We start from the raw sequence: 72,089 nt of genomic DNA, 5'->3' as shown, positions 1-72,089 counted from the left end.
GGCCCCATTTACACTTGGGCAGTTTTCAGTGCTAGAAAAATAGCTTCTGCCAAGGGCCTTAAAACCACCTCTCATTCATTCCAGTGTGACTTTTCACACTGGGGCAGTGCGCTTGCGGGACAGGAACAAAAAAAAGTCTTGCAAGCAACATCTGTGGGGTGGGTTGGGAGCTCTTTATACAGCACGCTCAAACACCCCTGCCCATTGGGACGAACAGGCAGCACCGCAAAACAGGATTTTATAACCCCTCCCTTTGGGGGTTAAAAAAGCCCCTGCTAGCGGCCGAAAAGTGCAAACATCGCTAACGTGCCGATAAAAGGAGCAGCGCTTTGGCGCTAAAGCTGCCGCAGTGTGAAAGGGGTCTTAAAGTGATTGTAAACAATTACCTTGAACCAACACATTCAGTTTAAAATTGAAATGAAAAAAACAGTTTTTCCCCCCTTTTTTTTTTTTAAGTTAACACATTCTCTCTGTTCTCATCGGCATAAGAGCTGGGGGTGGAGAAGCCACAGCACACTGAGCTTCTCAGTGAATGGCTGTGCAGCAGGGAGGGCATGTCGGTATGCTCTCCTCCAATGATCAGAATTGTCCTGAGTTCCCAGTATATCTAGAGAACTGACTCCTGCTTAGTGTGGTCAGTATTTAATAGGAAAGCAAGGGGACTGGCAGGAACTCCAGGGATTTCACATTAAGGAAGCAATACAAAGGGAACAAGATACTTTCACATACAGGAATATGAAGTGGTAGGTAACAAATGCTTTCATTTTTGAGTCCTCAAGCGGAGTCACATCAGAGACTGCAATGGCTCTGGACCTGGAGAACACGCTGCAACTAATACAATATACAGATGTCTGAAAATCACTACTATGCAGAGCCCAATGTCTGAAGGTCATATTGCAGGTTAGCTTTACGTGTCTTCAGAGCTCTGGACCGGGAGCACACTCTGCAGCTAACAGAGGTCTAAACAGTTATACAATGCACATTCCCAGTGCTTGAAGGCACATTCAGGCTAACCCTGTCATTTCGGTCCAATAAAGGTAGACTACAAAGCTGTTGCTGATGAGTTGCCAAACCTGGAAGCTGGTGTGTACAGCCTAGTTCACACAGCTTTTTTTGTTCTCAATTTGCGCCAAAATAAAAAATCTGGAGCATTCCAGGAGGTTAAAACATTGCACAGTGTTGTAACAAGTTTTTGATAGAAAAAAGAAGCAAGCTGCAGAATGCATACCGTTAGTGATATCATACACAAATTGTTTTACATTGCTTAAAGCAGGGGTTTTCAAACTACGGCCCTCCAGTTGTTCAGGAACTACAATTCCCATCATGCCTAGTCATGTCTGTGAATGTCAGTGTGTTACAAAGCCTCATGGGATGTATAGTTCTACAACAGCTGGAGGGCCGTAGTTTGAGGATCCCTGGCTTAAAGGATAAGGTTATTCAAGGCCAAAATAAATTTTAAAAACATAAAAGTGAGCTGAAAACACTAGAAATCTAAGTTAATCTAGAATCCCCCTCCCCATCTGAAAGGCATTGGAAAGTAGGGATTTGAGGGCCTTTTCATTATGCAATGCCCACTCCCGACACACAGACCCCCTAACAGACCTAATACCCCTTGTGACTTCCACTACAAATTTGGGACAACTACCTTACCAAAAAGGTATATTGTCCTCGAGACCCAGCCCCTTGACTCCATTATTTGATATCAACTCTTTCCCTCTGACTTGTGCTAAAGCTAAATTTAAATCAAAGGCTCCTCTGTTGAGGCATACGCTCCGTGCTGGAAAACAGATTCCCCTATCTGACATGCTCTCTTCCTGCCACAACCCTTCTATGGTTTGGTTTGAACACAATTAACACATTTTATGAACAAAATGAACATTGACGATTGGACTAGACCAGGGATATGCAATTAGCGGACCTCCAGCTGTTGCCAAACTACAAGTCCCATGAGGCATAGCGAGACTGACAGCATCAAGCATGACACCCAGAGGCAGAGGCATGATGGGACATGTAGTTTGGCAACATCTGGAGGTCCGCTAATTGCTTATCCCTGGACTAGACCATGGGTGCTCAACCTGTGGCTCTCCAGCTGTTGCGGAACTACAATTCCCATGAGGCATTGCAAGCCGCTGACAGGTACAAGCATGTCTCCCAAAGGCTGAGGCATTATGGGAATTGTAGTTTTGCAACAGCTGGAGAGCCACAGGTTGAGCACCCATGGACTAGACCATTTACAACCTTTGAGTCATTGTTATCCCAGTCGGACAGACAAGAGCATCCCTAATATATCAATTACTAATTCAGGTCTCCTATCCAAACTCACCACCATTCCTTTCAAAATGGGAAATTATATATCTCCAGAGGATATAGAATGGAGGGAAAACAATGGGACTCTTAAAATGGTCTCATGCCAAAGTACACAATTACCGTATTTTCTCTAGGTGGTACCATTGCTCCACTATTCTACACAAGATTAAGCCTAATGTTTCGGACGTATGTTGGAGATGCTTGCAGGCCCCAGGTAACATGACACACATTTGGGGTATGTGCCCACGTGTTACCCCCCTTTTGGGACAAGATTCTCCAGCTATATGACAAACTTGTAGGGGACAAATATCCCAATGAACCCCGCTTAACGGTCCTACAAAATCAAGAAAAGCTTACATTCGCCAACGGCTGCATGTTCAGTTATTACTAGATCTTAGCGTCGAGTGGTCCCCTCTCTAGCCGATTGGGCCTGTGAAATGGACATGATTGAATATTATGAAAGGATGTTCGCGTTCTGCTGATAAGAGTGGGGCCCACACTATTATTTGGACCGTTTGACTACACTTTAGGTTGTCTGCTGATTTTGACTTTTTGACAGTGTCAGTTCAGTGAGGGAGTAGGACGCTTCCCGACGAGTCTGCTCTCTCCAGGGACCAGACAGATAGCCAGCTAGCCATACTCCTCAGCTACAGTGACACCCTTCTTCTCCCCCCCCCCCATTCCAAGCAGTACTTGATCCAGGGTTTCGTCCAATCGCCTTTCAGGGATCAGGAAGGAATTTTTTTCCCTGCGGCAGCACATTGGCTTAGCACTGCCAGGGTTTTTTTGCCTTCCTCTGGACCAAGGCCAAGCGAGAGAATTCAGCGAATCTTCCCTCTATTGCAATTAATCCCCCCCGGTGACTGGCAACAATGGTTAAACTGCGATACTCTGCAGAAACAATTTGGGGTCTGAGACAATTCGCAACAGTATTACCAGCCATCACCAAAAAGGCCTTAAAAATAGACCAACTTTTGAGATTCGATCGACCATCAAAAATTTCAACCATTTAACCCAGCTCAAGCACATATCATGTGCTTTGATCAACACAAGATCGGCAGTAAAACATCAATCAGAAATCCACGATTTCTTACTACAAAATGATCTAGACTGCCTCTTTATCACAGAAAGCTGGCTTTCAGACGACTGCAACACCATTCTTGGAGAATTGGTGCCAGAAAATTTATCACATTATAACGGAAAACAGAATAGGGCAAAGAGGAGGAGGCCTGGCGGTGATCCATAAGTTTCATATTCCAATCACTAAGCCGGTCCTTCAAAATCCTCTTCCATTTATGGAAACCCTTACTCTTCAACTTCAAACTAACCCCCAGGAGACTGTTCACATTCTCCTCTGCTATAGGCCACCTGGGCCAAAATCGCAGCTTCTACCATCATTAACGGAGTTCATATCCACTTATACCCTTAACAGCAAACATCTTTTGCTGCTCGGGGACTTCAATCTGTGGGCCAACTCCTCACAGGATCCCATTGCGGATGCCTGCATCGATCACCTGGAAGGATTAGGACTACAGCAACTTATATGCGGACCCACGCATGCTTCAGGTCACACACTCGACCTAATTTTCAGACAAAATCTGAAAAAACATTTTGGGAAATGAACATTTGCCATGGACAGACCACCATGCAATTAGTTTCATAATTTCCAAAATTCCACCAGTTATAAAAGCACCCAAGCCGGTGACAATACACTGGGCTAGATCTCAGAAGAAGCTCCATTCGGAACTCTTCAAATCTACCTTGGGAAACCGAATCGAAACTATTCATCCTCAGTTAACAGCCTCAGATACACTGGATGCCATAAATGCAGCTCTGCTACAGTCAGCCGACTTAGTAGCACCGAAACGCAAAGTCTGCATCCGGAAAAAAAAAGTCCGGCTGGTTCAATAACCAGCTGTCCCTACTGAAGCAAGAGCGCAGAAGGGCGGAAGCCGCCTGGAAAAGAAGCCCTTCAGAAGATCACCTCATCATCTACAAGGCAATAACAACACGATATCATAAAGAAATCTTCAAAGCCAAGAAACATAATTTTTCTATGACGATTAACAGCGCCATGAACCGCCCCCGAGAACTCTTCAAGATGGTCACCCAGACCATGAATCCGGGATGTCTTGAAGTCCCCAATTCAGACACCCAAGAGTTCTGTAATGAACTATCGGATTTCTTCATCGACAAAATCGAAAGAATCCGGGTAAGTATTCTGCAAAATAAAACCCCCCTCAGCCCCCTCTTCAATCAACTACAAAACACCAACAGAAACCTTCTACAATCAACTAAGTTCACTCTGGAACCCATCTCCATCGATACCACCAAAAATATCATTGGTGCGTTGTGGAACAGCACAGCACCCAATGACGACATTCCCACCAAGCTGCTGAAGGAATGCGCCGACATTCTGGCGCCTCCCATCACACAGCTTATAAATCAGTCATTTAAGGAAGGCATAGTGCCATCCCTGCTGAAAGAGGGCACAATCCAGCCCATCTTGAAAAAACCTAACTTGGATCCCAAGGACCCAACTCACCGCCGCCCCATAACAGGCCTAAATATTCTCTCCAAGATAATGGAGAAAATAGTGGTGCAACAGCATCTGGATACCCACAATCTACTCGATCCATTTCAATCAGGTTTCCGTCCCAGACACGGGACAGAAACGGCCTTACTCAAAATATGGGACGATGCCCTCGAGGCCGCAGACGAGGGAGAATCCTGTCTCCTGGTTCTGCTGGACCTAAGCGCAGCCTTTGACACAGTAGACCACAAAATGTTACTGATGCGACTGGCCGAGGTAGCCAGAATCGCAGAAGGTGATTTACCATGGTTTTCCTCCTTTCTTGAAAACCGATCAAACAGTGAAACTGGGATCTTTCATATCGGAAAAACGCACGGTGCCATGTGGAGTCCCCCAAGGATCCCCCCTGTCACCGGTACTGTTCAACATCTATCTTCGCCCTCTCTTTGATATCATCAGTAGCCAAGAACTACTTTATCACTCTTATGCAGACGATACGCAATTGTATTTTCGCATCTGCAACAAAAAGGATCATCATCTCAGTTTAGAGAAATGTCTCTCTTTGATAGAAAACTGGATGACTAAGAGTTATCTTAAACTCAACAGTTCCAAAACAGAACTTCTTATGTTTCACGCCAGCCGAAAGAGTCAACTGGCAACAACCTGGACACCGCCGCCCATTCTGGGCCAAAGCATCACCCCTAGCTCCAAAGTCAAAAGTCTAGGAGTCATTTTTGACACCTTCATGACAATGGACGCACAAATAGGGTCAGTAGTCAGCGGATCGCACCATTTGTTGCGCCTACTACGCAGACTTATTCCATTTATCCCCAAAGAAGACGTAGCAGTCGTGGTGGGAACAATCGTGAATTCCAGACTGGACTATGCAAATGCCCTTTACCTCGGGCTCCCAAAGTACCAAATCGCTCGTCTGCAAGTCGTACAGAATACGGCCGCCAGACTGGTGACTGGGAAAAGGACATGGGAATCAATCTCACCTTCGCTGAGAACCCTTCACTTGTTGCCAATAAAAGACAGAATTGTATTTAAAGCACTCTGCCTGACACATAAGTGCATCCATGGGAAGGCGCCGCAATATCTTTGCGACAAGATAGAACCTCACAATTCTAATCGCGTTCTGCGATCCACTGACCAAAATCTGGTCAAGGTTCCAAAAACCAAATACAAGTCCAAAGGAGAAAGAAGGTTTGCTTTTCAAGGTCCGAGACTATGGAACGCTTTACCAACCAGCGTTCGGTTGGAGGAAAACCACCTGACTTTCAGAAGACGGATTAAAACTCTGCTCTTTTGATGTCATGAGACATGAAACATCAAGCGCCCAGAGGCGATTCAGTTCGCATGTGCCGTGCTATATACGTTTTTCATTCATTCATTCATAATGGATACAGCTCCTGCCGTTTCCCCTGGGCTCTTCGAGTAGCACGATATACCTTTTCCCCCCACTTTCCCTTTCTCCTACCCTACACCCCCCACCCACCCCATTTCTCCTCCTCCCGTACCTTTATAAGATTATAATAATCTTACTGATATTCACCGCATTTTCAGGCCATATGTGTTGAGCCCTTTTTTTTCCCCCCGTTTACTACACCACTGTTCATAGTGGTCTACTGGTTAATTGATTTACAAGTACTTGGTTTCATCTCACGTGTCTCTACATTCCTTAATGATATCTACCCGACTATGCTTATGTGATACATGTTTTTAGTGTCCTTCCAATCCTATTGTATACTTGTACACTCGATGGAAATATGTCATTTCCTGCCTATGCTTATTTGAGGTTGTCAAAATGCTTGAAACTTAATAAAACAAATTCATTATGTAATGCCCAGCCACTGGTAATACTAGCCACAAAAAAAGTATCTAAAGCCTAATCCCTTTTCAATACCACGATTTTCAAACATTGTTTTTTTTGGTTATAAACTGCACATTACTGCTGGTCTTTAGTTACATATTCCTTTATGAGAGTGTGGATGGCACAATGGGTTATTTTACAACATTTTACCAAAGAAACCCAAAAGGTTAAAACCCCAATTTTTTTTTTTAAAGTACATTGAAACTTGGCAATATATAAATTTGTGAAAAAAATGAATAATTACAAGTATTAGAATTGTGGGTAAATGGGGCAGTCACAAAACCTTTAGCAATTTTTCAGTAAACTGACTTTTTTTTTTAATATCTAAACTTGGTATTCTTTATAAGAATCCCCTAGCCCAGCAAGAAGTCTAAATTATAAACCATAAAGTGAGAAGAAAAAAAAGAAACAAGTCCTCTACTGCAATATTCTTGAAATTAGAAAATGCAGCACCAGTCTAAATACTTAACAGGGTAATGAGATCGAGTGTCAGATTTTTTTTTTTTATTGCTGTCCGATTCCGTGTTTCCAAGATCGCCCCATCGTGGGTTCTATAGCCCAGAATGGGAGGGAAAAATCTTTTTGGGCAGCAACGTATTAAAACCTGACAAATGTTACTACGAAAGGTGAGGGAAATTCAGAGTTCCACCCAGTAATATAACAAAAAAAGGAGAAGTCTTAATACCCAAATTCTGTCCAAGATTGGGCAGGCGGTTTCCACTGTCCTGTATTGAAAATGAAAAATTCAAACATGCGTTAAAAATAAAAATAAATAAAAATACAAGTATTAGTGACACTTTTTTTTATAAAACACATTGCATAACAGCACAAAATACAAAATCTACAAATACTCTGAAAGCACAAATTTGCTTTAATTTCCTAATTGCATCAATATTTCAGGCCAATTAGTTGTCAAGAGTTCGTGCTCGTTCACTCCAGACGTTGGGCTGTGTTGTTCCATGTAGGCTTAATGCAAAAATCAAGCTGAAATATATTTCCCAAATTGCTTAGTTTAGGTTAATGTGTTATGTTGCTGTGTGAAACTGGAGTTAAAGTGGTTGCAAACCTCAGACATGAACTATGAACAAAGCATATCCCTATGTAATGTGCTTGTCTCTATTAAGAGCATCAAGTGTCGTCATTTCCTCCAATCAGCTCTCTGCACTGATGCAACTTCAGCTTCCCACCCACTGCTTTTCAGAGCCAAGGGATCCTGTGTACATTCTGCACTTTAAATGGATGTAGGTTAAAGAAGGTTATAAACAGGTAAGAGGATTTGCCTGTCTATCACCTAAGGCCAGTAGCTTCACAGGGTATTTTCTTAAAGGGTTTACAACCACTTTAAAAATTTTACATAATTGCATGAATATTCAAATTCTTTTCAATTGTCACCTTTGTCAAGCGTTCGCATTAGTTCACACCACATGCAGTCCAATGCAGTTTTTTTTTCCTGCATCAAAAATGGATGGAGAGTAGGGTAAAAAAAAAGGAAGGCGGGGAAAACTGCACTCAAAAATGTGCATGCATAAGAGCATCTAGAACACATGCAGGACTGCATTTCTATGGTGTGAACCGGCCATTAATACATAATGTTAGTGGACAGTGGAATTTTTTTTTTTAAGCTGCCCTGTATTAAAAGGAGACGTGTCTAGATAAAAGTGCATGCAACCACACACCTATACATAAAAAAATAATAATAAAATGCACTTACATTCTGTGCACATAGCCCAAGCAAAAATATTACCTTATGCGGTTTGATCTTTTGCTTAATATAAAAGTAGGCATGTATGTGATCCCTGTAATATGGATGGACAGAATGGCACACAGATTGTGGGGGCAATTGAAGATTTCAGAAACATCAAGGCATTTGGTTTAAAGGTTTATGTAATCCAATGACATTCATTCAAATGTACACAGTTTTAGAGACTCCAGTTGTTCTTCTAGCTACCCCTACTACAGTGTGTGTTGTAGCTGTTCTGTGTTTGCATTTCTAAAACGGTGTTTAATTGTAGATGGTACAGGTCAGCTATAAATCATTGGTTAACTGGACCCAACAGACAGATTACAAGCACAGGACAAAAATTCAGTGCAAATAGATTCAAGCATGCTTAAAGCATTTGCCTGCAATTTTTTTGTAAAGGACAAGCTTTAACTGTACTTTGAAATAGAATAGTGGCTAGGAGGAAAAACACAATACAAATACCAATATTTAAACCCTTGGAAGCACATATTAGCCAAACCAGAAATACTTCAGGCTTTAGATATTAGAAAAGTACTGCTTTATGATAGTTTATTATCAATTTTATACATACACCACAATAAACATTCAGTATCCAACATTTGTAGTGTTTAAATATGCTGGGTTATGGTACAGACAGACAGGTACCTGGCAGAAAGAAGGAAGCAAAAAACAGGCTTTGTACCAACAGTTACATTAGAAAAAATAAAAGGGATTCTGCTGGAATTTCTGATATTGCGCAGGTATTTTGGGGCCTGGACCAATACCTTACTGAATTGTGTATGAGAAGAAGAAAAAAAATGCGAGACACGATTTTGGCAGGTGATTAAGAAATGCTGTATTTGGCCCACATTTATTAAAAGAATATTAAAATATTGGAATGTTTTAGACTAGGCTGTGCAGTATCAATACTAGCTTCCTCAAGTAAACATCCTCACAAAACAAAGAAGCTTTTTCAATAAGACTGTGCAAATAGTGAAAATATATATATATATATATATATATAGCAGCAACCTACAGCAGGCAGATTTCAGTTTTCTGCAATGCTTAGTGAAAAGGACTTGGATGCCATGGGTTACTGCACTTTACCTTATTGAACAAGCCTACATTTTTCTTACATCGGTACCTCGTATAAATTATAACAGGTCTGAAAGAAATCTAGAATATGTAACACTTGCTATAACACTTTAAAGGGTAAGGAAGCTACAATACCAAAAAGGGTGGACAGAAGTCTTCCATGATCTGATGAAGATGGTCAATCCTTGCTGTAAGCCCCTTGGCTCTTGTGCCTCATTTTAGGAGCAAAATTAACCTCTGCTATATACATTGGATGTTGAGAGGACTCTTCGAATGTGTTCAAAAAGTGCACTATGCTACAGTTTTTAATGGTCCTGTTGCTTGAATGACAACCACATTTTTCAGTGCAATATGAAAGTAAAAAAAAAAAAAGCTAAACAAACTTTAAAAGCATGACACATAATGTAAAACATGAAGACATTGCAAATGACAGGGAAGGGCAGAATAAAGTGGCTAATTGCTGAACACAACTATTCCTTAGTGGCACAAAGCATGTCAATGTTTGTGAGAATAAAATATTACATATTAAATGACAGTATATTTTACCCACACAGACAGAATTGTGGTCAGGCCGCAGTTTACAATGTATTTGGATAAAGCCAGTGATAAGCATGGTACACAATTTAGAGTGCAGCATACAACAGGTCATTCCTACAATTGAAGACATTACAATCTGCAGTAATTAAGTTGGGCTTTACTCCTATTATATAAACACCAGCAACCCATTGGAATGATAACAAATGAAGCTCTGTGAATCCTGGACTTGTGCAAGAAAGCAGTACATTGCCCCAACTGTCACTGGAGCCAAATTCGTCAGATTCAACAAAAAATAAAAAACAAACAAAATCTTACACACTAAAGGCAGGCCACCCATACTTTTTTCATTCATCCAGCTTAAAGCGGAGCTCCGTCGTACAACAATTAAAAGCCAGCAGCTACAAAATACTGCTGACTTTTAACATTAGGACACTTACCTTTCCTGGAGTCCAACGACGTCGGCAGCAGAAGACAAGCAATCGCTTGTCACTCTTCTGCCCCCACCGCCATCCTTGTTGAGGGAACCAGGAAGTGAAGCATTGCATCTTCACTGCCCGGTTCCCTACAGCGCATGGTGAATCATGCTGCGCTGTGCTGACTGGTTCCCGCTGTGTTCTGGGAGAAGAGTGTTTCCCAGAACACAACGAGGGGGACGGGATCCGACGTTCTGCCTGCAGTCTACCCGCAGACTGTGTGGCCAGAAGTGGGTGCAAATACCTGTCTTTAGACAGGCATCTGCACCCCCCTGAAAGGCGTCAAATGTGACACCGGAGGGGGGGGGGGGGGGTTCAGATGATCTTAATTCCACTTTAGGGTGGAGCTTCGCTTTAACGGGGGGGGGGGGGGGGGGAGTGCAGATTCCATTATTCACACACTCCAGGTGGACGTAGGGAAATAAAAAATAAAAATCACTCCTGCTGTGCCATGGTGTTCCAAGGCAGGAAGCATTCTCCGCAGGCAAAACAGGGTTTCCAGCTATAGTCTGCAGCATTACTTGCCCAGAAAAAAAAACCCAGACAGGGTTGTTATACAAAAGTCAATCAATAGACCGGGATACAACCAGAGTGCGCATCCATGAATTGAAATTCTGCTGGACCCTGCTGAACCAGTTGAATTTTAATCCAGGTATGGTCAGCTTGAGGTAGCACTTAAGATGGGCATAGTGCAGAAACTCTTAGCAAACTGTCTTTCACTGATCATGAGTATGCTCTGTGTATTAGTATAAAAGGGTATTCCACAAACCTTAGACGTCAATTGCAATTTTGGACAGATATTGGTCACTAAGAAAGTGATCAGAATTTGTTTAGGTTAGAAACGTCATCCTGTAGACCACTCGGCAAAAAAAAAAAAAAAAAAACACAATGAAAAAAAAGGTACCAATGACCAACTAATGTGTGGGTACTTAATGTTTTGCAAAAAATCAGGCAAAAGTCACAAAATATGTACAATAGGAATGTGAATGCTAAGGAAATGCTATGTTTTGCACCTAAACAAAGTGCATCTCTAGAAAACATTTCCAATTTCTATAAAGGCAGAAGGCACTTTCTCTAACAGCAAGCCATGCAGATCACAGAGTGGCTACACATAAGGGAAAAACATCCAAGAACATGGTTACTGCAGTCACAGCAAGTCTCTTAGAGTCCAGCTCCTAATGAGGCAGGCATGAGGCTGCATAGGTCTGACTTTCATAAATTAGCACCATTTACAGAACAAGCAATCACTACCATCCGTCCAAAATGCGAACCGTTGTAGCAACTGAACCCTAGCTTCTATACCGAACATTTAAATAAAAGGAAAATCAACAACCAGCTTTATAAATAAAACATTACCAACCCTAAAGACGCTTTAGAAATATTTCATCAACTAGGACACAACCTACTTTTAGATCTGCAGTACATCTTTAAAGTTTTTCCTCATGGTGGTCTGAAAAGCACATGGATTGTTTTTTTCACAAGTGTCCAACAAAAAGGAATGTTTGGAATATTTGTAGCAATTCTCTGGAGCCACTTGACAAAATGAGCAGCAAGTAAAGGATCTACAAGCTGTCCAGTTGGATTATTTTAATTGTATTCTCAAAGCAGAAAACCACACTAATAAATCTGTGCCTGGTTAGGCATTGGCAAATATATATATATATATAAACAAACAAAGCTATGGAGGTGGACTCTGCTAGCTTCCTGAACATGGTTGTTGCCCAGTGGTTATACTGAACCATTGGCTTTAAATACTGCGTTATTGATTGTTGACCAGTATACACAACTGGAAAGGCCAAAAAGGTCAAAGATTCCTAACTGCATACTTCTTCCAGGTCAGTAATACAGTATTGAAGTCATAGGAGCAATACGAGATCCCAGTAGCTAACAGTTTCTAAGAAGAAGATGCAAGAAACCAAAGCACTCGTCTCAGTGGGTTTTCCTTCATGATCTTCTCACAACCAGCAGAAGTCTGACTGAATGGTTAGGTCATGTAAACCGCACAAAGTGTTTGCTAATCCAACAGTTTCAGGCACTAGGATTTGGAGGACATGCCATCTGGGTATTTTTCAACTGAACTTCCCCCACAAATCAGGATTGCCCTTTTATAGTCCAATAAGCATGGAACACAATGCTGCCAAGTGAACAGTAGCGACACTTAAGTATTCACGCTAAATTATTGGGACAAACGTGAAAAATTATTAACCCAGCCTGGATAAATTCTGACTACATATAGCCCAAAGACAGCAATTTTTTAGCTCTAACAACCGTAATTAAAGTATTTGTTTTTTCGGAAAAATCAAAAAAATACTGCAATATGACCACAAGGTAGAGCTGAGGATCATAGGAAATTGGTATACCAAACGGTCAGAATTCAGGTCACATTGAACAAAGCCCCATTCCCTTACTACCCAATGTGGCACATGTGTTAATCACAAGAGTCACTGAAAACATTTATAAAAATATATTTTGGCAGACATCCACATGCGTTTCCTCTGTGTTTAGCAGTTATCCCAATGTTCAGCATTTACAGCCTTATGCAATATTAATGTCTAGATTTCCTAAACCCAAGACTTTCAGGTCAAATTATGAGGATTAGCAGGTGATCTCTAAAATGTTACACATGACAAGAATAGGAAAAAATAATAATTGCTGCCACAATGAGCAGGTGCGGCCAGAAGCAAGAGACAGTTGAAAGCCAGCCGTAATTTCTATGATGGTGTGTGTGTACCAAGTGCAGTCACAGAGAAGAGAAAAGTCGCACAATATTCAATCATACATGAGAAAAATCTGCCAAGACCGTACTATTAAGTAAAACTTGTCATGGCAGTTTAGAGTCTCACAGCATGGCTTACAAAGTCAAAGCCTAGAGCAAGTTGCCCCTTTTCCATAAATAGCCCATTGAGTCAAGGGGTCCCATTAAGTTTAACGGTGCAGCTTCGTAAAAGGTTCACTCAGTTTATTCTTATACCTGTAGACAAGTTAAGCTCCACTGGAAGCCTGGCTTGATCATTTAGCAAGCTCCACATAGTGACTTTTACAAACAGTTGGTTCTCACTCATGCCATGATGGGGGCAAGTGTCAAACAGTTTTCTCACCCTAGCAACAAGGCAAGAAGTGGGGACTGCCAATCGCAGGGGGCCTATTAGTTTGACAATAAAGTTAATGAAAGTTTTAGTAGGCTGCGCAGTTTAATACCTACTGGGGCCCCATTAGTATTCCAAGATTAGGACCTGAGGCTGTTGATGTGATGCCTTGCTTCGATGCCAAAAAAAAAAAAAAAAATAATATGTAATTTGACGAGGAGCACAGTCTAAAATTTATGGAGGAACTGCGCCATGACTCAAACGTTCTTACACATGTCGCAGCTTTAATGCATCACAGCCTGTCAAACTTGCTTACTGAAGTCAAAGGTCTGCCAGAACACCTGGAAGACACCGCTCCAGCACTAGCTCCGCCATAACCCCCCCCCCCCATTTCATTAGCAGCATTGTGATTTGAGTGTGAAGTAAATGAGGTGACTCCCAACAAGCTATAAAACAGCAAAACCAAATAGCACAAGCCTGACTGTTTGGTACCGTGCTGATGCATCAGTCATGACTGCCATATGACCATGATCACAGTAGACGAAAACTGCACCATTTACACAGAATGCAACTCTTGTTCTGTAAATTAAAAACATTACCACCTAGCTCAGGATAATCCCTATTAACCATGCTCTTGGGTGCTATATTTTAAGCATACCCAGGCATACTCAGACACACACTACACAAGTATTGAACAAAAAGAATGTAAGATGCAGATGCAGCTGCACATCCACTTAAATAAAAAACTTCAAACGCACTCTGCATCCAAAAACGCAGCACTCACTAGTAAAATTAAACTGTATGGCAATACCCGCAGCTGCATCTGACAGAAGTCCATGGCACCGTGAGTAGGAGAATTGGTTTCACTTTTTCTCGCTGATCGGGGGTCCGCCGTGACCGCTTCTCACCATTTTGACGTTTGAAGGAGTTTCTTGATGTGATATTCTGCTGTTTTACAAGATTTTGTTTGTGAGTGCACTGTTTGAAGTTTTATTTTGGTGTGCTATTAAACCTTTGATGGTATCACACTATTTGCACTTCTTTTGTCTCTCTCTGACATATATGTGGAACTGATTGGATGTCATATTTGGATTACATCTTTATTGACGGGAACAACTACATCTGATAAGGTTTTTTGTGCCAAAACACGAGAGTGTGAGGCATACCTATCCGGTGAGTGTCCATTTGATGGGGGAGGAATCACTGAGCACTGTCGGGTGTGGTGGAAGTTTTTGAAAAAATTTGAAGATCGCAGGATCCTTATACACATGAACTTTGCTTTGTTTGGCCACGTTCTAAATTATTTTTAAAGACTGTCTCTTGCACTTTCAGTGCGTTCACTTCACGTTTAAGTCAATCACGGGTGTTTATTATTACAGTCACAGTTTAGTGTTTATTTCTTAAACTGGATATATTTTGTTTATTATCACTGTATATCATTACATATGGGTTGTAGTAATGTATTTTATATAGTCAAATATGCACAGTTATTTGATAGCGCTGTTTTAATTTGTTGACACTCCTTAGAGAGTTTCATCATCTTACATTCTTTTTGTTCACTTATTATCTTCTAAACAGCAGCTAGGCATCATCCACTCCTCCATAGGCGCAACGGTGGGCGACTTTTTAGGGCGCATTCTATAGATCACCCATTGTTACTACACAAGTATTACCACATTATGAACACACCGGGTTCAATCAGCTTTTCTCAAGTTTTCTGCACCATGCAGGTTAGTTAAAATTCTAACTAATAATGTAAACTGGCCATCCAATTAAAGTTCCGGGAACATTTTCATTAGTTTTAATGCTGGATGGTTAAATGTATCCTAAACATGGACGAGAAAAAAAAAAAAAAAAACACGTCGGCTTCCTTCAAACTCGCTTGTATATTCCCACTTTGCATGAAACCTTACATCGTCAGACTGCAGAAGGTGTCGATCAATTGTAATGAGACAGGACAGATACCTTGTAAAATTCAGATTGATCTGAAACTAGTGCAAGAATGATGTAGAGAGGGTATCCTTGTGGAACATTTCTCCAGCGTGGCAAAACCCATATGGCTGTGGTAATGACAAGCAAGTGAAAGGTTAAAAAGGTGTTCATTTGCTTTCTGCAAACATAAAATGGCTAGAGTATCCACAGAAGCATGGCAACAGAATATCCAGCCAATTAGCCACATAAATAAAAAATACACCCCCAAACATTACCCGCATTAGAGGTTTGACACTCAAACATACACTGACCAGAGGGAGGCACAAGAAGAAAATTTGCTGCAAAAAGACAATGTGCCATTCAAAACACCTTGTTAAGTACAGTTAAAGCTTGTCACAGATTCTTAAATGATCACGCCTTCATCCATGTCAATTACGAGGTGCAATAGCAAATACATATCCAGGGCCCTTTCAGTCAAAAAATAAAAAAAAAATTTGGTTAAGATTGTTCTTTATCTTGGAAACTGTCTTTCCCCCAACCAATAAAAAAAAAAAAAAAGTGTACTGCAAAATAAAACATTAAGGAAGCAGTGTCCTTCAGACATGAGTCAAAGTTCAAGAGGCCTCTTATTCTTGTTTATCCTGCAGCTGCTGTTTCCAGGCCTCATTCAAGTAAACTAGTCGTTTGTAGTTGATGATAAGGAGAATGAAGTTCAGCAAATAAGTGGCGACACAGATAACACAGAAGTCCTTCAGCACAAAGTACAGGATATATGCCAGGTAGAGGGACCCTGCCACTGATACTATAGAAGAGGACATTAGCACTAATGCTGCTACAGCACTTACTGTCATACCTGCAAAAAAAAAAAAAAAAAAAAAAAGATAATCAGTTCAAAACACAAAAAACAGCATTTTCAAATTAAAAGAATTTTCATTAAAATAGTCAAAAAGTATTAGAAGATCTAATTCTAGACAGAAAAGGTGGCAAATATAAGTATTCAAATTGCATGCAATATGACTGTGGGGGTAGAAGTATTTAAAAAGGTAGGTGGTGTTGGGCCCCTTTCAGACAGCCACACCAGCGGATCCATCATCAGGGAATCTGTTAGCTGATCCGCGCTGAGCAGGCAGGCGACAGGTCCGTATCTGCACAGCCGCTGTTCTTCATATGCATTTGGATGCGGACTACGGAATCCGATCCACCAGACTGATGGGAAACAAACCCTCCAAAAAATATTCTGATAAGTGTAAGATAATAGGTTTGTGTGAAAGTTAATGTCTATAAGCTTTTTTTTTTTTTTAATATATATATATATATATATATATATATATATATATATATATATATATATATATATATATATATATATATATATATATATATATATATATATATATATATATATATATGTTGTCCAAGGTATTTAGTAAGATGCATAGTGAGTTTTTTTGAAGTTGCAATTTTTTGCCCACAATTGTTTGGAGAATTAAAATAAAAAAAATTCTGTACAAAATTGTCGTATTAATAAGTTATTTCTCACACATGGTAACCTTGCAATTACACCCCAAAACATATTCTGCTACTCATGAGTATGGCGATCCCACACGCGAGACTTTTCCAAAGCTTGGCCACAACAAGCTTGGCCCAACAAGCAGGGAGCACCATCAGGTGTTCGAGGAGCATAAATTACACCTTTAGTTTCTTGACTACCCATCACATTGTTGAAGACCCTGGAGCACAATGACATGTCTTTTTACACAAGTTTATAGAAAGTGTGCAAAGAAAAGTTGTTAATTCATAAGATATTTCTAACACATAGCATGTACATAGCAAACATTATGCCCCAAAATACATTCTGCTACTCCTCCTGAGTATAGCAATACCACGTGAGACTTTTCCACAGCCTAGCCACATACAGAGTCCCCACATTCAAGTAGCACCGTCGGGCATTCTAAAAAAGGCATAACTAACATTTCCTGACTACCCATCACATTTTTGAAAAACTCCTGAGCCTCCGTTAGGATTCTGTCCTCAGTTTCCATTTCAGAGCCACCGATTTCTACTGGCTGATACCCGCTATCCGAGTCTGACAGAGAGAGTTCCCAGCTACTCTCGTCCAACATACTCTGGAGTATATGGAATCCAATCACTGTCAAAAGACTTCCTCCGTAAACAACTCTAAAAACTCAAAAATGTTCCCCTTTTAACTAATGAAATGTACCCAATGAAAAATGTAGTAAATGAAACCTACCCATTCACTCTTGTCCCCCATCTTAACTACTGCAACTCCCTTCTCCTAGGCCTACTTTTCTACACAGGCAATTCCCCACTTCAGTCTATTATAAAATGCTGCAACAAGGCTCATCTACCTTAGCAACCATTAAGTGTCTGCCACCCCCTCCACTGGTTTCTGACTGCCCATGAATTAAATTTAAAATACTAACTTACAACTTTAATTCCAAAAAAGTTGGGACGCGGTGTAAAATCTATATAAAAACAGAATGCAATGATTGGCAAATCTCATAAACCAATATTAAAGTTGGGACATGGCAATAAAAAAAGCTGGAAAAGTGGCACTAACAAGGAAGAGCCAATGTCCCTTTCACAGAGCAGACTCCACCAGTTTGCATGCTCAGCTAGGGATGTCGCCGTTGATTTTCACTGAGCAGGCGGATGACTGGTCTGTCCGCTCCACTTCTGCAGAGCAGACACAGACTGCTCTCTTCTATGGGCGATTGGATATAAATGGACCGCCTGTTTGCACCCAACAGCCACCCTACCTGATCTGCTAGATGAAAAGGGAACGAATCTCCATTAGTCTACTTTTAGCGGAACGGATTGGATGTAGGCGGGTGTAAACAGACTTGACTGTTTACATCTGCCGCTCCATAGAGGGTCCACCTAAAAACTGACAGACAGACCGGAGCGCTGGTGTGAACGGGGCCAAATAGGGTTAATTGGCAACAGGTCAGTAACACGACTGTGTATAAAGAGAGCATGTTAGAGAGTCAGTGTATCAGAAGTAAAGTTGGGTAGAGTTTGACCAATCTGAAAAACTGCAACTAAAAATTGTCAAACAAAATTCAGAATAGTGTTCAACACAAAATTGCAAAGAATTTAAATATATCACAGTACATACTATCAGATTCTGAGGATCAGGAAACATTTCTGTGCAAGGGACAAGTCTAAAAACACGAAATATTGGACGCCCGTGATCTTCAGACAGCACTGCGTTAAACACATGCATGTTTCCAGCTAAAGATAGTTTTCTATTTAAGATACATTAATAATTTAGTTTATTCAACATGAAATGGAGCTTAGTTATGAAGCATATATGAATTCTGCAATACAATTTTTTGGAAAACAAATTTAATGAATCCAAAGTCTGCAAGTTGCGATAACATGCACTGCATCGATACTGGTTTATTTCATAGTTACCGTGAAATTGTAACTATGAAATAAAACAAAGTTTAGAAATATTCCTTTATCCTATTGTTTTGCAAATCTATGTAAACTACAAACCGTATGATTGAATCGGTTCCTATAATCGCTGTTTTACTAACCTGACAGCTTATTCTACATAGAATCTTTAATATTTGCAAACAAAATGAAGTTTCCTAGCTACCAGCAAGAATAAGTTCTTACATTTAAAGAGCATCGGTCATTTCAGATCCATCATGGCAGCGCCGTTTAGCGAGCATCCACACACCTGCTGCCGCCACGTCCCTCACCTTGTTGGGTCACTACCGCATCACCAAAAGTAAAGTGAATGGGACTGTCCGTGCGTCAACAGCGGGTCAGAGGAGGAGCCACTGTGGGACAGATGACCGTTCCTCTTTAAAAATTATGATTTAAAATAGAGTCGATTTAAATCAAATCCACCCTGCCTAGGAAGAATTCCAAAAACTACTGTCTGTGAACACAGTTTGCCATGACATTCAAAAATGCAAGGTAAAGCTTTATCATGCTTTATCAAGAAGTCGTATCTGCATATGATCCAGAAACTGCACTCCATTTTCTGGGCCAAAAGCTCATTTAACCACTTTAAGTCCTGACACTTTCTACCCTTTCCAGTCTTGGCCATTTAGTGCTGTCACAATTTGAATGACAATTAGCCATGCAATACTGTACCCAAATGAATTTATTATAATTGACTAAGAACTTTCTTTTGGTGGCATTTAAAAACATCACTGGGTTTATTTTCTGCTATATGAAAGAAAAGACACAAATTGTGAAGGAAAACCCATGCTCTTAATTTCCAATAAATATTTTTTTTTTTCAGAAAGTTAGGCCAATATGTATTCTGCTACAATTCTTTGTCAAAAATAACCCAAATTAGTGTAAGTTTAGTATGTGTGAAAGTTAGTTTACAAACTATGGTATATCTGAAAATGTATCAATCCTGATGTACCGACAGGCTCCCTCACTTCCTGAGGCCCTTAAAATGGCAGCAAAGTACAAATGACCCCTTTGTGGAAAGTAGACACCCCAAGGTATGTAGTAAGAGGCATGGTGAGAGAGAATATATACATTATATTTTCAGGAGAAGAGTACAGCGTCATATGACTGGTGTGGGTGGCAGCGATGATACTGACTGACCTATGACAGCATTCCAAACATTTTTTTTTTTTAAGTGGTTTATATTTTTCAATTGTTTGAAACTTTTTTTGTGTTTTTTAAACCCATACAATGACTGCTTATAACAGTGACTATCACCGTTATAAACAAATCACTTATGAATGGCATACATTTATTCATAGCCATTGTGTAGCATCACATGCATTATGATTTTCTCGGTCTGTACCATGTGATCACTTACTAATCACGGAGATATAACAAATCAACACAATAGGACACAATTAATGGCTATGAATGAAAGCCTATTGTGTAAAACTGTCATGTGATCGATAAACATAAGGTACTGGGGCAGGCATGGTACAGTGCTGGGTCTTCTTCTGTATCTGGTGGACACAGTGGGCAACAGGTACTTCTGCACGTCCAGCGTGTGACAGGGGACGTCATGGCGTCCACCCAGTACGGCAGTGCACCCGTTTGGCCGTCATAAGTCTATAGGCCAGGTAGGAAGCAGTTAAAGTGGTTGTAGAGCGCAAGCATTAATAAAATATGAACAAAGTGTATCCCTCTATAGAGTGTACTTGTCTTAATCCAGAACATTGTCATTTCTGTCTGCAGACCCATTCTTCAGCCATCTACACGAGTCACTACAAGTTAGTTTTTCTGACACCAAGGACTACAACAAAGTGATCTCCAGCACACAGCCCATGATTGACAGCCTCAGCTCTGTTCCTGTGTGAAGGGGTTGTCACTTCCCTCCAATCTGCACTCAGAACACTCCTCACTGAGCTCTGCAGGGTGTAATTTCAGCATTATCAATTTTGGACTTTGAATGGATGTAGAGAAGACTGCAGATAACCTACAACCAAGGTAGGAGAAGTTTCAGCTCCATCACATGTGGCCAGTCAGTTATGCCCAACTCCCGGTTTCATTTCACTTTTTTAAAAAATAATTGGGGGTTAATCTGGCCCAAAAAACAAAACCACCATTTCTACTACTAAAAAAATATGCCCACTGTCAGCACTGTATAACTTGTATTCAGCATCAGCCCTTGAACCTTCCTGCCCCGTTCCAATACAAAATTGATTCAGGACAAGTGCTGCTCAGTCTTTAAAAAGGAAGCTTTGTAGGTTTATGAATATAAAGCGTCCTCTCGATTGGCTGAAATGAAATTCATGAGGTTAATTGCAAACTTCTCCATCTCAGCGGATCAAAGGAAGTCTACCCCACCTTCCCACACTGTAAGTGTTATATACTCTCTGTCTATGGGGTGAACAGATGAGAAAGGCCTGCCTTGCTTTCTGGCTCCAGCAGGCTTCCTCATTCAGCATGTTCAGCTTCCCCTAGTCTAAAATGAGCATTAAACCCTTGCAGGGTGGGGTCCTACTGCAAGGGTAGGTTGTCACCTTCCTGGAGTTAATCTTTTAAAGCCATAAATGTCTGCTCTTTGCCTGTAGACCCTCACATGCACCTAGTGGTCCCAAGCGATACACAGATGAAGCAAATCCTCATACATAAGAAGTTGTACCTGTGTATCTACAGCCATCTCTTCTGTACATCAATCTTTAGTTGTCGCAGCATGGGGCACAGTACAGAGAACAAACAGCTATGGATGAGTCACAGGCTGAGTGCTGCAGCTCCATCACCATTTTAACTCTCGGTGTCAGAAAAAGCTGCCAGAAGTGACTGCTGATAAAGTAACTAGGCAGCAGAGAGAAATGACTCAGCTTTGAAGCGAAACAAGTACACAGTATAGAAGGATGCGCTTTTTTTTAAAATTTCATGTCTGAAGTTTACAACCATTTTAATACTGACCGAATGGATGACCAACAATAGCAGACCGCTAGCCGTCATCTCTCTGTAAACCAACTGTAGCGCAAAACTTTTGTTTTCAATTACAATAACCATTGAGGGTAGCCTCGATACTTACACATGTATACTTTTTAGCTAGAACACCACATTTTACAAATACTCACCAAGCAGCATCTGTAGTAAATAAAATATAAATCCAAAGACACTGTTTGGCTGATTCATTATACTGTCCTTTCCAAAAATGGAACCCACAAGTCCAAATCCACGACCCCATCTGCAGGAAAGAAAACTCAACAAGTTAATATTGCAATTGCTATATGCCTTTAACAGATTGCCAATAAGGAATGAAGTACGCAGAGCACAAAGATTAAGACTCGCTACTTAAAAGACAAAACTCTTACTGTTAAAATAATCCGCCATAAAAGGATATAAATCTACTTTGTGTGCACAAAAATGCTTTTGCAAACAGTTGTTACCTTGTAAAATATCAGTGGATATCACTGTGCTGCAGACAGCCGCTATAGCCTCTGATGCAGCTGGCGTTCTGGCAAAACCGGTCAGGCGGACCTTTAACTGGCTACATCTTCCTTTGTGCCACATTAACACTGATTCATCAAGTGATGGAGTAGGACATAGAGGAGCCATGATTGCTGATCAATGACCTATTGGACTGAGAAGTATACTATTTTACTTTGATATTTTGGTTGCAACGGATAGCTGGGTCTATTCACAAATGTTGATCGTTCCAAGATGTACTATACTGACAGGCTACACTTCAGCTTTAAGCTTGTTCACAGCTGGGGCACAAATTGTGGCCCGATTGATGTAGCTGGAAAATGCTGCCATTTTCCTGGTGCAGACCAGTGTTGCCAACCGCCAGTATTTTTACTGGCAGCCAGTAAAAAATTGGCACTTCTCTCCAGCCAGTAAGAAAAAAAGGTTGCCAGTAAAAAATATGGCTGCGACGCTTGGCTTGGAACAGTGCATATGCAGCTCGGGTCTGGAGCCGGCCGATACCATCCAAGTGCCCGCTGCAGTGTGTTCAGTTGATGATGTGATGGTGCAAGGGAGCCAAGCGTAACAGCCGAAGCCTCGTGTGTGGGTCTGCAGCACGGGAATAAGGCAAGCCAGGAGCGGGACTGTCAGTGCTGTTTGGACTGAAGTGGACTAAAGGGACCACCTGGCATGGAGAGACACTGACTCAGGATGGGACGTGTCATCTGTGCTGCTGCACACTGCTGTCAGTATCACTCCAAGAGTCAATTTCATGAGTGCATCGCCCATTCTAGTGTATTGCGCTCCCGAGTCCTGTCCCTTAGCTACTTACTATATTGAAAAAAATAAAAATATGCTTTTTGCCTTAATATCTACCTCAAATCACATTGTATGTAGCAATGCGATTTGAGGCAGGTAGTAGCTAAGGGACAGGACACTAGAATGAGCGATGCACTCATGAAATTGACTCTCGGAGTGATACTTGCATATTGTACGTAGCCTAAAGACTGGAATTTGCACTTGAACTAATTTTTGTAACTTTTGGAACTACCAGTAAAAACTTGGCTGTGCCAGGAAATTTTGGGTGTTGTCAGTACATTTTTAATCTGGTAGGTTGGCAACACTGGTGAAGACCACGATCCATAATTAATAGCCACCATTCAGAAGCAGCTGGTCTCCTATGCCAAAGGCACTTGCATTGTATGCCTTAAATGGGTTGTAAAGGTAAAACAATTGTTCCCTAAATAGCTTCATTTACCTTAGTGCAGTCCTCTTTCACTTACCTCATCCTTCCATTTTGCTTTTAAATGTCCTTATTTCTGAGAAATCTTCACTTCCTGTTCTTCTGTCTGTAACTCCACACAGTAATGCGAGGCTTTCTCCCTGGTGTGGAGAAAGCCTTTTAAGGGGGGAGGGGGCGAGCAGGAGTGTCAGGACGCCCACTAACACACAGCTCCTTTCTCCATCTGCAAAGTAGAGAGTGTCCTGACACTCCTGCTCGCCCCCTCAAGAGGCTTTTTCCACACCAGGGAGAAAGCCTTGCATTTCTGTGTGGAGTTACAGACAGAAGAACAGGAAGTGAGGATTTCTCAGAAGAAAAAGGGACATTAAAAAGAAAAATTGAAGGATGAGGTAAGTGAAAGAGCACTGCACTAAGGTAAAGGAAACTTTTTTTTTTTTTTTTTTTAAATAAAGTACCTTTACAAGCCCTTTAAGTGAGGTACTGAATATACCGAGGATAAATAAATTTATCCTGTATGGCCAAAGTGAATGACTTGGAGGTTCACGATTACACTGAGCCACTTGTTTTAGGGCTTAGAAAACCCCTTTTACAGGCATTTGGCTTTTCAGCCTGTAAAAACATCTCCATGTAAGCCTGTGTCCATGCACACAGTGGATTTACAGGCGTATTAGAAGAGAAGTGTTTACAGGCTGAAGAGGAAAAAAAAAAAAAAAAAAAAAAAAAAACAACACACACCACTTAACGCTTCTAACCCCATCTAAAAATGTCTGAATGCACCCAATTGCAAGACAAATATTCTGGCCAATATAAACCATAAGGCTACTTTCACACTGGGGCGTCGCAGGCGGTAACGTGCCGCCATTTTTAGCGGCGCTTTACCAGGCGCTAGCGGGGTGATTTGAACTCCCGCTAGTGGCCGAAAGGGTTAAAACCACCCGCCCGCTCAGAGGCACTGCCCATTGATATCAATGAGCAGGGGCTCTTTGGGAGCGGTGTATACACCACTTCAAAGATGCGGCTAGCAGGACTGAGCGTCCCACCAGCGCACCGATCCAGTGTGAAAGCCCTCAGGCTTCCAAGAAGCAGCCAAGTATAAAGGTGATACACATTTAACCTGCCAAAGTATGTGTAATCCTGGTCTTTCCTTTATTCGGCTCTGGCCAGAGTGGATTGGATATAAACCAACTCGATTTAATCACTTGCCAACCAGCTGCCATCATACTGCGGTAGGCCGGCTTATTCCCGCAAATCACCATAGGTGTACGTCAACACCTTTAAAGGCGATAGAAGGGACGCATGCCCGTTGGCCACCTGTCATTGCAGGCAGGAGACCACACAAATCCCCGTTCTGACAGGAGCAGAGATAGATCATCTGTTCCTACTAATCAGGAACAGCGATTTGTCTCCTCCTCTAGTCAGTCCCATCCCCCCAGTTAGAAACTGGGAACACATTTAACCCCTTGACTTCCCCCTAGTGTTAACCCCTTTCCTACCAGTGACATTTACACAGTAATCAGTGCATTTTTATGTCAGTGTCGTCAGTCTTTTTTTTGTAAACGAAGGGGGCCATTACTAGTAACAAAATAAAAAAACAAAAATGACAAATCTATCCCCTATTTTGTAGATGCTATAACCAAACACTTATTGCGATTTTAACCAAAATATAAACAAATTATATATATATATATATATATATATATATATATATAACACACACACACACACACACACACACACGGAGGGTTTTACTTTTTTTGGGATATTTATTATAGCAAAAAGTACAAAATATTTTTTCAAAATTGTCGCTTTTGTTTATAGCGCAAAAATAAATAAAAACGCAGAGGTGATCAATTACCACCAAAAGAAAGCTCATTATGAGGGGGGATATCAATTTGTTTGGGTACAGTGTGGCACGACCACGCAATTGTCAGTTAAAATCAACACAGTGCTGGATCACAAAAAATAGCCTGTCATTAAGGGGGAAAATCTTCCAGGGCTAAAGTGGTTAAAATCATGATTTAAACCACTAGTAAAAAGGCTCGATTTAAAAATCAATTTTTAAAAGATCAACTGTCATCTCTGTCCTGCAGCAGCTACCCCTCACCGACAGTCCTATTCACTTTAATGGGATGGCTGGTGATGCAGCAGTGGCACAACAAGGTGAGGGACTGGGGCAGCAGGTGAGTGGATGCCCGCTAACAGGCACTGCCATGATGGCTTTGTTTTTTTATAAATTGGGATATTTACTAAAGAAAAAAAAATGTTTTTTTCAAAATGATGCTTTTTGGTTTAAAGTGCAAAAAAAAAAAAAAACGCAGAGGTGATCAAATACCACCAAAAGAAAACTCTTTTTGAAAAAAAAAAAAAATGCCAATTGTCAGTTAAAGCAACGCAGTGCCGCATCACAAAAAATGGCCGGTCATTAGGCAGCCAAAAAAACACACAAATCCCTGTTCTGTCAGGGGAGAGGAGACATGTTTGTTTCTACCAAGTAGGACCAACGATACGTCTCCTCCCCCAGTCAGTCCTTTCCACATACAGTTAGAACACACCTAGGGAACCAATTTAACCCCTTGATCACCCTGTAGTGTTAACCCCTTACCTACCAGTGACATCTATACAGTAATAGTGCTTTTATTTATAGCAGTGATGGCTGTATGTCAATGGTCTCAAAAATTTGTCAAGTGTCCATTGTAATACAAAAAAAAAAAGTCGCAGATTACTAGTATAAAAAAATAAATAAATCTTTCCCATAGTTTGTAGACGCTATAACTTTTGCGCAAACAAATCAATATACACTTATTGCAATTTTTTAACCAAAAATATGTAAAATAAATACTTATCGGCCTACACCAGGGCTTGACAGATTTGCTTGGAATCTAGGAGCCAGCTAAAAAAGTTAGGAGCCAGGAACATGCCCCGTCCCGCCCAGCTCACGCACAGAAGCAAACGCATATGTGAGTAGCGCCCCGCATATGAAATTTTATTCTGTAGGGTGTTATAATAAAAAATATATATAATGTTTGGGGGCTACAATTAGAGGGGAAGGAGATGGCAGTCAAAAAAGACAGGGAAAGCCCCATTAGCATTGCCGATAGTCTTGTCATACCAAGAGCCACCGCAAGATGGCGCCAGATCACAGAAAGAAGCATATGCCTGCAGAAAGCCACGACCTCAATTACCAGCCAGTCCGACACGATCGTGCAGCGGGGGCACACAGAGACACAGGATACCCCAGCAGTGCCGCCCCAGGCGCAAAGTTGCCAATTCCAGTCGCAATGGCAACCTAGCGCCCAGGATTTGTCGAACCCTGGCCTACACAGATTAATTTTTTTAAATTTGGGGATATTATAGAAAAAAAGTGACGCCTTTTTTTCGTTGATAGTGCAAAAAATTAAAACCGCACAGGTGATCAAATACCACCAAAATAAAGCTCTATTTGTGGGAAAAAATGTTTTGGGTACAGCGTTGCATGACCGCGCAATTGTCAGTTAAAACGATGCAGTAGCAAATTATAAAAAGAGCTCTGGTCAGGAAGAGGGTAAAATCTTCCGGGGCTGAAGTGGTTAATGTAGAACTATAGGCAAAATACTTCTCATTTTAGATAGAGGTTTTAACCCACGCTTACTCTTCGTTTTATTTGCCATCCATGACCCATTGGGGAGATTTACCTTCACTTCCTGTCCCATACCCAAAACAGGAAGAGGAAAGCCCTGTAAATTCAGGGAATACCTTAGGGCAGTGATGGCGAACCTTGGCACCCCAGATGTTTTGGAACTACATTTCCCATGACTCTCCACTATATTGTAGAGTGCACGAGCATCATGGGAAATGTAGTTCCAAAACATCTGGGGTGCCAAGGTTCGCCATCACTGCCTTAGGGCAGTGGTCTCCAAACTGAGGCCCTGGGGCCAGATGTGGCCCTTTGCTTGACTTAATCCGGCCCTTGGGGCATTCTTCCGTCCATCTGCAATGGGGCATAATTCTTGTTTCTGACACCAATGGGGCACTATTCCACTGACGCCATCAATTCATTCCATTGACACCAATGATGGGGCACAGTTATTTCCTTTGACACCAACAGTGAGGCACTAGTCCTCCCACTGACACCAAAGATATGGTATAGTTTACTCCCACTGGACACCTGGACATTTTCTACTCCCAATGGCCCTAGTCAGGCCCCCCTAAAGTCTGAAGTACCATAAACTGGCCCTTTGTTTAGAAAGTTTGGAGACCCCTGCCTTAGGGTCTCCCAGGTCACCAGAACAAGCTTCCCCATTGGAAGATCTCCCCTCTATTACTTTTCTGGGGCCAACCCAAAACTTGAGATTTTCTTTTACTTTCAATGACAATGGTAAACAGAGCAAATGGAGAGGGTGAACCGCTCTAATGGGTGGCACAGACCACAACAAAAATAGGTTTTCTAGAGGGTCTCCACTATCCAGAAATCAGAACAAATATTTTGCCTGAACTGCTTTAAAAAAAATACTCGCCAGGTAGACATGTGGGTAAACAAATCCCTGCTGGAGATTACCCCCCAAAAAAAAAAAAAAAAAAATTGCATAATTATCCACCAGGGCACATGTTATATAGTCAGTATAAAAAAAAAAAAAAAAAAAAACACAACACACACACAGACGTTGCATTTGAAAATACTTTTAAACGCTTTCCGACCACCGCATGACGATGTACGTCGGCACAATGGCACAGCTGCGCAAATGGGCGTACATGTACGTCCCCTTTAAATCGTGACATAGTGGGCCCGCCACGTACTCCGTGAGCGTGCCCACAGCCTCTATGTCCGTGGTCATGTCACAAAGAGGCAGAATGGGGAAATACCCATCTAAACAAGGCATTTCCCTGTTCTGCCTCACAATATGACAGATCTACTGCTCCCTGTCATCAGGAGCAGTGATCCATCATGTTCTAGTGAGACAATCCCCCTACAGTTAGAATCACTCCCTAGAACAAAATTAACCCCTTCCCTACCAGTGTCATTTACACAGTAACTGATCACTGTATATATGACAATGGTCCCAAAATAACGTCAAAAGTGTGATGTGTCCGCCATAATGTCGCAGTCACGAAAAAATAAAAAAAAATGTACGTGTCCTTGTCAGGCTATTGGGCAGTACTATGGTTATAACTTTATTGCTTAACCCGTTATGAGCTTGGAAACATATGACCCTATGGGTCCACTTTTGGGGAAAAGTGTGGGAAAATGTGTTCTGTCTGATAAAATCAAGGTTGAACTTTTTGGCCATAATTCCAAAAGATATGTTTGGCACAAAAACACTGCACATCACCAAAAGAACATCATACCCACAGTGAAGCATGGAGGTGGCATCATCATGCTTTAGGGCCGTTTTTCTTCAGTTTGAACAGAGGCCTTAATCAAGGTAGAGGGAATTATGAACAGTTCCAAATACCAGGGAATATTGGCACAAAATCTTCAGGCTTCTGCTAGAAAGCTGAACATAAAGAAGAACTTCATCTTGACAGCGACACAGAGCATGCATCCATTTCAAGAAATAGTTTTACCAGAAGATTAAAGTTTTGGAATGGCCCAGCCAGAGCCCAGACCTGAATCCCATTGAAAATCTGTGGGGTGAACTGAAGAGGGTTGTAAACAGGAGATGACCTCGCAATCTGACAGATTTGGAGTGTTTTTGCAACGAAGAATGGGCAAATATTGCCAAGTAAAGATGTGCCATGCCGACAGACGCATACCCAAAAAGACCGATGTAATAAAATCAAAAGGTGCTTCAAAGTATTAGTGTAAGGGTGTGTGCATTTATGCAACCATATTTAAAAAAAAAAAATATTTACTTTACTTCACATAAAAGATTTCAGTCTTTCAATTGAGTTGTACAGTTTATAGGTCACATTAAAAAGGTGAAAAAAGTTCTGAAATTATGTCTTATTTTACACCACAAAAACCTGACATTTTACCAGGGGTGTGTAGACTTTATATCCACTGTATATTATGCTCCTAGGTTTAGATCTTGCATTACAGTTAACCTCCCAGATATCAAACATGACATCAAGATGGTGTCTGAAGACAACAACCGTACATAAAGAATTAACCATCAACTCCAAAAACTGCAGCATCATCCATACGATTCTATGACATCCATAATACTCAAGAGTAGGGATGGGCTCAGGCGTTGTCGGATCCTAGACCCACCTGAGCAATCCCACTAGAAAGCAGTCACTGCACACCGCCATAGGCAGCGAGGCATTTCCCAGTCAGTTTACATATGCCGATTCATAGAGGAGAATAGAGGGTCTGATCAGGGCCTGCCTGAAAAACAGACAGGCGGACTGCTGGTGTGAAAGAGGCATAAAGGGGTAGGACAATTCACCTGCAGCTGCATTATAAATGGAAAATACCAGCCGGTTAATCCCACTCCAAATCACATACTCTATACGTCAATAAGTTCACATGTCTTGTAGCAGTCTGATGGGCTCCCCGTAATATCCCATGGAAAGTTAAAATGTGGACAGCCCTGGATTGCTCCTGCTTCTCTGCAATTTTTGCCATGCAGCATCACACCCATCGCTACCACCACTGCAATCTGATGTCAGTCATGACGACAAGAGCATCACCAACTGTACATTATCCTGAATCTCCGGCCACTACCCATAGTCAACAAAAAGGAATTTCTGCCTGGGGCGTGTTTTATTATAACCACCATCCACCCCTGCAAAGGCATTGAGCACCACCCAAACAGAGCTTTTTGGTAGTATGTAATCACAAAATGTTTAGCCTTTTTTTTTCTTTCACAAAATTAAGTAATTTTTCCTCTTAGCTGATGGGGCAGCAATGATAATTAGGGGACAGATAACTAGCAAGCCTGTCAGCACATTGCTTACACTGTTGAGGGCAGTTATCAGCTCTCCTTTCCATACAAAGGAAAGGACCGATAACTGGCAAGTCTTCTTACATGTAATCAGCTGTGATTGGACACAACTAATCATAAGGTAAAAAGCACCGCTAAGATTCGCCCTTATCCCTGATTTATGATCAGCTGTGTCCAAAGGAGTGTGCTCGATGCATGCCACGGGGGGCAGAGTTCTGGGAAGACATCATCCCAGAACAAGACTACTGTAGCCGTCTTGGCTATATCACAGTACTAAAGAGCTTAAACCGTGTATTAAGCAGTTTGCCCATGGTTGGCAAATCACATACTCCATTTTTCCGTCACAAGGTTGGCCTTCTGAAAACTATAGTTGCTTAGCTGTCATGGGGACCCTTTTTTTTTCTATATTTTCAATCACCGACCTGAAACAAGCAAGAAGGTATGAACTTCGCTTTTTAGAACTGCATACTTGTTTCGGATTAGCAACCTAAATAAATGAAGCAACCACATTTCAAACACAAGCAATTGTAATCAAAGGAAAAAAATGGATTACAAGAAAAGGCTGCAGTCCTGGAATTGCCATATGCACTGCTAAAAAAAAAAAAAATCCACATGATTTTTCTGACCGCTTTTTGGCTAAAATTAAGTAAAAGTGACAATTCTCTAAACCACTATAAATCACAAATTCATGTACACAACATTTATTTAAACATGAAAAGTAAAATAAGGCAATATATCAATTGTCTAACAGACCATCATGATGATTCACAAGCATGGAATCTGCTAATGACAGTCCAAATAGATATCCCAGCGATTCAGTGTGCAAAATCAGCAAACAAAAAGTGACAAGTCAGAGACAGGCCATCCCCACATCTACTCACGCCTCTTACCGGAGACTTTGGATCTTTGGACTTTATCTCCACATGTCCCTGTGGTTATAGGAAGGATGAAAGGCATCATTCACATTTAGCCTCAGCCACGTTACCATCCAAGGGTTTCACCCAATGTTTAATCAATATTATAAAGAAGTAGTGCAGCGCATACAATTAAAATTGTTGTAACAGAAGTGTAAAAAAGTGCAATAAACACAGCAAAAAATGTAAACAAAAAAATGTCCAAATAAATGTGAATTAAAGTCCAGAGAATTGTGTGACGAACAAATTCCAAACTCCACATGAGATTCACAGGTGACGTGAGCGCAAACAATAAGTGATCCCTCCACCACTACAGGATTAGCCACTCTCACCTCAAGGCATGACTCCTGTGTTACCAGGTAGTCATGCAAACAGATATCTTATATGCAGATACACCCGATGGCAAATGTCATGTCAGGTCCCTCAGCAATCCACAGCAGATAATGCACCATATATGGAAGAAAAACAGATCTAAGTGCTCTCCGTTTCAAAATACTAAAATTTATTGGGCAAGCATAAAACTACTCACAAAAATCCGAACGAACGGCAGCATATAAAACAAAGGACAGGTTTGTTTCTGAAAAGGACGGCAGCGAGCAACGTCTGTATGCTCCTCGGGGAAGTGCTGCCGATTGTTCCATCAGCACCGATTAAGTGTAGCCTCGGTTCACCTTGGTGTCCAGATGGGGGGTAGCTCTGCAATTATTCTAGCCTTATGGTTTAATGTATAGTACCCCTCCTGGTATGACGGGGGACCTGATGGGAAAGGAAACCAAGTCACCCACTGGGTGAGGTGCACTGCACTATGGGAGCAATTCCTGGCAGAGGTACCCAAAGGGGCACAAATACTCCCGATCTGACTCCTACCATGTCTGATCAGGGGCTGGGTTAAGCAGAGAGCACTAGGCCAAATCAAAACTTTTTGTACTACACGTCATGGGCTAGGTCTTTTGAGGAAAAAAAAAAGTGCATTCTTCACTTGGTTTGTAGGGTGTGTGTCTTTGTGCTTACTCTGAAGTCTAGGGGGAGGATAAGTGGTTCTTGGGTTGCTTCCTCACCTGCCTTGAGGGGGGTGGGATCTCTCGAGAGCCCAACACCTAGTACTCATTGCTCCGACGGTCATTAGAAGCAAGACCCACCAGTCCTTTTGGCTAGCAGGACCTAAATGTGCCTTACCCCAAATCAGGAGTCCTGCCCTCAGGGAAGGGCCCCTCTTCTTCACAAGGGGATCACCTCAAGTGCACTGTGTTTCAAATGCACATTTTTTTGTACACTTCAGCGTTTAGTTTTTGCATACTGCATGCAGAGGGGGGGGGGGGGGAACACACACACACACACACACACACACACACACACACAGGATGATGTGTCAAATGCAGGAAAAACACACCCGTCATTATGAGCCCTTACTATTATGGTAAAAGCTAAAAGACCTTGGAAAAAGTTCAGAAACTCACTCAAATTGCTGTGTCTTAACCCTAGGAACGCTAAATATATATCTGTATGGTACAAAGTGTGCTCGTTTATAGAGATCTATAGAAAACTCAAACATACGCACAAATTACCAAAATGCTCAGCTATAGAGATGAGAGATATAAATATACCTTTAAGCAAAATAAAAATGCCCAATTCAGAATTTTAAAAATGTACACTTAATCCTAGTGAACTCTGCGTTAAATAAGTCAAGAAAAATTATATAACCCAATATCTAAAAATGTGCAATTAATATCAGTTGCTTCCACAAGTATCCACAGATACTTCAAAACATGAATCAATGTGTAGGACCTATAGTATAAAAGTGTGGCGCTAGTTCATGTATTTATTCTGGGTTCATAGTTTTTCACACATATATTCTTTAAAGAATTTTTTTTTTTTTTTTTTTTTTTTGAAACTTGAGAAAACTTTTTTTGTCACCTGATGGGAACAATAATTTATCTGTTCTCAATTTAATATAATATGATGGAAATCCCAATTTTTATCATAAGTGGATCTATTTTCACCTTACCATGATGTATTTCTTAGGAGTCGCATGACAACATCACTACTAAAATGGCCTCTGATCTTTATATGAAATTTCTTTGCGATTTTCTCATGTATAGATTTTATACTACCAAGGTTTTGCTTATTAACACCTCCATAATTCTTTTCCAGTATAGAGCCATCTATATTAGGGTCTTCTCGTTACCTAGACTGTAGTTCCTCCAAATACGCCCCCCCGTTAAATTTTCTGTTTATCAACATCTGGGTATACATGTTTCAATTCCTATCTATTTTGTATATTCTTATTTTATTAAAATTCTTGGCCATATATTAATAAGATGGTTGTTCGTATACTATGGTATCTGTAAAAGCCTGTGTCACCTTTCACACAATCTTTCAGTAGAGTTCCCTTCTTCCAATTAGATCTCACATCAGCTGCAGAAGGAGTGGGCTGGCAGCCGCGGCTCCGATTTTTAGCCTCAATGGTATATCTCAGTACTACGTGCCCCAGCATTCCATACGCTCAGGTGCAGTGGTCATGTGAGGCTCTGATGATGCATAGAGATGCTGAAAGGCTGAACTCCGGGAATCAGCATATATTGCACGTTCATAGAACTACACGCCCCAGCATGCCTTGCGGCCCTTCTGATGACCACATGACACCGTGTGCGTACAGCATGACGTGTGCCGCCGTGCGGAATTTCGCAGCCGGACCTGATTGGCTGATGTTCGAGCTGCGTGTCCCAGTGGGCTTTGTGGGTTGTCAGGTGATGCCGTGTTCCAGCTCAATTCTGAGCTTCAAGGCTGGCTCCGCTTCTCTCCACGGGAGGTTCTTGATTGGATAGATTGATGTCCAAGTCCAATGACACGGGCGCGGGGCAGAGTCATACATTCAGCGTCTATTGGCCCCGAATGAATGACTCAGGAGCACGCCCACAAGGTAACCCCCAGGAGAGCGCTTCTCCTGGGGGGGGGGGGGGGGAGATTATCTGATGCTGGGAGTAGCCGCGAGATCTGCCAAGGGACCGCAGAAGTCAGGGGCCAACTCGTTATGTGTATAAAACTAAACCCCGGACCTTATATATCATATTCACTATATCTGGTCTCCCACAGTAGAGAACAGAAATGGAAAGGCAATCATTTTAGTAAATTTAAACTGCTAAATACCTTTTCTCATCAGAAGTATATAGCAGTCTTGTGACTGCTATGTACTTGTGATATAGCAGTCAGTTGTGCATTCCCCCCCCCCCCCCCCAACTGCTCCTGAACTCTGTGTTATCTTATCAGTACATGTACACAGGGTCGTTTATAGTCATTTCTAGGCAGTCGAGTTTAGAGGCTTTTTTTGGAACGCAAAAAAAAAAAAAAAAAAAAAAGGTTCAGAAGCTGAGTTTAGAGGCATTTTAAGCGGCTAAACGGGGTAACTTTTGTTTAGTTTACATTTATTTTTTTTAAAATGCCAAAAAAGTAACAAACACACCTTTTAGAAAACGCTTCTAAATACAAACGCCACTAAACAGACGTTTTAAACGTGGGTTACTGCCTGCAAAGTTAAATCGTTCAGGAGAGGTTGTAAAAACGTCCCGTGGACATGAAGCCTAAGTAACACTTAAAGTTTTCCGACATCCAGCGAAAGACAAACTGGAACACTCCTTCACTGCCACCACTACTGAAAACATGCCTCTCAATTCCAAAAGATCTCATTATGCAGGTCACAAGGCAAGGAAATCGCACCAACAGCCCCAGGTTATTCCTCTTGTGTTTTACAAGGAGATCATTTACAATCACCAAGTTTATATAGAGATGGTTTGGATTCTGTGGAGTTGGTTTGCATTGCATGTAGTATATCCCCTATTCTTTAACCACTTCCCGCCCGGCCTATGGCCGATTTACGTCCGGGAAGTGGTTATGAAATCCTGACAGGACGTTCTAGAACGTCCTGCAGGATTTCATGCCGCGCGCGCCCGTGGGGGCGCGCATCGCGGCGATCGGTGATGCGGGGTGTCAGTCTGACACCCTGCATCTCCGATCTCGGTAAAGAGCCTCCGGCGGAGACTCTTTACCACGTGATCAGCCGTGTCCAACCACGGCTGATCACGATGTAAACAGGAAGAGCCGCCGATGGCTCTTCCTCACTCGCGTCTGACAGACGCGAGTAGAGGATAGCCGATCTGCGGCTCTCCTGACAGGGGGGGTTAGCGCTGATTGTTTATCAGCGCAGCCCCCCCTCGGATCGCCACACTGGACCACCAGGGATGCCCACCCTGGAGCACCAGGGTGGGCAAAAAAAAAAAAAAAAAGCCAAAAAAAAAAAAAAAAGTCAAAAAAAAAAAAAAAAAAAAAAAACAAAGAAAAAAAGATGCCAGTCAGTGCCCACAAATGGGCACTGACTGGCAACAATCAGTGCTGCCACCCCAGTGTCCATCAGCGCCACCCCAGTGTCCATCAGCGCCACCCCAGTGTCCATCAGCGCCACCCCAGTGTCCATCAGTGCCACCCCACAGTGCCCATCCATGCCCAGTGCCCACCTAGCAGTGCCCATCTGTGCCACCCATAAGTGCCCATCTGTGCCGCCCATGAGTGCCCATCTGTGCCGCCCATGAGTGCCCAGTGCCGCCCATGAGTGCCCATCAGTGCCGCCTACGTGTGCCCATCAGTGCCGCCTACGTGTGCCCATCAGTGCCGCCTACGTGTGCCCATCAGTGCCGCCTATGTGTGCCCATCAGTGCCGCCTATGTGTGCCCATCAGTGCCGCATACCAGCGCCGCCAATCAGTGCCACCTCATCTGTGCCCGTCAGTACTACCTCATCGATGTCCATCAGTGCCATCTCATCGGTGCCCATTAGTGCCGCCATATCAGTGCCCGTAATTGAAAGAGAAAACTTATTTACAAAAAAATTAACAGAAAAAAATAAAAACGTAATTTTTTTTCCAAATTTTCAGCCTTTTTTTAGTTGTTGCGCAAAAAAAAAAAAAAAAATCGCAGAGGTGATCAAATACCACCAAAAGAAAGCTCTATTTGTGGGGAAAAAAGGACGCCAATTTTGTTTGGGTACAGTGTAGCATGACCGCGCAATTGCCATTCAAAGTGCGACAGTGCTGAAAGCTGAAAATTGGCTTGGGCGGGAAGCTGCGTAAGTACCTGGTATGGAAGTGGTTAAGGGATAGCGCTACACATTTAAAGCGGAGTTCCACCTAAAAATGCAACTTCTGCTTTTCAGAATTCTCCCCGCCTCCGGTGTCACAGTTGGCACCTATCGGGGGGAGGTCAGATACCTGTCTAAGCCAGGTATTTTCTCTCACCCGGGCATGGATAGCCACAGTAACTGTGGCCATCTACACCATGTCCGGCCCTTCTCGGCCCCCCTCCCCCGCTGTCATTTAATTTGCTTGCAAACTTGGTAATAACTACTTCTCAGAAGTGAAATTGGAAGAGAAACTGTGGCAATACTAGGCAGTCTGAAAAATTATTTTTAATTGGGAAACACTTAAAGTGGTTGTAAACCTCAGGCATGAAAAATGAGCAAATCATCTTTCTATAGCAGTGGTCTTTAAACTGTGGGCCCTTTGCTTGCCTTTATCGGGCCCTTGGGACTTCCACTGATAAATGGCACTATTCCTTCTACCCCAACACTGGGGCATAAATCCTGTCACCAATACCAACACAGCACTATTCCCAACACTAACCAAGGCACTAGGTCTTCCCACTGACATGACTGATGAGGCACCATTCCTTCTCCCGATAAACAATGGGGCATTATTTCTTCCCCTGATACTAGGGTTGTCCCGATACCAGTATCGGTATCGGGACCGATACCGAGTATTAGCGGGAGTACTCGTACTCCCGCTAATACCCCCGATACTAAAATAGAATACTCCCCCCCCGCCGCCGAAACCACCGCGGCGGGGAACATTACAGACAGCAATGGCCGCTATACGGGGGACATGGCCGCTATACGGGGGACATGGCCGCTATACGGGGGACATGGCCGCTATACGGGGGACATGGCCGCTATACGGGGGACATGGCCGCTATACGGGGGACACATTTAAAAAAAAAAAAAAGTATCGGTACTTGTACTCAGTCCTAAAAAAGTGGTATCGGGACAACCCTACCTGATACCAAACAATGGAGCAACATTCCTCCCACTAGTACCAATGATGGGACATTCTTTACTTCCATTGATGCTAGGGTATTCTCTACTCCCAAATGGGCACAGACTGGCCCCCTTAAAGTCTGAAGGACAGTAAACTGGCCCTTTGTTCAGAGAGTTTGGAGACCTCTGCTTTATAGTGTGCACTATTTATTTGTACAAGTCATTGATAGAACTCTTAAGGCTTCCTGGGAGACAGCCTGCCTGCCCTCACCCCTCCAGTACACAGCAGGTGAAATTGCATGGTTTTTCTCTACAAGTCTGTTAGAGGGTAGTGTGTCACTTACATCCAATCAGCTATCAGATTTTGTGGAGCTCTGTGCTCTAGCTCTGCAGTGTGTTACAGACTTGTTTTTGAAAATGATAACTAGGACATACATTTCTATTGAGATATTTAATAAAATGTATGTGGAGAATTTAGATGCTCAAAGAGTAGTTATTTGCCGCCTTAAATCATGCTGCAAGAATGTTGCAAGATCAGTGGAGTGCCTCGGGAAACTAACGAGTCATACTTTTAGAAAATGATGTTCTTGGGTCCAATCCAAAATGGGCTTGAAAAATAAAACAAAATAAGTGGTTAAAAAGGGTCTTTCCCAGGGTCATGGATGTACACAGCCATTTGTCCCAGTATATCATACTAGAGTGCCAAGATCATGTGTGTGCGCAAGATGTCAGCCATGTAACAGAAACTTTAAGTGTTGGTGTAGAAATATCCACTTTAACAAATACTAGGCTACTATTAAAATGATTGATGGTAATGGAAGGAGGGTAATTTTCTTGTATAAATAGTGTTTTTTGTATTGTTTTTCTACTAGTTTTAGAAAAACTACATCCTAAGGCTCGGTTAGCACTGTTGCGCTGTGATATGTTGCGAATTTGTTAATTTTTTTGTCCTGTGTGAGGTGCAAATTTCAGGAGGAGTTGGACACAGCTGCAATTGATGTTCTAGCCAATGGAATAAAAAGGTGTTAACTTTCTGTTTTTAGTGGAGAGTAGTGTGGTGGAATTCGTACATATCTAAACAAACAATGCGATTCCAGAACGATTTACATTTATATCTATGGAGACTAAATTTGCAACGCAGTAAATTCGCACAAGACCCTTTTTATTATCGCATTCATAGAGGAATCGCAACGCATAGATGTGAACAACAGTCATTGAAAATAATGACTTTTTGGATGACATGTAAAGCTAGTTTTTTTTAACGCATTGCATTCGTTATCAACTCGCACAAATGTGAACGGGGCCTTAGAGGCGCTTTGATATCTCATATTCATTATTGCGTTTTCAAAAAAAGCAGACACTACAGCATATACAGAAAGGGGGCCCAATGCAAAGATAAAACTATGAACTCAGCTCTAGGAGTAAGAGTTATTACTAGCAATAAAATGGAAAGAACTACATAACGAAAAAAAAAAAAAACATGAAAAGTATGACTCAGGTGAGATCATGGGAAGGAAAGCATGCTCTGATAAGCTTAACTGATTCTGGGTGCCACGTCCGCATACACAGAACAGTGACCCAACCTTTTGGACGGATGATTTTCAACAATTGTAAAATATACTGATCAATAAAAAGGATTGTGAAATTCAACAATATGCACAGGATTATGTTAACACTCGGAGTTGCAACAGAAGTTTTTTTTTTTTTTTATCTTAATGCATTCTATGCATTAAGATAAAAAAAAAAAAAAAAAAAAATTCCATTGCAACAAAAAAAATTTCCTGGCATAGAATAATATTCGTACTAGAGAATGAGTCCTGTGTATAAAGTCATTTAACACACCAAGTAGTCCAACTTTAGTAGTGTGAGGTACAGGTAAAAGTGTTGTCAAAAAAAGGACAATAAGTTCTTCCAAAATGCTGACAGAGCAGGACAGGACCAACACACACAAGTACTCAGCGTCTGTAGACCCACACAAACAGGATGCAGCAGAATCAAAACACATCCGGGTTAATCTGGCTGGAGTGTAATGCAACTGGTGTAGAAATTTATATTGATCATTGGACCCAATAGGGTCCTGGAAGCAGATTTCAGAGGCCTCCTCCCACCCTTCCTCAGACAGCCCAGGAATCACAACCTTCCGTTTCTGTTGAACCAGCTGGAAGGGGTTGACTCCGGCCAATTTGAGGCAAGAGTAAACAGTCGTAACCAGTTTCTCAATATCTGGATACCACAGTAGCAATTCAGAGAGCTCCTGGGTTAAACTTTGCCCGAATGGCATGACGCAACAAAAGAGGTTAGAAAAAAAAATTGTTAGCCACACCACACACAGCCTTCAAGTCCTCAAAGCAATAGAGCCCCAGAGTTGGACCATCATTTATTTTTCAACAGGACAATGACCCCAAACACACCTCCAGGCTGTGAGGGGCTATTTGACCAAGGAGAGTGATGGGGTGCTGCGCCAGGTGACTATCTCTTGAGAATGCCAAGCAGTAATCAAAAAGGTGGCTACTTTGAAGAACCTAGAATATGAAATATATTTTCAGTTGTTTCACACTTTTTTGTTATGTATAATTCCACATGTGTTAATTCATAGTTTTGATGCCTTCAGTGTGAATCTACAATTTTCATAGTCATGAAAATAAAGAAAACTTTGAATGAGAAGATGTGTCTAATATATATATATATATATATATATATATATATATATATATATATATATATATATATATATATATATATATATATATATATATATATATATACATATATATACATATATATATACATATATACACACACACACATACATATACATACACACACACATATACCCCAGCATGCACCTCTCAGGAAGAAAAAAAAAATTGGGCCTGCACATGCCCACACATATGATGATACGGCCACAACATGAGGTGGAGAATATAAGGCAAGTGTTTGCAATGATTTCTGAATATAGGCATTCAGCGAAGGACTTGAATGTCTGGTTTATGGGCAAACGATCTAATGAAAAAGCCATTGGGTAGTTGGATGTTTGGTATGAATCAATTTGTGTATTCCGTGAGAGAAAGTTAGGTCAGCATCTCTCTCTCTCCCCCCCCCCCCCCCCCCTATGCTTGTGTAACCTAGCTGACAATTAGAGTAGTTGTGTCTACCCTATGGAGAAAATGTTAGGTTTATAGCGGTTGGCATTAATCACTAAAGCCTGGTACACATTGAGTGTTTTTCCGGAGCCACTGTACTAAACTATGCAAAGTTAGTATAGCGATCTCCCCTGTTGAGCTGTTGTGTTCTGACAGAGGGGCAGCTTCTGCCAGACAGGGTGACACACACGGGCCAAATGTCAGACTTTTTTTTTTTTTTAACTGCCCGATGTCTCCCAACATTCGGCCCGTGTATAAATGCAATATGGGAATCAAGCAACTTTTATTTCAATCTGTGGATGAACTAAAGAAAATTGTAGAATGTATAGCCTGCCTTATAAGAATAAGGCTCCATGCACACTGGACACTAAAATAATGTTATAAAAAAATGCCAGTAGCTTTGCAGTAATTCTTTTAACTTTCTTGCAATAGCGTTTTTTCCACGTAAGCGTTTTTTTTTCAATGGATCAAAAACGTTTAACACTGGTGAGCCACATTTGAGCGATTATTAGTTTTTGTCGTCATAAAAAGATTGGACTTTGACAACGGTCCGACAGCCACGTTTGAGCGGACAATCCGATGTGTGTATGCTCCATCAGACAATGGTTTTCAACGGACAAATGTTCGCTGTGCATGCTCTCAAACTTTCAAAGTTGGCTGAAAATGTTCTGCTGTGTGTATGCAGAACAAGTTCACAGCCAACACCCATTCGGACAAAAATCCACGGAAGAGTCCGATGGAAGTCTGATTGTTTGTATGAGGCTTTACACGTTATAGCAAGAAAAACGAAACAGTTGCATGAGCTCTGTTTATTTTACAGAAATTGAGCCAAATTCACCTCTCTCACACTGGCAAGACTTCGCTCAGTCTGTCCTGTGCAATGCTAGCACAGGACAGTTACACAGAGCCAATATAGCCTATCTGACAAGTCCCCACATGCTACATACTCAACCCACCGTTGCAATGATCAATTAAACTAAATATACATACTAGGGTTGTCCCGATACCAATACTAGTATCAGTATCGGGACCGATACCAAGCATTTCCCCGAGTACTTGTACTCGGGGAAAATGCTCCCATACTTTACCCGATACCTGACTTTCCCTGTATCCATCTCCAGTTCCCCCATCCGTTCTGCTCTCTTCCTCCATGCTCCTGTGTCCCCTCCTCCGTGCCGCTGCCATTCTGCTTACTCCCTCCATGCTCCGTGTCCCCCCTCCGTGCCGCTGCCCGTCTGCTCTCTTCCTCTATGCTCCTGTATCCCCCCTGCGTGCCGCTGCCATTCTGCTTACCCCCTCCGTGCCGCAGCTGTCCTCCGTCCTGTCTTCCCCCTCCGTGCCGTGCCGCAGCTGTCCTCCGTTCTGTTCTCCCCCTCCGTGCCGTGCCGCAGCTGTCCTCCGTTCTGTTCTCCCCCCCTCCATGTTCCGTTTCCCCCCTCCGTGCTGCTGCTTCCCCCTCTGTGCTCTGAGTCCCCCTTCATGTCCTCCTCCGCCGCCTCTGTCAGGATGGAGAGCGGCGGTAGGAGCCGCTAAACCCGGCTCCTACCTTTTCTGAATGAACAGAGTCAGTGATCACTGACTCTGTCCATTCATATAACTGAGCAATGCTTCCGTTTATGAATGGATAGGAGCCTGTCTCCTGTCCATTCATTTCCAGTGCAGCTGAGAAAGGGACTGGGGAATCTGTGTCCTTAGTCCCTTTCTCTGTCTTAAAGGGGAGATGCCAGAGGTCTGTTAAGACCACTGATATCTCTCCAAAGACCAAACAGGGCTGATTAAAAAAAAAAAAAAATTGCAATCATTTTTTTTTTTTTTTTAATAAATAAAAATAAAATGTAAATAATAATAATAAAAAAAACACTGACAATCCACCCCTCCCCCCTAAAAAAACACACAAAAAAAAAAATACTGTCACATGACATAAAAAAAAAAAAGTATCGGTATCGGCGAGTACTTGAAAAAAAGTATCGGTACTTGTACTCGGTCTCAAAAAAAAAGTGGTATCGGGACAACCCTAATACATACGAAGCGCAAAAGGCAGAGCTCTGCTAGTGTGAAGAACAAGAAGGAAGGGATTACACTACTACAGGTAGTGGGCAATACTAGGGAATAGCTTCCTGGACTAAAACAAAACACAATTCTTCCTTTGTGAGGAGAAGGTCTTCAGCATCTTGGAACCCTGAAGATGCATTGCTGTTCTCTGGAATACGTGGAGCAGTGGTTCTAAACTCCTGTCCTCGGGACCCACTAACAGGCCAGTTTCACAAGATAACTGAAATACATCACAGGTGATATCACTTGCTGCTCGGTGACTGCAGTATTCTAGTCTGCAGCTCCCCAAGATAATAGTTACTATTTGGCCTGTTGGTGGGTCCTGAGGACAGGAGTTGAAAACCACTGATGGAGTGCCACTGTAATGGAGAGCAGGGCTGGCCAGGGAGCGCAGGGATTATTGTATATTGCGGCTACTAAACACTAGACGATTTTTGGACCATCAGTAGAACAAACAGATTTTATGAACAGTCCGTCAGTATCCCATCAGCTGCAAACTGGCTATTTTTTCCGTTTCATGAAGGCCATCATAAATACCGAAAAGCAGGTTCTACTAGCAACACAAGAGGCCACGTGGGGTTAGTTGTTACTGTCCTGTCAGCACCACTCGGACCATACCCACTCCCTACACAGATAGCGCTTGCAGACTGTGAAATTGGCGCTCCCAGGGGAATCACTAATCAAAGATTTACATCATCATGAGCGCACACCCACACAAACTAAGGAACATAGGACAACCGCTAGCAGCCCCAAACATAAACCAGTCTGCTGCTTTCTAGCAACTCTACTTGGATCCACAGCTTCAGCTTTGTAAGCACTGCAAGGTTACTGCAGGGTTGTAAATGGAACTCATAGGGCCAGGTCAAAAAAGGTTTTTCCAGTTATGGTGACCAACAATTGCACGACCCTGTCCATACGTTTCTTTGATTAATCCACTGATGGTCTGGTGACAAAAAAACTCAATTTTTTTTGTTTTGTTTTTTAAAATGGAGGAAGCAAACCCTGATGGGTGTTCCTTCCTCTTTGTTTCCCTGCAAAGGTAAAGCATAATGGGCTACTATGCATTGCATAGTAGCCCATTATGTGACACTTACCTGCAGGAGAAGCCTGCGATGTCCCAGTCTTCCTCGCGAGTAGCGAGCGGCCATTCTTCACCCCTCTGCCTTCCGGGGCCGCAAACTCTGGCTCTGCGAGTGGCCGGAGCCACGTGCTGTCACTCCACTCACGGCATAACCCGAGTTAGAAAGGGCACAGCGTGTAGCGCATGCGCAGAACAAATCGCAGTACAGTGATTGGCAAATATTTCCTAGACCGTGCAGGTCGGAGATATTTCAAGCAGTTGAGGGTGAGCTCAGGCATGTTTGGACAAAAGCCCTCACCTCAAGTGTTACGGAGGCTTTTCCCACCCTGCATGGATGCAAGGGGTGGAGTCTGCCTTTGCAGCTTAGAATTGGGTGAACATGCCCCGCTCTACGGAAAAGGATTGGGTTGGCCACATTGGGAAGTGTTCATGATCTACCCATCACCTGCCCATGGTCAACTGGTAGATTGCGATCGACTGGTTTATACTAAGGGCTGACTTACACCAAGTGTGGGAACACGTTACAAAAAAAAACACACACAAAAAAAAAAAAAAAAAAAAAAAAAAACTCTTAAAAGCACCCCTACACATGTAGCAAACATGCACATTAGCACCTGCTGAAATGCTTGGCAACAGTGGCAGCCCATTTTTTGGGCGTTTTTATTCCTTTCACATAGGGCAGCCTAATGGTAAATGTAAAACGCTTTCTACCTTATCCTTTTCTGTGTAATCTGTCCTTTTCTAATGGCACATGCGCAGTTAGACCAGTTTTTCCAGCAGGCTCTTGCCGGAAAATTGCTGTGTACATGCCCGGGCAGCATCATTTCCATTGGCCGACGTCAGCCCCGAGATCTCGCGACACCCCCGCTGAGAAGCTGATCCTAACACTACGTGACTCGCCACGTCACAGGCGTTTGAGCATAGAGCCGAGGACAAAGCCCATCTTTCTGAAATGAAAACGAGGTTTGGCTTCAGGAACAAATGCGCGTGAGCGAGATTATGGCCAAAGAAGGAGAGCGGAAATAAAATACAACTGAGACACGGAAGACAGGAGTTATAATGGCAACGGAGTACAAGCAGGGGCGATCATAAAAAAGTTATTTTTTTTCAAGTAAGAACGTTCTATTTGCATAATGCCACGCATAGCTACTAAAACGGCAACATGAAATTGCATATTGCTGATTTGGGGGTAACATTATCTTTTTACTACCACTTTAAAGTGGAAGTTGCACTTTTGGGTGGAACTCTGCTTTAATCTCAAACAACCTACAGAGGAATCCTCAGATTCCACAGAACCCCAATTAGGAAAGACTAGTTTAGAGCTTAGGGACAAGCTCCACTATAATAGTGCAATTAGAGGCAACTTATTAAATATCACTTGCAAAGATTTGTTTCAGCCATCAACTCCCTTGCTGCAAGTGTAGTTTCAGAGTTAAAAGACAAAGTAAATACACTACTTACAAAGTAAAAGCATAAATATGTATTTTAAAATGAATGCATTAAGCATCAATATATAACAGGAGAGGGATGCTCCACATCCCCACCAAAATGTTACACCCCAGAAACCAGCCGGGGCACTTCTGTCAGTACTCTGAGGGGGGGGGGGGGGGGGGAACAGTTCATTTCCCACAGCCTGGAAAATCTTGGAAAAAAATAAAATAAAAATGAAATATAAAAGGCAAGCTCTTCTGACCTTTCTAATTCTAGTTGCCTGGCTCTTAGAATGTTCCATTGCCTTCATATTTCAAGGTGCTGACCAAAAACATGCCCTGTACGATACAGCAAAAAAGAAAAAATACTTTTATACACAAAACTGCCAATAGAAAACACTTTGTAAATCTTTACAGCAGGATTATAGTAGGAAGTTCTTATATTTAACACTGTAAATAACGTAAAGCAAAAACTTTTTTTTTGATAGAGTAGAGACGCATTAGAACACCTGCTAGTTTTTATTGCTGCCTGTCTCTGCTGGGGGAGTGATGGGAAAACCTAAATTTTAGAATCTTCACCAAAAAGAAGGGAGGGTGAAGCTCCCAATTGGAGCAACTATTTCAGTGACAACAGGGTAAGAGGAATTCCCTTCACTTCAGAGAGAAAGCAAGTCCCCCATCAGCTGTTTATGGAACCACAAATGCCTCACAGAAAAGATCAGTTAGCGGATTAGGGCTGCAACAACTAATCAACATAATCGATTACAATTAAAATAGTTGTCAACTACTTCCATTACCGATTAGTTGACCTGCATACAGAATGCATTAGTTTATAATTCAGGAAACAGCACAGCACACAGCTCAGTACATCATTCAATACATGTCAGTAAGTGCCTGTGAATGTGAGAGGAGCAATGCCTCATAGGACATGTAGTCCTGGGGAGAAGGAAGTGGTTCTAAAGCCTTAAGGGTAACCTAATGCATTCTATGCACCAATGTGAAAAACCAGCTTCCCCCAGACTCACCCCAACCCGATCCTCAGAGGTGCACAAGCGTAGCCACCGTCTCTCAGACAGACTAATAGCAGGAGCAATTGGCTCTCGCTGCCATCAGTCAAAACCAGTGACACCGGAGTGGGACAAGGTCCCGCTCTCTGTGTAAATAGACGCAGCAGTGGGACTAGGGAGCGAGGATGCACAGATGCCCACAGGGAACGCAGCTTTCTCTGGGGGCACCTACTGAAGACTCCGGATTGCCGGCAGGGGACCCCAGAAGAGGATTGGGGCTACTCTGTGCAAAACCATTGCACAGAGCAGGCAAGTATAAGCATGTTTGCCATTTTTAATTTAAAAAAAAAAAAAAAACACACACAGAATCTTTATAACTACTTTAAGTGATTCTAAGACCCCTTTCACATGGGAAGAGTTTATCAAGTGCTTTGGCGTATTAAAAAAAAAAAAAGGGGGGGCGCACATCGCGGCGATCGTTGTTGCAGGGTGTCAGTCTAACACCCCGCAACACCGATCAAGGTAAAGAGTCTCTCACGGAGACTCTTTACCACGTGATCAGCCGTGGTAATGGGCTTTTCCTCACTCGTGTCTGTCAGACGTGAGTAGAGGAGCCGATCGGCTGCTCCTGTGACAGGGGGGGTTTGTGCTGATCTATTATCAGCACAGCCCCCCCCCCCCCGAGGATGCCCACTGGACCACCAGGGATCCAAAAAAAAAAAAAAAAAAAAGGTATGTCACCCTAGACCACCAGGGATGAGAAGGACACACAAAATGGATGCCAATCAGTGCCACAATGGATGCAAATCAGTGCCCACAATGGGCATTCACTGATTGGCATCCATTAGTTCAACACATACAATAGTGCCCATCTATGCCCATCCGTGCCGCCTATCCATGCCCATCAGTGCAGTACCATCAGCGCCCATCAGTGAAGGAGAAAAACTTACTTATTTACCATGTTTTATAACAGAAACAAAAAAAACTTTTTTTTTCTAAATTGTCTTTTATTTATTTTTTGCAGAAAAAGGAGGTGATCAAATACCACCAAAAGAAAGCTCTATTTGTGGGTACAAAATGATAAAAATGTAATTTGGGGTACAGTGTAGCATGACCGCGCAATTGTCATTCAAAGTGCAACAGCGCTGAAAGCTAAAAATTGGTCTGGGCGGGAAGGTGTATAAGTGCCCTGTATGGAAGTGGTTAACCACTCAGCTTTCAGTGGCGATATCTGAACGACACCTGCAGCTGCAGGCATCATTCAGATAATTTTTTGTAGCTGGCGATTTCCTACACCATAAGAACAATCATTCTTGCCGTCCCCTCCCGCCACACTCTGATGCTTCTCCGAGCCAGAGAAGAAATCCGCCCTCGCTGGAAGACAGAAAACCAAAAAGGGACAGATGAACCCCGACAATCTCTGGGGACGCTGCAGGAAAGCCTGAGATTTTTTTTTTTGCTCTCAGTCTTTCCAGTCTGGAAGATTTGGGATCTTATAGACCCCACATCTCTCCATAAAGAGGACCTGTCACACACTATTCCTATTACAAGGGATGTTTACATTCCTTGTAATAGGAATAAAAAAGTGATAAAAAATAAATTAATTAAAAAGCGCAATAATTAAAAAAGCACCCCCGCGAAATCTCACGCAAAAGCGAACGCATACGTTGATCGCGCCCACGATGTCTAAGCACTAGTTTCAGTGCGAAACGCATCAGCAGTCGGGTTTTATTTTATGTTGCTGTGATTTGTAGTGCTGTCCTCCTTTTAATAAAGGCTACAACTTTTTCAGAGTGCGTCTGTCCAGAAACAATTTTTGTTCCTTCTGTGCAGGGAATATCGTATCTGAGTCCAGAGAAAAATGGAGCCCAAAAGACTGGAGGTAGCATTATTATACAGAATTTATAGAGACAATCATTTGCGCAGCGCTTTACAAAATTTTATATAAGGCTGCATTCACACTTGAGCGTTTTCAGCTCATAAAACACTCATCTCAAAAGTTCCAAAACGCCAAACAAGCAAAATCCCATTCATTTCAATGGCCCCTGTTCACATCTGAACGTTCTGTCACCTGAAACAAAAACACTTGAAACTCAAGAAAAGTACATGAGTTTCTTTTTTTTTAGGCAGATTAAAGGCGTTTCACGGCCTAAAACGATATGCTTGGGTGTAAATGCAGCCTAAGACAATTACCAGTACTTTGCATATTTTAAATATTTGAAACGGATGCTTAAAGTACGGTACTTTACTATTGTTGGCTTAGCGTTTACACAAAATCAATAAAAAAAAAAAATCAAAAGTAAAAAAAAAAATTACAGTATACCCATACAAAAAAAATAAAAAACTCAGTCTTTTCTACTACTTCAATAAAGAAAAATGTATATACCCCTCCACCCTTCAGAAGTACTACGCAAAGCAGTTGCAAGTTTCCAAAAGTAACATATGCATTGCTTTTAACGCAGTGCGATTTCAGCCCATTCAAAACGAACAGGCTGAAATGGCACCGTACATACCGCGTGATGCCCAGTGTGACGCAGCCTTTAACTTAGTGTGGGAAACGCACACAGAACGCAGGTTTCCCATGCCATGTTCTAATGTGACCGAGCCCTGAAGGAGGTCGGGCCAACAACTGTATAAATGTCATCCAGTTGATCAGGAACGCTGGCATATTGCAGGACATATCACAATGATCAGATAATACTGCAGGACAGATCACAAGGATCAGATAATACTGCAGGACAGATCACAAGGATCAGATAATACTGCAGGACAGATCACAAGGATCAGATACGTGAGGCTTGTCTAGGCTATCTTAGAAAGAAAAGTGCATTAGTGTCTATGGTGACAGGACAGAACACAATGATCAGATACGTGAGGCTTGTCTAGGCTATCCTAGAAAGAAAAGTGCATTAGTGTCTATGGTGACAGGACAGATCACAATGATCAGATACGTGAGGCTTGTCTAGGCTATCCTAGAAAGAAAAGTGCATTAGTGTCTATGGTGACAGGACAGAACACAATGATCAGATACGTGAGGCTTGTCTAGGCTATCCTAGAAAGAAAAGTGCATTAGTGTCTATGGTGACAGGACAGATCACAATGATCAGATACGTGTGGCTTGTCTAGGCTACCCTAGAAAGAAAAGTGCATTAGTGTCTATGGTGACAGGACAGATCACAATGATCAGATACGTGAGGCTTGTCTAGGCTATCCTAGAAAGAAAAGTGCATTAGTGTCTATGGTGACAGGCCAGATCACAATGATCAGATAATACTGCAGGACAGATCACAATGATCAGATACGTGAGGCTTGAGTAGGCTATCCTAGAAAGAAAAGTGCATTAGTGTCTATGGTGACAGGACAGATCACAATGATCAGATACGTGAGGCTTGAGTAGGCTACCCTAGAAAGAAAAGTGCATTAGTGTCTATGGTGACAGGACAGATCACAATGATCAGATACGGGAGGCTTGTCTAGGCTATCCTAGAAAGAAAAGTGCATTAGTGTCTATGGTGACAGGTGCAGCAGCTTGTAAACAATGATCAGCCAGCTCCTCGAGGGCCCAGTGATGTATAGGAATGCAGTGATCTGTAATGCAGTCACCTGTAATGATCAGGCAGTGGAGGTGTGGTTGTCAATGGCCCCCAGCCCAAACCAGCCTGGCAGCTCTTTAATGCCAGTGGTGGATGACACATGAGAAGCTATGTGTGGAATGTGGGTGAATGCATGGGATCTATCCTCCCTTCCTAGGAGTGAGTTCTAGGGACAGCTCCTAATCACTATGACACAGGCTGACAGCAATCACAGCTCTGACTACGTGGCCCCAGCCCTACCCAGGCATGGAGCAGGTACCATTCCCACACCTCACATAGGACTGTGTCACACTCCTGGACTATGTGTGTGTGTGAGGAGTTCTCCTCCTTCCCAGGGAGGTGTGTGCTCAGTCAGCCCATACCCCCCACTATACTCCCCAGCCGGTACCTGGAGGAGAGGACACTGGAGCAGCGCACCCACTCGCTGATGTCACACATGGCCTGGTAACCGGGGTCCCTCTCCTTCTCCCTCTCCACGTGGAAGGCATAGAGGGCCAGGACGATGCCGAGGACGCACACCACGTACCGGGCCCCGCTCTCCCACCGCGGCACAGACACTCTGAGCACGGGCGCCGCCATCTTAACCCCGGCCTGCTCTAATCTCGCGCGGGAGCGAGATACATTCAGCGCTCGCTCCAGCCGCAGCAGTGACGTTCCCTCAGGCGAGTGGACAAAGGGGCCTGGCGGGGGCGGGGAGCTCGGGCGGGGCCCTCTTCTACAGAGAACCAATCACGGGGAGAGTATTCCGTGATGTCAAACAAGAGCTGGGGCCATGGGGGTTACTCAGTCTGGGTGGGCGTGGAATTCGGGGGAGTGCCTCTAGGAAAACGAACCAATCAGGGCAGGAGGTTTCTGTGAGGTCACCAAGAGTGGTAGTGACGTGGTTGCTAGAGGTAGGAGACTCCATGAGTGGGAAGGGGTGTGTGAAGCTAATAAATACATGGTGATCAAGTACCACAACTACTACGGCTCCTTACAAAAATAAATCACAGTAGACATATAATACATAGAAGTTTGAGACTGGGGACAAGTTATGACACTATTTACTATTAAAGCCCATTTACACTTGCTTCCACTCCAACACATTAAATCGCCTACCGCTTCAACATGCTTTATTCATGTGGGTTTGATGCTTCAGTGATGCTTTTAGCTTGGTGTGTTGTTTTTCTATGTGTTTTATAGGGGCCCAATAGTAGCCAATAGATCACCAGCTCATTATTACACATGTTCAGTAGGTCCACAGCTCATTGTTACCGTCGTTCAGCAGATCCCCAGCTTATTAGTATCTTCATTCAGCAGATCCCCCTCTCAGTAGTACTCGCAGCTCTGCTGATGCCCCACTCAGTAGTATCCCCAGATTTGCTGATCCCCTTGCTCAGTAATACCATCAGTTCTGCTGATCCCCTACTTAGTAGTAACACCCAGCTCTGCTGATCTCTCACACAGTAGTAACCCCCAGCTCTGCTGATCCCCTACTCAGTAGTAACCCCCAGCTCTGCTGATCTCTCAAACAGTAGTAACCCCCAGCTCTGTTGATCCCCTACTCAGTAGTAACCCCCAGCTCTGCTGATCCCCTACTCAGTAGTAACCCCCAGTTCTGCTGATCCTCTACTCAGTAGTAACCCCCAGCTCTGCTGATCCCCTACTAAGTAGTAACCCGCAAGCTCTGCTGATCCTCTTCTTCTCAGTAGTAACCCCCAGCTCTGCTGATCCCCTACTTAGTAGTAACCCCCAGTTCTGCTGATCCCCTACTCAGTAGTAACCCCCAGCTCTGCTGATCCCCTACTAAGTAGTAACCCGCAAGCTCTGCTGATCCTCTTCTTTTTAGTAGTAACCCCCAGCTCTGCTGATCCCCTACTCAGTAGTAACCCCCAGCTCTGCTGATCCCCTACTCAGTAGTAACCCCCAGTTCTGCAGATCCCCTACTCAGTAGTAACCCCCAGCTCTGCTGATCCCCTACTAAGTAGTAACCCACAAGCTCTGCTGATCCTCTTCTTCTCAGTAGTAACCCCCAGCTCTGCTGATCCCCTACTCAGTAGTAACCCCCAGCTCTGCTGATCCCCTACTCAGTAGTAACCCCCAGCTCTGCTGATCCTCTTCTTAGTAGTAACCCCCAGCTCCGCTGATCCCCCTACTCGGTAGTAACCCCCCGCTCTACTGATTCTCTACTCAGTAGTAACCCTCAGTTCTGCTGATCCCCTTTACTCAGTAGTAACCCTCAGCTCTGCTGATCCCCTTTACTTAGTAGTAACCCCCAGCTCTGCTGATCCCCTACTCAGTAGTAACCACCAGCTCTGCTGATCTCCCACTCCGTAGTAACTCCCAGCTCTGTTGATCGTCTGGTTTGCTGATCCTCCTCTCTTTCTGGTCCCGGCTCACCTCCCACTATATTGCTTCTACATTGCGCACCACGTGTGACATTGCTAGTTTCTCCTGCTTCGGTCTCCCAGCTTTGCTCAGTCCTCTTTCTCTGGTTCCCGCTCACCTTCTGCTATAGTGTTACCATGTTGCACACCACGTGTGCTGTCTGATAGCTGCTTTGCCCCAGTCCAAACCCAGCTCCATGCTGCACACCAGATGTGATGGCTGCACCAGACACTTCCAGAATATATACTCATGAACCAGAAGTGTCTACTGATGACGTCTTTCCAGTTTGCTTGTTGGTTTACCAGTGCATCCTTGTATGCTTCCTGATGCAGGCAGTCCATTTAAAGTTTATTGTGACACATCGACTGCAAAGATACAGCAGCTGTCCCAATATGACATCTATGTGGGTCCCTGAGCTCACACTGTGCATTCGGGTACCTGTACACCCATGTGCATAGACATTGATGGGATGGAACAGCTGCACATCCCCATGTGGGTAAACATGCCCCTGCATGGGCGTGTGGTATAGCACACCCTGTGTGAAAACCTTAGGGCACTGGTGCACCATAATAACCAATGACACTGTACAGCTCACCTGCCTGTGTCCTAACAACCAATGACAATGTTGTAGCTCACTTCGTAATTGACTTCTGTGCCAGAAGCCTAGCAAGTAGGTGAAAATGGGCACCTCAGGTGACAATTACCCTAGGTACGGTCCTACCCACGATCCCCTAAAACGTACCTGTCCAACATTTGATATTTCTCTCTATAAGACCCATTATAAAAGATCAGGGAAAAAGAGAACAAGAAATGGACAGCAGAGAAAAAAGGAAGATAGTGTGATAGTAGGATAAAGCATACTACTACAAGAAAGTCTAAAGAGTATTTGTATTCCACTGACCTTGTAAGGAAAACTGACTATTGTCTCCAGGGTCTGTGAGGATAATAAGTGCCAGAGGACAATGCGTGCCAAAGGACAACATGCAATCCAGAGCCACAGGTTGTGCACCAGGGACCAAGGGCTACATATATACCTTAGTAAAATGCTGTCTTTACATTAGAGGTAAACCATGGCTCAGTCCTTTTATGCTCCTGGGATAAACATACATTTGGAGGGTTATTGAATAGCAGGGAAATTATAGGTCAGTGAATTGATGGACATCTGTGATATTTAAAGGTATAGTGCAAAGAAAAAGAAAATCCAACACCCATGCAATGCAAACTCTGTGTTCCCTAAATGGCCTGCTGCTGAAGGGTGGAGCAGAGCAAGTACATGATATCAGTGGGATGGAGCAAACATTGGTGACAACACCAGACAAATACAGAAGTGTGTACTAAGCTGACGATACTGGAACACCGTCCTCATTACTTCACATTGCCCTGACTTGCATTGCATTGCCTTGAAGTAAAGAGTTCCAAAGAGCAAGACCATGGTATAGAAGTGCACATCGTTGTTGTTGTTGTTGTTGCAGGCAGTAACTTAAACTGGTTCAGCAGAATGCAAGCTGATACATAAATGTATGCAGACAGTAGCAGTGCTGTAAGGGCTCATGCATATTCATAAACAAACTGGTGTATTTTAGTGCCTGTGAGCCTTGGGTGCCATGTACAGCTGCCCACAGACATGAATGGGTGAATGCAGCTGTACACAGCTATGTGCTGCTACTTGCCTAAAATGGAAGACCTGTCCTGAACTCAGGTGGTGCGCATGCGCCACTTTATGCGAGTACAGCAAGTCCCCTACTCACAAACGGGTTCCGTTTCTAGAACTCGTTCATAAGTCCAACTTGTTCGTAAGACCCCATACACACTATAGAACTTTTGTTGTCTGTTTCCTTTAGATTTACCAACACCATGTAGTGCAAGGGCCTACCTGACTTCATACAAATTAAAACACTTAGTCCCCTTTCACACTTATACGACTTGTCCCACGATTTTGGACTGCAAAATAGTATGACAAGTCATTCTCCATTATTTTCAATGATTACTATTCATACTGGCACGACTTTAAGTTGTGCCTACTTCAAAGTAGTCCTTGCACTACTTTAGTCCGATTTTGATGCCACTTACACAGGCATTCATTGAAATCGTGGCAAAATTGCGGTAAAATCGCGGACGCAAAATCGCGGCAAAATCGCACGACTTTGAAGTCGTACAAGTGTGAAAGGGGGCTTAAGCTTTGACCTCATATTATATGGTTTTGGTAAATCTGAAGGAAAAAGTCTACAGAAAAGCTTATAGTGTGTATCCAGCTTTAGTCCAACAAAGATCAGTGCTTGCAGACAAAGGTTGCGAGCGCTAACCAGTGTGTTCTGGCAGGGGGGAGTCCCCTTGTCAGAACACAATAACACAGCAGGGTGGCTGCACCAACATTGACTGTGTTGGTACAGTGATCTGTCAGTTTTTTTTATTCAGCCCGCTGGGTTGAAGGAAAGAAAGCTATGCAAACACAGGTTCGCATCTTTGAAAGTTCGTAACTCGAAGGTTCGTATGTAGGGGACTTACTGTAGCAGCGCATTGCTGCGTACAACTCCCTTCACCCATTCATGTCTATCGGCGGTTGTATACAGCACCAGGGACCCCCAGGCACTAAAATGCACCCTTTGTTTACTCTGTATGAGTGAATGCACCCATGTGCATAAGTCCTAACTCTGTAAAAAAAAAAACTGCCCTTAAGGGTTATTAGCTGGCTCTAAGCACTAAGGTGAAAGAAAGTGCAGGTGTTTGTTGCTGCAAGTAGTGGCCTGTACAGGTTTGGCTTGAGCATCTTCGCCATCTTCTGTAACTAGTGTGCAGGTACAGCATGGCTGAAATTAGTCATTTAGCTAGATTCAGGATGACGAGCGCATACTTGCGGTGGCGTAGCGTATGGCATTTACACTACGCCGCCGTAAGTTAGCGAGGCAAGTACATGATTCACAAAGTACGTGCCTGCTAAGTTACGGCAGCGTAGCGTAAATGCGGCGGGCGTAAGCGCGCCTAATTCAAAATAGGCTGAGGGGGCGTGTTTTATGGTTTTTATTTGGGTTGACCTGACGTGATTGACGTTTTTTTGGAACGGCGCACGGCGCATGCGCCGTCCGTGTACATATCCCAGTGTGCATTGCGGCTAAGTACGCCGCACGGTCCTATTGATTTAGACATGGACGTAAATGACGTAAAACCCTATTCACGGACTACTTACGCAAACGACGTAAAATTTTCACATTTCGACGTGGGAACGGCAGCCATACTTAACATTACTATTCCAGCTATTTGATGGAATAACTTTAGGCCTGATAATGCGTTACGTAAACGGCATATCTGTACTGCGTCGGCCGGGCGTATGTTCGTGAATAGGCGTATCTAGTGATTTACATATTCTACGCCGACCACAATGGAAGCGCCACCTAGCGGTCAGCCTAAAAATTACACATTAGGATACGAGGGTGTAAGACACTTACGCCGCTCGTATCTGAGCCTAATTTAAGCGTATCTGGTTACCAGAATACGCTTAAATTAGTGCCGACGCAAATTCTGACTTAGGCTGGCGTATCTACTGATACGCCAGCCTAAGTCTCTCTGAATCTAGATAATTGTGTCTGATCCCCAAGCATCATTTTGTGTCATATCCTCTGGGCTATAGAAGCACAGCTATTAAAGTGACTCTATTTCTAAAACAAAACCATTAAAAAACAAGACCTGGTGTTTAATATTTACCTCTCTTGTTGCCCATTTAGCCAATCACCCCTGTAGTGCAGAGAAGCTATCTCTGAAAGACTCTTCAGAATCTGACAGATTCCTAGTCCCTCACCACATACTGTGGTTCCTCCTACCAGCCCCCTACTGTATCCTTAAGTGACATAGGGGCCAGCGGGGGGAACCACAGAAAGATACAAGGAATCTGACACTGCTGTTTTAGATGACTCTTCACTTTTTCAGCAACACTTTGTGAGTAGTGGCATGGGCAGCAGGAAAGGTGATTATTAAAACTGATCTCCAGCTTTTAGTGAGTTTAAATAGTTAATTTGGACCAAGCTGGTCCAAACAAACAATTACCTTTGCTACTAGATGTGCCCACTGTGTATGGTATAAACTGTATGTAGCCACAGCTACATACAGTATACAATACTGCACTCCTGCAGTGAGATGGGAACGTCCTGTCCTGCTCCTGGAAAAAATTGTGTTGAGCTGAGCATTGCTCAGCTATTCACAGTGAGCTTTGTATTCTATGAATGAATACAAAGCTTCCTCTGATTGGCTGAGGTGGGCTCAGCCAACCATAGGAAGTTTTTTATTCATTCAGAGAATTCTATGCTCCCTCTGAATGGCTGAGCAATGCTCAGCTGACTAAGTTTTGTTCCAGGAGCAGGACAGGACGTTCCCATCTTACTGCCGGAACACAGCACTACATACAGTGTATATAGTGCTCCCAGCCACTGCAACTGTACTGATAGTGAGGTAAATAGTTCAATAAGCTATTTAAACTTTACTAAAAGCTGGAGATTTGCCTTCTTCTCAGTTTTTCACAGTTGTACATGCTCCTTTCCGGTGCTGAAATTGCTAGAGTTTGCATTAGAAGCTGCAAGTCAGATGAAGAACACTTTATTTTCTTGCTGGAGGATGTCCAGCATCCTCTAGTGAAGTCCATTCTTTCCCCTTTCCAAGGACTTTGAATTTCAAGAGTCCAGCCAGTAGCAAAAGGGAAACTTCATGTTGAATGTAAGTATCATCCTTTTTTTTAACCCCTTCACTACCGGCCCATTGTAATATGAAGTCCACAGAGGGGATCTCCCATCCTGGGTGGACGTCATATGACGTCCTGGACTTTGTGCAGTGATATCTGAATGATGCCTGCAGCTATCACCCAAGAATCGTCCGGGGCCGGCTAGGAAGCATAGAGATGACTGGTGACCAGATGGAGGCCCGGGCGCGATGTGATAACGTCACGCCTGGGTACCCGAAAGTAAACAAAGCCACGATTGCGGCTAGTATGCATGAGATCGTGCCATTTTTTTCACGATCTCATGCTTTTCAGCCTGGAGGAGAGATGCGGGGTCTTATTGAAGAGGACCTGTCACACACTATTCCTATTACAAGGTATGTTTACATTCCTTGTAATAGGAATAAAAGTGATAAAAAAATTTTTTTTTTTTAAAAGTGTAAAAAAATAAATAAATAAGTAAAATAAAATGAAAGCGCCCCTGTTCCCGGTAGCTCAAGTGCAGAAGCGAAGGCACACGTAAGTCCTGCTAACATATGTAAACGCCGTTCAAACCACATATGTGAGGTATCGCCTCATACGTTAGAGTGCCAGCAACAATTCTCGCACCAGACCTCCTCTGTAAATCTAAACTGGTAACCTGTAAAAAATTTCAAAGCGTCGCCTATGGAGATTTTTAAGTACCGAAGTTTGGCGCCATTCCATGAGTGTGCGCAATTTTAAAGCGTGACATGTTAGGTATCTATTTACTCGGCGTAACATAATCTTTCATATTTTACAATTCTTTAATTCATGAAACCATTTTTTTTCCAAAAAAAAGGTGTTTGAAAAATTATTGCGCAAATACCGTGCAAGATAAAACGTTGCAATGACCGTCATTTTATTCCCTAGGGTGTCTGCTAGAAAAACGTATATAATGTTTGGGGGTTCTGAGTAATTTTCTAGCAAAAGAATGATGATTTGTACATGTAGGAGAGAAGTGCCAGAATAGGCCCGGTATTGAGGTGGGTATAAAAGCCCTGTATTGAAGTGGTTAATTAACTAAACTTAAGCTTTAAAGAGAAACTGTAACAGGTTTTGTTCCATTTTATTTCATATTTAATGTTTGAAAAGGGAACTAAACCCATCAATTTAAAGCGGAAGTAAACCCATTGATGTAACGGTTTCAGAAAGCAGTTACATTCCCGGCATTCCAGAATTGCTAACTGTCACATTTGCTTGTGCTGTCAACCAAACTGTGAAAACCATCCAATGGCTGGTGTTAAATGGGTTGTAAAGGTACAATTATTTCCTAAATAGGTTCCTTTACCTCAGTGCAGTGCTCCTTCACTTACCTCGTCCTTCCATTTTTCTTTTAAATGTCCTTATTTCTTCTGAGAAATCCTCACTTCCTGTTCTTTTTTGGGGGATTTTTTCTAAAAAAAAGAAACAGTAAAGTTAGCCCAATTTTGTTTCTATAGTGTGACAGATAATGATACGCCGAGTAAATAGATACCTCACATGTCATGATTTAAAATTGCACACACTCGTGATATGGCGCCAAACTATGGTACTTAAAAATCTCCATAGGTGGCGCTTAATTTTATTTTGCAGGTTACATGTTTATAGTAACAGAGGAGGTCTTTAGCTAGAATTATTTCTCTCGCTTTAGCGTTCGCAGTGATACCTCACATGTGTGGTTTGAACATTGTTTACATATGCAGGCATGACTTACGTATGTGTTTTCTTCTGCGTGCAAGCTTGCGGGGACGGGGGCGCTTTCATTTTTTATATTGTTTATTTTATTAAAAAAATGTTTACACTTTCCTTTAAAAAAAATATATTTTGATCACTTTTATTCCTATTACAAGGAATTTAAACATCCCTTGTAATGGTAGTAGTTCATGATCGGTCTTCTATATGGAGAGATGGATCGAGATCGGGCTCAGGTAAGTATGAGGGGGGGGGGGACCTGCAGAGCATTCTTCTTCTATCTTTACAACCACTTTAACCCTTTCCAGCAGGCGGCAGCCCTTTAAAAGTCCCTATGGTGCTACATGGGCTTCCGGGTCATATGATCACTGTGATTAGCTGTCACTGTCATTGTGTAATCAGAGTCTAACCCCTTGCTCCCGATCATTAACAGTGACTGGGAGCTGTCAGTGAGAAGATTCCCACAACAAATAAGGGACACTGACGCATACCTCCCAACATTTTTATTGATCAGACTCTCAGGTCTATAGTGAAAAAAATCTGTGTATGTAAAAATGAAAACAAGGTCACATGATCCGGAATAGGCCACTCCCCCGGTGATCATGTGAGCTCTACAGTGCACAATACATATAATGTTTATTTACACACGCAGCACAGCCCATCTAACCGCAGTCAGCTGAGAACCGACAAGACCCCGCCTTCCCGGCCACCAGGGGGAGTGCTTGCCAAATCTGCCAGCTGATTGGCGAGGAGACCCAGAAATCCCACCTTTATGGGTTGGAAACGTCAGGGCCGGCCAATCACCGATCAAAGTGGTGTGTTTACAGTGCGACTAACATCACAGATTCCAGTCTTTGTGTAGTGTTTTGGACGGGTATCCAGCGATCATGTCTGCCGATGTGGAGAGTCTATCCTTGTTTGAGCGGGATCACTATGATCAGTACGAATACTACAACATGAAGGAATACGGCTGTGGGGCTGGGGGCAAAGGGAGGACCAAGAAGGAGATCGAATTGAACGGAAACCGCCATGTACCAGCCGGACACGAAAGGAAGATCGAAGAGAAACTGCACAACAGCGAAGTGAAGCGGAGCAGGAGCCGGAGCTCCTCCAACTAGACGTGATATGTACTCAGGTGACTGCCCGTGTGTCATTGTTACCGCAGGCCACCAGGGGGCGACAAAGCGCCTTCTTTATAAATTGTCTTCTACAGAGTCACCTATTTACCGCAGGCCACCAGGGGGCGACAAAGCGCCTTCTTTATAAATTGTCTTCTACAGAGTCACCTATTTACCGCAGGCCACCAGGGGGCGACAAAGCTCCTTCATAAATGGTCTTCTACAAAGTCATCTGTTTATACATGACTGCAGTGCCCCTGTCCCTATAGCTTATGTATGTAGTTCATGGACAGAAATCATTTTTTTCCCCTTTAATATAGATTAGTAAAAGTCTCATGTTTTTGGATCAGTGAGTAAGTGGCTGACTTGTAGCACTGCACTGGTAGTTGAGTTCTTCCATCATGCAGTGGATTCCTTTTATATTTTTTAGTAACCACTGTGAGAATGTGAACAGCTCTGGGGATTCCCATAGAGAGAAATAAATAATTAGAGGGAATGTCTGTAAACTCCTCCTGGGCTAACTAGTGTGTGTCTCCTGACACTAGAGGAAATGCTTCCAGATGGTAAGGCATGGTTGTGTCCCCATGGAATGCCATTATCACAGTGACAATCTGGGACCCGTAATCCTGGGACAGTTTTCATAAAATTAATAAAAAACAAAAGCACACTCCTACTGTAGCAGCAAATGAAAGTGTGTGTATATATATATATATATATATACACACACACACACACATTTTATTATTTTTAATAATAAAATATATAATATCTTTATTTTATTTTTTTAAGCAGCCGCTCGATCCTTAGCACAAGCAGCAGAAGGAGGACATCCTCCTCTCGCCGCCTTTCGCAGCTCGCCCAGGACATCTGCCAGGTTTGATCAGGTCTCGGATCTAGTAACCAGAAAGCGATGTCATAACATCGCTTTCACAAAATTGCGGTAAAACCACGGTTACAAAAAACGCAGAAGGCACAGCAAAAATCACTGCAGAAATGATCAAAAGCAACCTGCATAGACGTGAATCGAGCCTAAGGCCTAATTCATAACATCACTTCCGGGTTTACTGAAGCCTTTAGCTTGCCAAATCAGCGGCTAATGCCGGCAATGGCACCATCCAAATCGGTGCAACGCCAACTTTGCGGCACCGCACCCATTCCCAAAGGTAGTTTCTGTACTACTTTTGGCGACTTCGGGGTGCGATTTGTATAGACATCCGTGCAGGAACCCACACAGATGTCTCTGAAATCGCTCCTGAAGTGAGGACTGACAAGCGGGAATGAAATTGTGCAATTTCAGCTGAACTCGCACGATTTCAATCCCGCTGTCAGTGTTAACCTGGGCTAAAGGTGCCAGATTTAACAAAAGTTACAGTATTCAAAACAGCCAAATTTGGTGTTTTGAATGCTTTTAGGCGCAAATAGGGATTTGGGGTCTTATAGACCCCAGATCACTCCATAAGGCCCCTTTCATGTGTGCGGATCCGTTTTTCGACCTCCACTTGCTCAGTGGGGATCGCTCCGGTTACTAGATTGCTTTCTGGTTACTAGATCTGAGACCTGATCAAACCTGGTGGACGTCCCAGTGTGACGGGGGAGCCTGGGCGAGCTGCGAAAGGCGGCAAGAGGAGGACATCCCCCTCCTGCTGCTTGTGATAAGGATTGAGCGGCTGCTTTAAAAAAAAATAAAGATATTATATATTTTATTATTACAAACACACACACTTTCATTTGCTGCTACAGTAGGAGTGTACTTGACACTTGTAAATTCTTTATTTTGAAATGTATTACAATTATGAAATACAGCTATATTCGTTCACATTTTGGCCTGGGGTTGTTCCCTCCAAATCCATACAAGACCAGCCTGGGTAGGGGACACCATACAGTTTTTCTTTCGTGACTTTTTTGAGCTGGCAATTCTTTCTTTTACATTTAGCTGCCAGTGGGGAAGCCTGCTGACAGCTCATGATTACTAAGGATGCATCGGCCGGCCTCCCGTCCCACTCCTTAGCAACCAGCTATATACAGTGAATGTAAAAAAAACACAAAATTGGGGTAAAACCACGGTTACAAAAAACGCAGAAGGCACAGCAAAAATCACTGCAGAAATGATCAAAAGCAACCTGCATAGACATGAATCGAGCCTAAGGCCTAATTCACACCTATGCGTTTTTTTAGTGCTTTTTGCCGTTTGCAGATTTGTACTACAGTCCATTTAACATGGTGTCCTATGGAGCACGTTCTGTAGTGCAAATATACAAAGTGCATTAAAAATGCGCGTGAATCAGGCCTAACAAATGATAGGCAGCATAGCTATGGGGAGAGGGGAGGAAAAGTACTTGAGTACTTTTGAGTCACAAATCGAGAATATGCATGCTGTCAATGGTCCCTATCTGTTTGCTTGTTTATGTTAGTGACTCAGATGGCCTAGAAGCCAAAACCATTCTCATGTGACAGTCACAGTTATCAGAATACCATATTTTGTATGACCTGGGCCCTTAAAAGGATCTGTAGGTTCTTAAAGCGGTCCTCCACCCTAAAGTGGAGTCCCGCTGATCGGAACCCTCCCCCCCTCCGGTGTCACTTTTGACACCTTTCGGGGGGGAGGGGGGTGCAGACACCTGTCTAAAGACAGGTATTTGCACCCACTTCCGGCCACACGATACGGGCGAAAGACGGGCATTCCGTCACATCCCGTCTGTCGCCCGTTGTGTGCTGGGAACACTCGGCTCCCAGCACACAGCGTGTGAGCCAATCGGCGGGCGCAGCGCGACTCGCGCATGCGCCGTAGGGAACCGGGCAGTGAAGCCGCAGCGCTTCACTTCCTGGTTCCCTCAGCGTGGATGGCGGGGGGAGCAGCAGAGTGACGAGCGATCGCTCGTGCTCTGCTGCGATCGGCGCTGGACTCCAGGACAGGTAAGTGTCCTATTATTAAAAGTCAGCAGCTGCAGTATTTGTAGCTGCTGACTTTTAATATTTTGTTCCCGTGGCACATCCGCTTTAAACTGTTTGGGGATTCCGACACTGATCTCCATTCTATATTTCCTGACTCTATGCCCCACTTTCCAGCAGAAGAGGGCCCCCCTTATACCAGCCATAATTGGCATGCCGAACTTGGAACCCAAGGACAAGAATCTTGCTGCTGGATTTCCTGGGCACAAAATAATAGTAATAATAATAGTGTGCAAGTGTTAACATATTGTCTTTTTAAAATACCACCTGCGCTGGGATTTTCAAAGTATAAGTAGCTAACACAATTCGTTGACATTGAATTAAAAAAAAATATGCATATGCCATACCTGTGGGATCCCTGTGGAAGCTGGAAATCACTACAGTAGCCTCCGCTATTCTCTGGGTCCTGTGCCGAACAACTGCTTTGCTGCATAGTAACCACAGGGGGTCACTCACTCAACACTGGTGCGATTTATAGAATGCCCCCACCCCTCGTGTTCACTATACAATAAGGCAGCCGCTTGGCAAAGGTCCCTGAAGACAGCAGTGATCACTGTAGTAGCAGAGGCAAGCATAATCAATATAACTACAGTATGCTATAAAATCCATAAATAAAATTCAGCTTTAAATGACAGTATATAGGATTTTACTGATTGGGTTTAAATTTGCTTTTAAACGTCTTTTTCTTTTCTAGGTATTTGACTTGTGCTCAAACTCCTTTTGACCTGCCTCTGATGTTTGATGTTCTGTTAATTGAGAGACGCCGGCCTCGCCTTACGGAAGGATGCTTCCCTGGTTTTTCCACAAAGCAGTGCTGTGGACCTTAAATGCATCGTGATTCCTGCATGTGTTGAATGTGCTGAAGCTGCTATTGGAGCTTTAACCAATAGAAAGGGTTGTAATAACCTGAATCTGACTATATACAAGTAGTAGACTTTTGTATGTAGTGAATAGTCCTATAAAGGCATGTTTTATATTTCACTAAGACCAACAAATAAAAATATTTAATATTTTAATTATCTAAATCTTTTCTTTTATGTAAGGAAGCAATTTAATGTGATCTGATTTGCCTGATCTTAATTACTTTGTTTTTTGTAATTTGATATGAGGGGGAACCTCCAATTAACATTCTGTTTTCCCATTGACCTATGATGGTTGGACTAAAATACAGGATGTGACAACTTTACTATTCAAATGTTCCCCTAGACCAGTGGTTCTCCACCTCAGTCCCCCCATGTTTTGGGAACTTCCCTTAGATAAAATAGCTCTCTCTTATCAATACCATGTCATTGATATTGATTTAAAGCAGCTGTGCAAAGTAAAGAAAAACCTGAAAAAATGACCCATTGGGGGTAATTGAGGACTGCGTTTGAGAACCACTACCCTACACTGTGGCCACCAACAGGGGCTCCCTATAAACCTAAAATGGACAGAAACTAGTTGCACCAGACAATTATCCTCTCTTAGCACACCGATGTACGTCGGCACAGCTGCGCAAATGGGCATACAGGTACGTCCCCTTTAAATCGCGGCTTAGTGGGTGCGCATGCACCTGTCGCGTACTCCGTGCCCGTGGGTCCCGCAGAGTCGATGTCCGCCTGTTGTGTCCCGCGATCGTGTCACAGAGAGGCAGAACGGGTAGATGCCTATGTTACCAAGGCATTCCCTTGTTCTGCCTAGAGACAGGACAGTGATCTACTGCTCCCTGTCACTCCCTAGGACACCCCTTCATCGCCCCCTTGTTTAACTCTTCCCTACCAGTGTCAGTTACACAGTAATCAGTGCATTTTTATAGCGCTGTATAAATGACAATGGTCCCAAAATAGCGTCAAAAGTGTCCGCTGTATACACCATAATGACGCAGTCACGATAAAAATCAGATCACTGCCATTTCTAATAAAAAAAATGCCATAAATCTATCCCCTATTTTGTAGATGCTATAACTTTTGCGCAAACCAATCAATATACGCTTATTGCTATTTTTTTTACCAAAAATATGTAACTAAACTATGTGCCTAAACTTGGACCTTGAAGAAGGGGACATACCCTGAAAGCTTGTCCTGAAAAATTGTATTGTAGTGCAAATAAATAAAGTATCACGGACAGTACTCAATTTTCTCTGCCTAAACTGAGAAAGAATTATTATAATTTTTTTTATATATATATATTTTTGGGTGATATTTATTATAGCAAAAAGTAAAAAATATTGTTTTTTTTTCAAAATTGTCGCTTCTTTTTTGTTTATAGAAAAAAAAATAGAAAGAAAGCTCCATTTGTGGGGAAAAAAAAGACGTACATTTTGTTTTTGTGCAACATCGCACGACCGCGCAATTGTCAGTTAAAGCGACGCAGTGCCGTATTGCAAAAAGTGCTCTGGTCAGGAAGGGGGTCAATTCTTTTGGGGCTGAAGGGGCTAACCACTTCCGGACCTCCCACCGCACACATACTGCGGCAGGGTGGCCCAGCTACGTGAACCGACGTACTTGATGGCCGGCTTCTGTCAGACGTGCATGCTGGAAAACCAGCAGCGACCTGGCTCCCGAGCCCCCCCCCCTGTCAGAACACAATAGCTCAGTGGGGGAGATTGCTATACTAACATCGAACAAACCAAAAAAAAATAACGAATGGTGTGTACTAGGCTTTAGACCCCTTTCACAGGAGTTTTTCAGGCGGTACGGCTCTAAAAATAGCGCTGCTATACCGCCTGAAAAACTCCTGCACTGCATACTCAATGTGAAAGCCCGAGGGCTTTCACATTGAGGCGATGCGCTGGCGGGAGAGAAAAAAATCTCCTGCCAGCAGCATCTTTGGAGCAGTGAGAGAAGCGGCGTGTATTTAAAAAATGGGAAACCGCGGTAATACCGCCCGCAATGCTCCTCTGCCCTGATATTAACCCTTTATCGGCCGCTAGCAGGGGTTAATACCGCACCGCTAGCGGCCTAATCCCGCGGCAAATCCGACGGTATAGAGCCGCTATTTTTAGCGGCGCTATACCGCCACCGCGCCTCCCCCCCAGTGTGAAAGGGGCCTTAGGCTCGCCATACATTATACAATTTTTTTTTTTTTTGTACAAATTTCCTTTAGAGTTACCAAACCCATATATTATTAGGTCAAACCTAAACACTTTCAATTTGTATGCAATCAGGCAGCCCCTTGCACTACATACTTGAAGGTAAATCTAAAGGGAATTGAATAAGAAAATTGCATAATGTACCAGCAGCCATCTGTAAAACCTTATCTCCAGTGAATAATAATTTTTCCAAATGTATGCAAGGTGCTGGGTTAAAGCGGTAGTAAACCCGCTGTTTTTCTCTACACCTGTAAGGGAAAAGGCATAATGAGCTAGTATGCACCGCATACTAGCTTATTATGAAATACTTACCTTAGAACGAGGCGGCAGTGTCCCTCCAGGTCCACACCGAGGCAGCTGACATTTCGCCTCGGCGTGTCTTCCGGGTATCACGGCTCCAGCGCTGTGAGTGGCATGCGCGCGGGAGACATCTTTCCGGCAAGGTCTGGATGGTGTCGGGGCTTAAGCCGAGAATCCCCTGTGCGCACGCACCGCTGCAATCAGCGGCTCATTGCGAGTGGAATATCACCTAAACCGTAAAGGTTTAGAAGATACTTTTTTTACCTACAGGTAAGCCTCATTATAAGCATACCTGTAGGTAGAGACGGCCTGCTGGTTCGCCAGTCGATCGTTTCGTGGCAAAACTTTAGTCGTTCGCGGTCCGCCAAACCGTCTGACATCTGGCGATGTTCGCTGCAGTCCGCAATGTTACATGGGTAAGAACTTTGACCTATGACACATCCATCAGGTAGTGCAGGACAGCCAATTGAGACATTTCAGCACATGGACATACCCCCTACTTTATAAATAGACCTGATCTGGCGGCCATCTTACATTCTGCTGTTTGTCAGTGTAGGGAGAGGTTGGTGTTTGGAGCAGGGACAGGCTGCATTATTTCAATTAATTAAACTAAAGGTCCACAAAAGTGCTTTTAAGGACTGGTATAGGTGTGCTATTTGCTCTATAGGTGTCTAATACATTCATATACTTTTTGTCAGTGTAGGGAGAGGGTGCTGTTCGGAGCAGGAACAGGCTGTATTCATTCAAATAGCTATCTAAAAGCTCCACAAAAGTCCTTTTAAGGACTGGTATAGGTGCGCTACTTGCTTTAGTATATAGGTGTCTAATACATTCATATACTTTTTGTCAGTGTAGGGCGAAGTTGGCATTTCCAGCAGGGACAGCGTTTAGCCACACAAATCGTTACCTAACAGGTCCACAAAAGTCCTTTTAAGCACTGGTATAGGTGTGCTACTTGCTCTGCAGTATATAGGTGTAATATACACTTATAATATACTTTTGAATATAGAAAGCATATTATAGTGGATTTGTATTGTGCTGCATTGTGACTGGCGGTGTATTTGGTTACTGCTGAATTTTTGCCTCTTTCGCTACATTTCCTCTGCTACACACATTAAAAAAAATTCCTGAAAAAAAAGTTTCAAAACTGGTGCGATAAACCAGTGGCCCCCCAAAACGACAGATTTTGTTATATACATTCTTCCACATATGCTGCGCTTCTCTAGAGACTTTTGTCACAGGGTCATTTAAAAAATGACAGGCAGAGGAAGAGGCAGGCCCTTCCACAAGGGTGGTAGGGGTAGGGCAGGAGCACCAGGCTGGAGCCAAAGTGGGAAGTGGCACAATGTTCGTTTGATTACGTCAAAGGACGCACCAGACTTGGTTGAGTGGCTCGCCACCAACACCACCACCACCACCACCATATACCCTCCACTTGAGTCACAGGAATAATTTTCCGATCCATCAGAACTCAGAAGACATTTCCGATGCGCAGCCATTCTTGGCATTGGATCAGGAAGAGGAGGTAGCAACAGCCGACACTCAGCAGTCTGACGACAGTACTCAGATCAGCCAAAGGAGGTTGGTGCCCGTTGTTGCTGCCTACTCTCTACTGTTAGTGATGGGGAAGATGACGTGTCTACAGACGTCACGTGGGTGCCCACAAGAGAGGAAGACTTTTTAACATAACTACATGGTAAATCAGGCACATAACAGGAAAATGAAATGTTGGGGTAACAAGATCCTGTTCCTTTAAAGCACGATGAACAGAATAGTGCTTCTGCAGTGTAATTAGTCCAATTCTATGCTGTAAAATACTCCTGCCTGTTCCTGTGTCCCTCTGTGTATGCTAACAAAGGTAATCATGGCTGCTGATCCATAATACCCTGCTCAGTTTACATGCCTCCGTCATCACGCTGTGTTCAGAGTCTCTCCCTCTTCTTGCCTGTCCCAAACTACAAACCCCTCTGAATGGGACTTTAACCACTTAAGACCCGGACCATTATGCAGGTAAAGGACCTGGCCAGTTTTTGCGATTCGGCACTGCATCGCTTTAACTGACAATTGTGCGATGTGGCTCCCAAAAAAAATTGGCGTTCTTTTTTCCCCACAAATGAAGCTTTCATTTGGTGGTATTTGATCACCTCTGCGGTTTTTATTTTTTGCGCTATAAACAAAAATAGAGCGACAATTTTGAAAAAAATCAATATTTTTTTACTTTTTTCTATAATAAATATCCCCCAAAAAATATATAAAAAACATTTTTTTTACTCAGTTTAGGTCGATACGTATTCTTCTACCTATTTTTGGTAAAAAAAATCGCAATAAGCGTTTATCTATTGGTTTGCGCAAACTTTATAGCATTTACAAAATAGGGGATAGTTTAATGGCATTTTTATTAATATATATTTTTTTTACTACTAATGGTGGCGATCAGCGATTTTTTTTGTGACTGCGGCATTATGGCAGACACTTCGGACAATTTTGACACATTTGAGACCATTGTCATTTTCACATCAAAAAGCGCTATAAAAATGCACTGTTTACTGAGAAAATGACAATTGCAGTTTAGGAGTTAACCACTAGGGGGCGCTGTAGGGGTTAAGTGTGACCTCATGTGTTTCTAACTGTAGGGGGGCTGGACGTGTGACGTCATTGATCGTCTTTCCCTATATCAGGGAACAGACAATCAGTGACCCTGCCACTGTGAAGAACGGGGAAGGTGTGTTTACACTCACCTCCCCCTGTTCTTCAGCTCCTGTGACTGATTGCGGGAAACTGGCGGCGATCATGTCCCGCGGGTCCCGCGTGCACGGTCACTGAGCTTCGGACCGGGTCGCGCGCGCGACCCACGGCTGGGCACTTAAAGGGGACATACAGGTACGTGCCTGTGCCCAGCCGTGCCATTCTGCCGACGTAAATGTGCAGGAGGCGGTCCTTAAGTGGTTAAAGGGCATTCACAACTTAGGGATGTTAAACCCTCATGTTTTTTCACCTTAATGCATTCTGTAGTGCTGCAGCCCCCCAACCCCTGTTTTACTTGAATGCTGTCATCCTCCATCCAGGAATAAGCACACCATCTCTAGCTGGTGTCTCGTGTCCTGATTGGATAGATTGATAGCAGCACACCTATTGGTTCCCACTGCTGTCAATCAAATCTAATGATGCGGCGCTGGGGGGCAGGGCCGAGTCCTGCATTCTGTGTGAATAGACAGAGATGAGGGATTCGGGAGCGTGCCCGCCCGTACAGGTGTCCACCAAGGAGAGCGCTTTTCCAACATGGACACTCAATGCAGGGAGGACCCACCAGCGCCGCATTAACTTTCTGCCAACAACTGTTGGATGACAGGGTAGTACATTTTTCAGCGGACAACTGTTGGTTGTCAGAGTTTCATATGGTCAGTACACAAATCCGTCACACAAAAGTTGAAAGTACAAACACGCATGCTCGGAATCAATGCTCACCAAACACGAAATTAGCAGAAGGGGCACAAAGGGTGGCGCTCAAGAGCTGAAATTCCTTGTTGTACGTCACTACGTTCGTGTTTGTTGCACAAAAAGGATGTACAGTTAGTATGCAAGACAAGATCCAGGCACACGCCCTCAAGACAAAAAATCTGACGCTCGGTTGGCCAACAATTGGATTGTGTGTACGAGGCTTAAAGGGGTTGTAAACCCTTGTGTATTTTCATGGGTGCGATCCCATGTCGCTCTCTCCGCGGCTTCTCGGCTCTACATTGGATAGATTGATATCAGCGCAGCCATTGGCTCCTGCTGCTGTCAATCAAATCCAATGATGCGAGCGCCGGGGGGCAGGGCTGAGTCATACACTCAGTGGCTATGGTGTATAACTCAGGAGCACGCCCTCGGGAGAGAGCTTCCCAAAGGGGGTTAGCTATTGCAGGGAGGAGCCGCCGGGGGACACCAGAAAAGGACGATCGGGGCCACTCTGTGCAAAAAGAATTGCACAGTGGAGACATGTCTGTCATTTATAAAAAATAAAACTTGAACCTTTAGTGTCACTTCAAGTCTCTAAGTTGTTAAACTAAAAAATCCATCTTTTCAGTGATCGGTCCTCTAAACGATAACGGTGGTCTCCACGGCAGATTCGCCGCAGGATCACCGTTATCGATGGCAGGAGGGGGCCTCCGCCACTTACCGGAGCTGTCGACAGCGGCGGAGGCGATCAGGTCCTTCCTCCTGCTCGGCTGGGATTCGAGTGAGGGCAAGATGGCCCCCACCCGTCTCCATAGCATAGCAGGGCGGAAGCGACGTCAAAACTTCACTTCCGCCCATGCTTCTTAACCACTTCATTACTGGGCACTTAAACCCCGCTTCCTGCCCAGATCAATTTTCAACTTTCAGCGCTGACACATTTTGAATGACAATTGCGCGGTCATACAAACACTGTATATTATATTTTTATCTTTTTTTTCCCCACAAATAGAGCTTTCTTTTGGTGGTATTTGATCACCTCTGCGGTATTTATTTTTTGCGCTATAAACAAAAAAAGACAGAAAATTATGAATAAAAAACTAAATTTTTTACTTTTTGTTATAGTAATATCCCATTTTTATTTTTTTTTTAATATTTTTTTACCTCAGTTTAGGCCGATACGTATTCTTCTACATATTTTTGGTAAAAAAAAAACGCAATAAGCGTATATTGATTGGTTTGCGCAAAAGTTATACGCCTACAAAATAGGGGATAGATTTCTGAATTTTTTTTTTGTTTTACTAGTAATGGCGGCGATCTGCGATTTTTTTTTTTTTCGTCAGGCCTGCGATATTGCGGCGGACGTATCGGACACTTTTGACACTACTTTGGGACTATTCACATTTACACAGCGAACAGTGCTATAAAAATGCATTGATTACTGTATAAATGTGACTGGCAGTGAAGGGGTTAACTCTAGGGGGCGAGGAAGGAGTTAAATGTGTAAACTGGGAGTGATTCTAACTGTGTGTGGAGGGGGACTGACTGGGGGAGAATACCGAACCTGTGTCCCTATGTACAAGGGACACAGCATCGGTCTCCTCTCTCCCTGACAGGACATGGAGCTCTGTGTTTACACACAGAGCTCCACGTCCCTGCTGTCACCGCCGATCGCGGGTACCTGGCGGACATCGCGGCCGCCAGGCACGTGCATCGACTTCTCAGCGATGCGCCGGGCACAGCTTTTCCCTGCTGCGCGCCCCCAGCGGCGCGCGCGGGGAATGCAAATGGAAGGACATCCAGGGACGTCTACAGCGCGGGTCTCAAGTGGTTAAAGGGACATTTCTTGTTATTTTTTCAAATGACACTTTTTATTTTGCATTTTAGTCTAAATATAAGATCTGAGGTCTTTTTCTGCGTTTTTCTATTACAAGGGATGTTTACATTCCTTGTAATAGGAATGAAAGTGATCAATTTTTTTAGTGTAAAAATTAATAAAATAATTTAAAATAAATAAGAAAACAAAAATTTTTTTTTTAAAGCGCCCCGTCCCGACGAGCTCTTGCGCAGAAGCGAACACATACGTGAGTAGCGCCTGCATATGAAAGCGGTGTTCAAACCACACAAGTGAGGTATCACCGTCATCGTTAGAGCGAGAGCAATAATTCTAGCCCTAGACCTCCTCAGTAACTCAAAAGATGCAACCTGTAGACTTTTTTAAACGTTGCCTATGAAGATTTTAAAGGGTAAAAGTTTGTCGCCATTCCACGAGCGGACGCAATTTTGAAGCGTGACATGTTGGGTATCATTTTACTCGGCGTAACATTATCTTTCACAATATAAAAAAAAATTGGGCTAACTTTACTGTTGTCTTATTTTTTTATTAAAAAAAGTGATTTTTGTTTCCAATTAGTGTGCTTGTAAGGCCGCTGCGCAAATACGGTGTGACAAAAAGTATTGCAATGACCGCCATTTTATTCTCTAGGGTGTTAGAAAAAAAAAAGACATGTTTGGGGGTTTTAAGTAATTTTCTAGCAAAAAAAAACAGTTTTAATTATGTAAACACCAAATCTAAAAAACAGGCAAGGTCCTTAATTGGTTAAAGTAGCGCAGT

The 72,089-nt window shown here is 43.0% G+C and overlaps 1 protein-coding gene across 1 annotated transcript; it reads right to left on the bottom strand.

The window, feature by feature from the left end:
• Positions 1 to 15,465: 15,465 nt before the first annotated feature.
• VKORC1L1 (vitamin K epoxide reductase complex subunit 1 like 1) lies at positions 15,466 to 50,516 on the bottom strand. The gene is made up of 3 exons (XM_040336762.1): positions 50,231 to 50,516; positions 22,108 to 22,217; positions 15,466 to 16,409 (listed from the first exon to the last, which is right to left on the bottom strand). The coding sequence occupies exons 1-3, from the start codon at positions 50,419 to 50,421 to the stop codon at positions 16,183 to 16,185; spliced, it is 528 nt and encodes a 175-aa protein (XP_040192696.1). The 5' UTR covers positions 50,422 to 50,516; the 3' UTR covers positions 15,466 to 16,182.
• Positions 50,517 to 72,089: the final 21,573 nt, after the last annotated feature.

The sequence above is a fragment of the Rana temporaria genome, chromosome 2 (assembly GCF_905171775.1).
Source record: "Rana temporaria chromosome 2, aRanTem1.1, whole genome shotgun sequence".
NCBI classification, from domain to species: domain Eukaryota; kingdom Metazoa; phylum Chordata; class Amphibia; order Anura; family Ranidae; genus Rana; species Rana temporaria.
The sequence above is the reverse complement of the archived record's forward strand: the minus strand, read 5'-3'. Positions and strand labels throughout refer to the sequence as shown.

What these genes read in the sequence shown, in the direction of transcription:
- VKORC1L1 (XM_040336762.1), bottom strand. Translation starts at nt 50,421, where the DNA reads ATGGCGGCGCCCGTGCTCAGAGTGTCTGTGCCGCGGTGGGAGAGCGGG. An exon ending in TCCAGTGTCCTCTCCTCCAG is followed by an intron (nt 22,218 to 50,230) that starts GTACCGGCTGGG and finishes TCTTTCCTGCAG; the next exon opens with ATGGGGTCGTGGATTTGGAC. An exon ending in TTTACTACAGATGCTGCTTG is followed by an intron (nt 16,410 to 22,107) that starts GTGAGTATTTGT and finishes TTTTTTTTGCAG; the next exon opens with GTATGACAGTAAGTGCTGTA.